This window comes from Calypte anna, chromosome 18 (genome assembly GCF_003957555.1).
Source record: "Calypte anna isolate BGI_N300 chromosome 18, bCalAnn1_v1.p, whole genome shotgun sequence".
NCBI classification, from domain to species: Eukaryota; Metazoa; Chordata; class Aves; order Apodiformes; family Trochilidae; genus Calypte; species Calypte anna.
Genome location: NC_044263.1, coordinates 978940 through 1044387, shown reverse-complemented (window position 1 = coordinate 1044387; position 65448 = coordinate 978940). Strand labels below are relative to the sequence as shown.

The 65448-nt window shown below is 58.2% G+C and overlaps 5 protein-coding genes across 9 annotated transcripts in view; 3 read left to right on the top strand and 2 right to left on the bottom strand.

Moving 5' to 3' along the window:
* Window positions 1-9412, bottom strand: part of BAHCC1 (BAH domain and coiled-coil containing 1) — a 23333-nt gene extending 13921 nt beyond the window's left edge. For 3 of the 4 annotated variants that reach the window (XM_030461978.1, XM_030461980.1, XM_030461981.1), the window contains exons 1-3: window positions 9314-9412; window positions 6949-7288; window positions 202-381 (exon numbers count right to left, since the gene is read on the bottom strand). In XM_030461978.1, coding sequence (XP_030317838.1) covers window positions 202-381; window positions 6949-7129 — 361 coding nt within the window. In that variant the 5' untranslated portion in view covers window positions 7130-7288; window positions 9314-9412. Of the gene's footprint in view, window positions 1-201; window positions 382-6948; window positions 7289-8300; window positions 8356-9313 lie in introns of those variants that run through there. The other variant, XM_030461979.1, reaches the window with a different exon arrangement.
* Window positions 9413-14107: 4695 nt separating this feature from the next.
* On the top strand, window positions 14108-45880 carry SLC38A10 (solute carrier family 38 member 10). 2 transcript variants are annotated; one of them, XM_030461665.1, is made up of 16 exons: window positions 14108-14404; window positions 15421-15538; window positions 19104-19149; window positions 20679-20772; window positions 21884-22027; window positions 23873-23997; window positions 26960-27062; window positions 27815-27997; window positions 29841-29952; window positions 30131-30237; window positions 34933-35086; window positions 40875-41048; window positions 41400-41876; window positions 42450-42557; window positions 43779-43958; window positions 44107-45880. In XM_030461665.1, exons 1-16 carry the CDS (start codon window positions 14300-14302, stop codon window positions 45231-45233), a joined length of 3357 nt encoding a protein of 1118 aa, XP_030317525.1. In that variant the 5' UTR covers window positions 14108-14299; the 3' UTR covers window positions 45234-45880. The 2 variants fall into 2 exon arrangements, with proteins under 2 accessions (XP_030317525.1, XP_030317526.1); XM_030461666.1 differs by having other exon boundaries at window positions 14230-14404; window positions 44110-45880.
* Window positions 45881-47110: 1230 nt separating this feature from the next.
* NDUFAF8 (NADH:ubiquinone oxidoreductase complex assembly factor 8) lies at window positions 47111-47941 on the bottom strand. Its single transcript, XM_030461667.1, has 3 exons — window positions 47800-47941; window positions 47605-47715; window positions 47111-47508 (listed from the first exon to the last, which is right to left on the bottom strand). The coding sequence occupies exons 1-3, from the start codon at window positions 47878-47880 to the stop codon at window positions 47488-47490; spliced, it is 213 nt and encodes a 70-aa protein (XP_030317527.1). The 5' UTR covers window positions 47881-47941; the 3' UTR covers window positions 47111-47487.
* Window positions 47942-48322: 381 nt separating this feature from the next.
* On the top strand, window positions 48323-52416 carry TEPSIN (TEPSIN adaptor related protein complex 4 accessory protein). The gene is made up of 13 exons (XM_030461769.1): window positions 48323-48405; window positions 48556-48628; window positions 48778-48869; window positions 48973-49066; window positions 49217-49284; window positions 49409-49487; window positions 49732-49803; window positions 50202-50408; window positions 50515-50689; window positions 50881-50994; window positions 51081-51159; window positions 51261-51395; window positions 51593-52416. The coding sequence occupies exons 1-13, from the start codon at window positions 48364-48366 to the stop codon at window positions 52031-52033; spliced, it is 1671 nt and encodes a 556-aa protein (XP_030317629.1). The 5' UTR covers window positions 48323-48363; the 3' UTR covers window positions 52034-52416.
* Window positions 52417-53006: 590 nt separating this feature from the next.
* CEP131 (centrosomal protein 131) lies at window positions 53007-65162 on the top strand. Its single transcript, XM_030462052.1, has 27 exons — window positions 53007-53075; window positions 53645-53842; window positions 54499-54584; window positions 55209-55323; window positions 55408-55526; window positions 55669-55782; window positions 55892-56065; window positions 56317-56434; window positions 57174-57290; window positions 57885-58050; window positions 58170-58297; window positions 58419-58601; window positions 58909-59100; window positions 59203-59340; window positions 59914-60039; window positions 60120-60236; window positions 60538-60567; window positions 61463-61565; window positions 61823-62024; window positions 62507-62602; window positions 62720-62837; window positions 63003-63077; window positions 63164-63306; window positions 63533-63710; window positions 63818-64014; window positions 64782-64842; window positions 64931-65162. Exons 2-27 carry the CDS (start codon window positions 53666-53668, stop codon window positions 65003-65005), a joined length of 3348 nt encoding a protein of 1115 aa, XP_030317912.1. The 5' UTR covers window positions 53007-53075; window positions 53645-53665; the 3' UTR covers window positions 65006-65162.
* The last annotated feature ends 286 nt before the right edge of the window (window positions 65163-65448 follow it).

Sequence of the window (65448 nt, the reverse complement as noted above, 5' to 3'; positions counted from 1 at the left end):
ATGCCCCAAGGGCTGTGTGGGGCAGGCTGCCATCTGTGCCCCTCCACTGTCACCCACAAAGCTCACTGCATGCCAAACATGTGCCACAACCACCCTGTGGTCCCTGTCACCCACCAGCACTGCAGGGAACCCCTGGCCACCCCACGGTAACCCCCCCCAGAGGTGCTGCCCCCCTCCATCCTTTCCCTGGCACCTGCTCACCTTCGTGGGAGTGTGAGAACCAGATCTGGGAGGTGCTGGAGTGGGGTGCGCGGAATGCAGGCTCCGGGGGGGAGGCAGTGGGGCCGGCAGGGTGGCTGGGCCCCCCCGAGCCCAGACTGCTGCTCAGGAAGCCCCCCATGAAGGAGGAGGTGGGAGCACTCCCCATCAGGCTGCTGCCAGCTGTGTGGGGAGAGGAGAGAGTCAGGGGGGGCTACCCACAACCCCCCAACTCGCCGGGCACGCTCGTGTGTGGATGTTGCTTGTGCACGAGTGTCCCTGCCGTGATCACACGTGTCCTCCTGCATGCCCCCCCCCCCCATTTCCCCAGTCCCACCAGTCTGAACCACATTCATGAGCATGCTGAGCACATGTGGGTGCAGGGAGGCAACCCCCACCCTCCTCATGGCAGCCTCCCCTGCAGCCCAGGGACCCCTGACATCCCCTGGGGAGACCTAACCCAGAGCTGCCCACCAGGGTCTGGCCACGAGGGGATGGTAGGACCACCTGAGCTGGGGGGGAGCTCAGTCTGCCCCCCACTCTGTGCCTCTGCTCCAGAGTCCATGTGTGTGCTGACACGGGCTGTGGCACGGCTCAGCACGGCTCCAGGTGACACGGCACTGCTCAGCACGGTGTAACACTGCTCAGCATGGCTTAGCACGGCTCGGCACTGCTCAGTATGGCCCGGCACGGCTCAATATGGCCCGGCACGGCTGGGGGCGGTGTGCGGGAGGCCGGGCTGGCGGTCATCCCGCCCGGGGCAGGAAGCAGTGCTCTGCTCTAAGCCGGCCCACGCTCCCCGGCTAATCCCCCCGGGATGCCTGGGGGATGAGTGTCGGGATGTGGTTTCGGGCAGCCCCGCTCCTTCCTGCGCCGGCCGGGCCAGGGAGGGCACGGCCGCACCCCGACCACCACCCTGGGAACCGGTACCGGAGACGGCGGCCCCCGGACCGGTACCGGGGCGGTGGGCACGTCCCGCCGGGCGGCCGGGCCCCGCCGACGCGTCCCGTAGGAACCGTGCCCGTGGGCAACCGCCCCGGCCCCGCCGTGCCGGGGGACCCCATGGCGGGGCGTGGGGCCGGCAGCGTGCCGGGCAGGGAGCCGAGGTTTCCAGAACGAGCCTTTTCTGGAAGCTGTGAAACAGCCTGTAAAAATATTCCCCCCCCCTGCCTGGATGGCAGTGGGGGCCGGGCTGGCGCGGGGTGTCCCAAGGGGGCCGTGGCTCCCCACAGCCCCACAGCTGACTCACGGCCCCTGGCACTGCCGGGTCCCCCGGCACACACCGGCCCTGCGGCCAACAACTCCGCTCCCACCCCCGGAGCCTCTCACACGGCATGGCACGGCACAGGGCACAACCAGAGCGGCTCCCCCCACCTCCTCCCCAGCTCTGCTCCCCCTCATCGCTGCCAGCAAGTACAGGAAAGGGTCCCTGAGTCCGAACACAACTCATCATACAAGCATCCAGCAATGCAGACGTGGGATCAGCTGCCAGCACGGGGCAGGTGGGCAGAGGGTCCCACGCTGGCCGCCCCCCCAGCAATGTCAGCGGGAACTCCCTGGCCCGGATCCCCGTGGTCAGCACCGTGAGTCACCCCCAGCTCCAGCACTGCAAAGCCAGCAGGAAAATCCCCCCCGTCGGGTGCCAGCGTAGTAGGGAAGGTGGCCCAGCTATAGCCACCAGCCCTGGGCTATGTGGGGGCTTCACACCCCATATCCACACTGGGAACTTCAGCATGGCCACAGCTGGCCGGCCCTGACGACCCCTCACCATGACCCTGGTGACACCACAGATACCAAGACAAACCCTGCGGTGTGGCCAGGCAGGGAAACTGAGGCAGGGGAGGAGGTATGCCAAAACTCACGTTTTGGTGTTGGTGGCAGTGGGACCCCTCAGGTGAGGCAGGAAAGAGTTAAGAGGTAACTGAAACTGCACCTCCCCATTAGCAAATCACAGACAGGGGCTTTTTGGCCCCAAATCCACAAAGATTCGCACATGTGATGAGCATGTCCAGTCTCAGCACAACCCCACTGGCAGCACTAGGGAAGGACACAGCTCAGACTTGGTGGGGGGCAGCAAAGGGTGTTTCCCCCCACCCCCCAAGCCACTCTTTGCCCCTGTGCTGAGTCCTGCACAGACAGGAACGTGCTGGGAAGAGGGAAAGTTTCCCCCACCAGCAAGTGGAGACAGGGGGGTGCAGCCCCACAGGGGAGGTCACTGGACTGGGGGCCAGCATCAGGGTCCCCAGGGCAGCACTGCTGGGAAATGGTGGGGGGTCCCAGACACCCTCTCCAATGCTGTCACCCCCTCCTGCTCTAGAGGGTGAGGGCTGCACCTTGGGATTTTGGGGCTCCATTTGGAAGAGGGGGGTGGTGCCCCAGTCCCAGTCATGGTAGTGGCAGGGGGGACGTGCACAGGGTTGAGTTACTCCCTTGGCTATTTTGGGGCTGGAACATTCCTGGCGGGGCCGCACACGGTGACGCCGGGAGCTGGCAGGGACCCCCCGCGCCGTGTCCCCCCAGTCCTGGGGAGCCGCCACTCCCCTGCTCTCCCTCGCCCCCTCCAAAACCCTCCACGCGCTTTGCAACCCACACGTCCCCTTTAAATATTTGGCAAATAGGAAATAAATGTAATATAATTTCCCCGGTGTTATAATTTAAGATTAATCCATATTGTTATGGCACTAAATAAACGTGGCGGTATCGAAACGCCGCTCAAACGAGCTTGACGGAGTGCCAGCAGCGCAATTAAAACGTTATCCGATGGGTAATCACACGGCAGCCGCGCCGTGCTAAGTGCCACTTGCAAGCTGGCGGCCTTCGGAGGGGACCGGGAGGGGGGGGCGAGGGGCTGAGCACACTTGCACACTCCGGGGCCACACGCTGCACGCTTGCCGGGGGTCTGTGCCGCTGCAAATTTGCACGCTTGCTGGGGCTGTGCACGGCTGCATGCTCGCACGCTCACCAGGGCCGTGCATGCTGCTTGCACGGGGCTCATGTTCATTGCTCTGTGCGTGCTCCTTGCACAGCTGGCGTGTGCTGCTCGGTGCACGCCACTTGCACAACTTGCACACACAAGCTGCAAAGCCCAGAGGCGGTTTTGGGGGCCTGTGGCCACAGGGAAGCCAGGGAGAGCTCCAGGGGTCCTTCTGTCCCATCTTGTAGGGGCCCAGTGGCATGGGGTGGCCAAGCACGTGCTCTCCCCCTCCACGGGAACCCCCGAAAACTTAAGAGCTTGCAGTGACCCCACTGCCCCGGTGACCCCCTGAGAAGCACTGCACTCACAGGGGTCTGGATGACCCCTGAGGGGCTGTGAAGGCTCATCCCCCCTTCCCTCCACAGCTGGGGTATCCCAGCAAGGCTGGATCTCGCCCCGGGGTGATGCTGTGGGGCAGGAGGTGGGCAGGGAGGGGACAGGAAGGGAGGGGACAGGCACGGGGGTGCAGGCAGCGGGTGCAGAGGGGCAGGCAGGGCCGTGCTGTGCCCATCTGTTTCGCTTTACGGGGCGGATAAAGAAGAACTCCAAGAATGAGATTATGGGGCGAGTGTTTATTTACTGCTTGGGGGGTGGTGTGTGTGTGTGTGTGTGTGTGTGTGTGTGTGTGTGTGTGTGCAGCCCGTGTGAATCGCTGCAGTCACCGAATCACCAAGTCCTGCTCTATTTTTGTTTTCCACTGTAATTCCCCACCAGCCTGCTGCAGATCGCCGCTATCAGAGCCACAAGACAAACCAGCTGCAGTTGGGGGGTGGGACAGGGATGCTCCCGGCCCAGAGGTCCCAGGGCTTCCCAGTTTGGGGCCACCAACACATTTACCAAGGGTGCCCAGGGCTCGTGGCAGCTGCTGGTGTGCAGTGGCATTTCCACACAGATCGGGCTACTCCCAAACAGACGAGACGGCTGCAGGGTGATCCCGAGGGACTAGGGGCTCCCGTGTCCCCTGGACACACGTGTCCCACCCCAGCACAAAGCAGCTGCTGGGGAGCAGATGAGTTCATCCCCAAATCAGTGTTAACTTGAACACCTACTTTTTAAATCACAGCTGGGCCCCCCATGCCGGGGCTGTGCCGCAGCCCCCCAGCCCCTCACCAGCCCCTGGCTTCAGTCACTAATGAGGAAGCTGCAACGTGGAGCGCTGGCAGCTGGCCCTGCGTCACCACCCCGGCTGGGGACCACTGTCCCCACCTGCCCCCCGATGCCCCCGAACCGTGCAGCACCCGCCTGGCAACTCAATCCGGGGAGGGGGACAGCTGTGGGAGCAGGCCAGACACCACGGCCACACGTTCACACGAACTGGGATGCACAACCACACCAGGACACAAACTGGCACCAGGACGCACAAACTGGCACAGCCAAGCAGCCCCCCGGCACTGCCACGGTGGTCCTGGCAAAGCCCAGTGCAAGCCCCCCAGCACTGTTACACACCGCATACACCGAGGGCTCTGCCGTGGTGACGAACAGCCCAGCGTGACCTCAACTCCGAAATAGTCCATAAAAACATCAAAAGGGTAAAGAAATGGAGGCCCCATCATCATCCTGGGCTCGGACAGTTTCTCACCCCTCAGTGCCTGGGGGCGCGTTGGGACCCTCGGCCTCTCTGGGTGTTGGGACCACAGCACCCCGATGGGCTGTGCCACCAGCAGCACCATGATGGTGTTATGGGGGCTGCACTCCGAGGGTCCCTGTCCCCCCCACCGGCACCGGGCAGGGCTGCGGCACCGTCTCACGCCGTCATTTGCACAGTCCCAGTGCCAAACCCCGGCACAACCCGAAGCATTTGTTTGCAATAACCGCGTGGCCCTGAATTATGGCTTTAATAAAATCAAACTAAACAGTTTTTATCTCCCCTTCCCAGGGTGGCCTCCGGCCCCCAGCAAAGGCTCCTGGGAGGTGTAGTCCATCCACCCCCAGGAGCCATTTGGGGGAGCGTGGCCGGACCACCCTTTTCTTGGGCGCCCCAGGCTGCCGCGTGCCGTGTCGGCCTCGCCACGACCGCCTGGCAAACCGCTGCCCGCCTTTATTTGCTGGGTGGGGTAATTATCAATCATCGGCGTTAATTACCGCTCCACGCGCTGCCACGGCTGCCAGCCCAGTGGCACGGCCACGCCGCGGGGGACACCGGGGTGCTGGGCCTGGGGACCCCCCTCCCGCCAGCCCCGGCACCACACCAGGAACCAAATTATCATTTTTATTTGCTTGAGCGATGTTCCCAGCCGGGCGGGAGGCTCTGAGCACGGTTCGCCGGGAAGGGCTCTGGCTGTGCCGGCCCTGCCAAAGCTGGGAATATTTTTAGCTCTTTCTGTTGTTGGGTTTGGCTTCTCCTTTTTTTTTTTTTTTTTTTTTTTTTTTTTAAAAGCAAGTTTCTGCCGGGGTATTTTTAGCCTGATCCATGTTATTTTAACAACCTCCGTTGCATTCGGGCTCCCATGTGTCGCCCAGGCCCCGGCAGGCGCAAGGGTCCGGCCACCACCACAGGGACACAGCAAGAAGCCAGAGGGAAGCCAGCGGCACACCAGCGTGGGGGTCCCCCTGAGATTCTCCCCCTTCCCGTGGCCACTGCCAGCTGAGAGGGGACAAGCCCCCATACTGGTCCCCCACCCCATCGACCCTTATTCATTCCCCCACAGCCCAAAGCAGGGGGGGCAGTGGGGATGACCCCCCCCAGCCTGGCAGTGTTCTTGGGGGGCTCAGCGGTGCTCCTGGGGGTTCGGCTGCCAGCACAAAGCGAAACCGCCCCGGCCGTGGGCCCGATCCGGCGCCGCCTCCCTGCACCCCCCAGTGCCCCCCACTTTCCACCTCCTTCCAGGAGCCCTCTCGCTGCTGTCACCCCCCCGCACCGGCCCGGCCGTGCCCCCCGCCCTAATCCACGCACTAATTGTAATCCCATTAAAGCAGATATAATTTTATTAGTATTCACAGCTCATCAAGGCGGCGACAATAACCGGCGCTGCCGCCGTGCTGCCGCGAGAAAACCGCCTGTGCCGGCGGGAAACGGGGGGGGCCCCGGGCAGCACCGAGCAGGCACACCGGATCCAGCCCTGCTCCCACCGCACCTCCGTCCCCCAAGAGCTCAGCCACAGACCACCAACTCCCCGCTGCCTGCACCCTGCTTGCTGCCCGCTACACCCCCAGGACCCCCTCTTCCCCCCCATAATAAGCACCCCAACTTTGGGTAACCTGCACCCCGATTTGCCCCCGCCGGGGCTCAGCCGAGCACTCGCTGCCGCGGACAAAGCCGAGCGGGCAGCAAGCGCCATGGATGCCGGGGCAGCGACCGGATCCGGAGATCCTCATCCCGGTGTCGGCACGGCTGGCCGCACCACGCCGCGCTTTTGTCCCGTCTCCGGACAAGGACACCAGCTGCAAGGGGACACACACGCACACACACACACACGAACGTCGCAAACCCCTTCGCACCCTGACACTCAGGCGCTTGACATAGAGCCGGGGGTTGCTGGACTCGCCGCGGCCTCGCCACGGCACCGCGGCACCGGCCCTGCACATAACGGCCTCCTTGTTTGCCCAGAAAGCGCTTCCCTGTCCGGGCACCATGATGGTGCCGGCACAGCCCCGGGGTCTCACCAGCAGAGCGGGGAAACACCCACGATCCCCCCCAACGCCCACCCCCCAAAGCGCCCTGACGCGGTGACAGCCGGGCTCGGCACAAAAGGAGAGGCCGAGCCCCGGTGTGCCGGACCCCCGCACCCCTCCCGCCCGCCCCTCCCCGCCGCCATCCCCCCCCCAGCCCCTCTGACCTGTGTGCGTGGCCATGGAGATGGGTGCGGGGAAATACTTGGTGGGCTGGAAGTGTCCGGGGGGCTGCACGGCGGCACCGTGTGCCGAAGCCGCCACGCGTCCCGCGCCGTGCCGGTGGCCCAGGGTGCCCCGCTCCGACAGCAGCCGCGGTGGCGGGGGTGCAAAGTCACGGCCCTCCATGCCGGGGGCACCCACCCGCCCGCGTGTTGCCCGCGGGGGGCACGGCGGGACCCCGACGGGGCTCCTCGGCACTGCCGGTGGTCCTCAGCGCCGCGGCGGGACGGGTTCGGTGGCGGCGTGCCGCTCCCTGCACCGGAGCTCCCGGCTCATCCTCCGTTCCTGGGGCAAGGGAAAGAAAGGAGAAGGTGAGAGCGTGGCCAGGCCGGGGGGTGATGCCCCTCCCGTGACCCCAGGACCCCCATACACAGCTCCCCAGCCCACCAGTACACCCAGCAAACAGACACCTTTTTTTCCAGTAACCCCCAGTGCTTGGGCCCGGTTTTCCCCCCATCCCTGGAGTAACCCCCATTTCGCCAGGACCCCCGGTTCACAGTCTCCAGTTTCTCCAGTAACCCCAGTGCTCAGCTCCCCAGTAAACGCTTCCTTTTTTCTCCAGCACCCCCTGTACACAGTCCCCACTTTCCCCATCCCCGGAGCACAGCTCCCCTCCAGTTTTCCCAGTACCCGAGCCCCGATTTTCCCAGTACCCCCAGTGCATGTGCCCCAGTTTTCCCAGCCCCAAGTCCCAGTTTCCCCAGTACACAGCCCCCTTTTCTCCACGATATCCTGTACACGGTTCCCGCTTCCGCAGCCGTCCCCGGAGCACAGCCCCCCGCGATTTTCCCAGTACCCCCGGGCTCGTGGTTCCCAGTAACGCACAGACCCCTGATTTCTCCGGTACCTCCCGGGCACGCTTCCCGGTTTCCTTATCATCCCTGGAGCAAGCACCCCAGTTTCCCCAGTACCCCCAGTTCACGGTCCCCTGTTTCCCCTGTTCACTGTCCCCCCCGGGGCTCGGCCCGACTGCCCTCCGCTCCCCGCCGCTCGGGCCCTTCTTTTCCCCTCTCCCCGGTGCACCGGCCCGGCTTTTCCCGGCAGCTCGGGCTCCGTCCAACCCCGATTTCCCCCCGGTGCTCCAAGCCTGTTTTCCCCGCTGCCCTTCCTCTCCCGGCCTCCGCGCTGCACCGGCCCCGCTTCCCCGTTGTCTTCCCGGTTCCTCGGGCCCCTCTTCCCGCCGCCCTCCCCCGTTCGCACAGCTCCGGTTGCCCGTGCACGGACCCTTCTCTCTACGGTTCCCCCATCCCGGCTTGCCCGGCCCCGGTTGCCCCCCCGGTGCCCGGCCCCGGCCCACCCGGGCATTGTTCTCGGGAGCGGCGGGGCCGGTGGGGCCCGATCCGGCGGGGAGCGCGGCGCGCGGCCGGGGCCGGGCCGGGCCCGCGGCGAACAAAGGGGCGCGGAACAGCGAGCGCGGACGGGGGCCCCCGACCCCCCAGGGCCGGGGCTGCGCGGAGCCAGCGCGGGAGGATGGTGGGGGTCGAGGAGGAGGAGACGCACGCTCGGCCCCCCAAAAATAAGGGTTTTGTAAGTAAAAATCGGAGAAAAGAATGGTGGAAACGCGATTTTTTCCTTTCTTTTTCAGAGGGAGGAAAAACAGAAGGCTAGGGATTTTAAGGGGAAATGTTTAAGAAAAAGGGATTCAAGGGGGAAATTATGTGGGGTGGTAATTTAAAGCAAGAAAAGCTTTTGTGCAAAAATAAAATTTAAGGGCTGTTAATTTAACTCGAAAAATGTTCAGTGCAGAAAAATAATACGGGGAGTTAATCTAAGCCAAGAGGTTTAATGGAAAAAGAATTCAAAGGGAATTAATTAAGGCCGAAGCAACTGATGGAAAAAATATTCACGCAGAGAGAGGCGATGGAAAAAAAATGTTTTGATGCAAAAAAATGTTTTCACGCAAAAAATGTTTCGATGCAAAAAAAAATATCCCTTAGCGCACAAGGTTTTTCGGCGGAGGTTTTTAAGGCTAAAAAGAATAATGTTTTGACGTAAAAATGAAACGGAGAAAGGTATTTTATCGCGGAAAAGATAACGCGAGAAATATCCTAACGCCCAAAAATCCAGAGAAAAATATCTTAAAGCAAAAAAAAAAAAAAAAATTAAAAATCACGAAAATGTTATTATTTTAATGCCAACAAATCAATGCAAAAAAGACAAAAAGAAAAAAAAAAAGCAAACCAAAAAAGAAACACCAAAGCGGAAAAAATAAAAATAATGAAAATAAAAAAAAAAAAAATAAAAAAATTACAATCACCCCCTCAGCCCCCGCCGCCCCCGCAGCCCAGCGGCGCGCTCGCAGTCACTTACCGAGGGGTTGCTTGCGGTCCCGCGGTGCGCAGCGTGCTCCTGCGGTGCCCGTGCACTGCCCATGCACCGGCTGCTCCTGCAGCAAAGGAACCGGAGGGGGGGGGGGTGGGGGTGTGGGGGGGGTGGGAAGCAGGGGGGGGGGTGGGGGGGTTGGAAAAGGGGGGGGGGTGGGGGGAGTGGGGGGGGTAAGGGGGGGGGGGACCCCGCCGCGCCCTCCCCGCTCACGGCCCCGCGCACTTCCGCCCGGGCGCGCGCCCCGCCATGCTAATAAGCGCCGTGCCCCCCGCCGGCCCCTCCCCTGATTGGCCGCCGCGCGGCGCTCGCGCCCCGCCGGCTCTCAAAGCCCCGCCCCCTTCTTTTCTTTCACTCTTTTTTTTTTTTTTTTTATTCCTCCCTCACCCCCCCCCTCCGTCCCGGCCCTCTCCGCCCCGATTCCTCTCTCCCCATTGGCTGGCGCCTCGCCAGCTGCCTGCCAATCAGAGCGCGGCGCGGCGCCTAATTCAAGCCCGGGCGGATGAATGGGAGGGGAGGGCCTCAAGGAGCATGCGCGTTCGGGGCGTGTGTGTGGGGTGGTGTGTGTGTGTGTGTATGTATGTGTGTGTATGTGTGTGTATGTGTGTGTATGTGTGTGTGTGTGTGACTGTGTGTGTGTCTGGGTGTATGTGCATATGTCTGTGTATGTGTATATGTATGTATGTGTCTGTCTGTGTATGCGTGTGTGTGTCTGTCTGTTTGCGTGTCTCTGTGTGTATGTGTGTGTGTATGTATATGTGTATAAGTGTCTCTGTGTGTATGTGTATGTATGTACATGTGTGTATGTGTCTCTGTGTGTATGTATGTATGCGTGTGTCTGTCTGCTTTGCATCGCACCTTCAGTCCCCGCCTCCCCTCGCTTCCCATTGGCTGGCGGCCCGCCAGCCCGCTGTCAATCACGCCAGTGTAAACAACCGCCTGATTGGTCGGCGCCCTACGCGCGGTTTCCAAGGCGGCCTCCCAAGGAAGGGGGGGTGGGGAAGGCAGTTTCCAGGCTCCCCTCGTTCCCCCCCCCAGCCCCCCCAGCCCGGGGCGGACCCCGAGGCCCGGGGGCGGCGAGGGGGGAAGTCAAAGGCGGCGGCGAGCGGGGAAGGGCGCCCGGAGCCGGGACGCGGAGTGCCGGGATGGCTGCAGGTCTGGGGGGCAGGTGCCCTGGGGGGCCGGCAGTGCCGGGGGGAGCGCAAGGTGGAGATTTGCAGTGCTGGGGGCCATGCGGTGCCGGGGGAAGGGGGGGTTGCAATGCGGGGGGGGCCCGTGTAGGGCGATGCTGCGAGCGGTGTGGCAGTGCGGGGAGGCTGTGTGCGGGGGGCTGTGTGCGGTGCTGAGGGAGCGCAAAGGTGAGGCTTGGAGTGGTGGGGGGCCATGGGGGTAGGGTGTGGGGGTAATGTGTGTGTGTGCGGTGCTGGGGGGGCAGGCAGTGCGAGGTGGGGGGATGCAGTGCTGGGGGTCCGCGATAGGGGATTTGGGAGGGGGGAAGAAGCTTGCAGTGCGAGGGGCCCGTGCGGTGCAGTTTCTGGGGGCTGCGCGATGGGGAGGAGGGGGTGCGATGCCGGGAGGGCGCTGTGGTGCAGGGTGGGAGAGGATGCAAAGCTGGGGGGCTGTGCAGTGTGTGTGGGTGTGCGTGCAGTGCTGGGGGGCCGTGCGGTGCGAGCGGAAGGGGTCGGGGTGTTACTGGGGGTCCCTGCAATGGGGGGCGGGGGGCCATGGCGAGGGGGAGCAGTGGGGAGGCCGGGGCCGGTAACGTGGGGGCATCAGAGCGGGTCCCCGTCAGGGCACTGCGAGTTTGGGGGTTGTTTTGTGGTTGGTTTTGTTTTGTGGTTGTTGTTTTTTCAAAAATAAAAGGATGTAATTGATTGAAAAAACTGAAATAAATTCCCAGTCACTTGTGTTGAGCGATTAGATTAGAGCTATTCATTACACCGGGACAGCAATCGAGTTAGGAGGGGGAGCGGCCGGGGGGCATGTGGCCCACGGGGACCCCGCACGGACAGCCCGGGGACCAGCAGGACGCACGGACACAGCCCAGGGACAGAGTGCGGGGACAGCTGGCCACGCCACGGGGCCACGGGATGATGTTGTGAAGGGGAAAGGTGCTGAAAACCTTCCCGGTGGATCCGTCTGGGGAAGGGGGTTTCAGAGCCCTTAAATAACATCACGGATTAACCCATTGCCACCGAATTGTCACCGGAATGGGAAGGTGAGGCAAATCCTGGTGACAATGTGCCCGGACACGGAGACAAAGGGCGGTGGATGGGGCCTGATCCGTGGAGCTCTGGGGACTGGGGCCCCCTGGATCAGGCCCCATCCGCCGCCCGTTGCCTCTCGTCACGTTTTGGCGCTTAATAATCAGGTTTGTTAATGCAATTGCTGCTGTGATGGGGAAAATCCTGCTGGAAAATGTATTAGAGCAATTATCCGTGGCGCTCTGCAGCCGGGCGTAAGCATTAATATTCAATTTTGCTGTGGAAAGTCCTATTATGTTAATGACTCGGGTGACAAAAGTCCTTAACGTCAGACTTTGCCCAGGATTAGCCGGGTGGGATGGAGCTGGGGAGGGGGCTCTGCGTGGACCCTCGTGTCTCTGGAGGGATTGTGGGGACATGGTGGTTGTGCCAGGAGCCCTGAGGAGTGGGGACTGCTGCCCTCCTTTGTTCTCTGCCCGAATCATGAGAGAGCATGGCGGTCACCGGTGTCCCTGGTGACACCAGGGCTGGCCCCCTGCATGGCTGCTGTGGTGCTGATGGGGGAACTCCCCTGGGGACACAGACACCATCCAGATGGCATGGCACCCTGCTGCAGACACTGCCACTGCCCCGGGGAACGTGGCACCCCACTGGGGACACACAACTCCACTTGGTATGTGGCCACCTACTGGGGACATGGCACAACAGGACATCCTTGGCAGGCCTGGTCAGACAGACGGACAGATGGCTTCTCCTTGGGCCCTGTGGCAAACCTAGAGGTGGGGGCAGAGCCCTTCAGTTTGGTTGTCACCCGCCACAGCCCCTGGGTGGCATCAGCAACGCTGTGACCAGCACGGGTGAGACCCTGCAGTGACAAACAGGGCCTGGGCGTGCTGGAGGGGATCGGAACCGAGGGGATTGGAACCGGCAGACCCGGAACCTGCCTGAGGTACTACAATCCACGGTGACCTCCAGCTTCCCAGTACAGGGAGCGTCTGGCAGCCCCAGCTGGGGATCTGGAACTGGGGACACAAGTCACCCAAACATGGATGTGGCTACTGGTCTGGGGACCAGGCTGACTGCGGGGGACGTGGCTGCTGTCCTGGGGTGTGGGAACTCCCCTGGGGACACGGCCACCCTCCTGGGACATGGCCACCTCCTGGGACATGGCCACTTCCTGGGGACACCGTGACCCCTCAGGGACACGGCCACCCCCTGGGGACAGGCCACCCCCTGGGGACACCGCTACCCCCCTGGGGACACGACCACCCCCTGGGGACAGGGCCATCACTCTGGGACAGGGCCACCCCCCTGGGGTCAGGGCCTCCGTCCCCTCCGCTCCCTGGTGTCCCCGGCGCACGTGGCCGGGCCGGGCCATCCGTAGCGGCCCCGCCCCGCCCACTCCCCGCGCTCCCATTGGCCGGTGCTTCCCCTTCCCCCTCTTCCATTGGTCCGCTCTGCCCCCTCCCGCGCTCCCATTGGCCGCGCCGCCTCCACAAACAAAGGCCGGCGACCGCGGGGGGCGGGGCTCTGCGCCACGCCCTGATTGGCGGGGCAGCGGGGAAAAGGGGCGTGACAAAGGGGTGTGGCGTCTCCGCCCACCGAGCCACACCCTACGCCTTATAAGGAGAGGGGCGTGGCCAGACCCGGGCTCCGCCCATGTTGCGGAGTTGGGTGCAGGGTGGGTGCGGGGGTCCGGCCCGGTGTTGTTGCGGTGTGACCCGCGTGTGCGTGACCCGCGTGTGCGGGGGAGTCCCGGTGTCGTGTCTGGGGCTTCCCCTTGTGGCCCTGCAGCCCCCCTGGGGGTTCGGTCTGGTGTCGGCACGCGTGTCCCCGCAGGCCCGTGTCCCCGCAGGCCCGTGTCCCCGCGTGTCCCGCTTTGGGGTGGATGTTCCTGCTCGGGGTTCCGGAGCCTCCCGTTCTAATTACGGGATTGGGGAATTAATTGGGGCTCCCGCAGCTCCCCGAGCCCTCGCTCCTCTGTGGCTTCGCGGATGAAGGCAGCAAGAGCCTGGACCAGGGAGGTCTCGGAGCTCCACACTGTCCCGGTGGCTTCTTGGGGGGTTCCCCGAACCTCTGCTCATCTCTTGTTCTGACAGACCCACGGGGCCCTGTCCCGCCGTGTTCCATCCCGCAGGACCCACGTGTCACACGGGGTCAGTGGGGTCCCCAGAACTTCCCCGCTGTCCCTGTGCCCAGCCCGCCGGGCATCTCCTCACGGCGGTGGCACCGCGGGGTTTGTGCTGTCTGGAGGTTTGCGGTGGGGGAAGCAGCCCCGGTGCTGCTGCCGTGGCACTTCCCACGTGCGGGTACCGCATCCATGCGTGTTAACGTGTGTGCATGCGTGGCTTTGCGTGCAGGCATCTGCAGGGATGCTCATGCGTGTGTGCATACATGCAGAGGCACGCACACGCGTGTATCTGCACACATGTGCACGCGTGTGCTGTCCATGTGCCCCCACGGCCACCAGTCCAGACTCCCCAGTCCTCCCATCACCATCGAGTTGGGTCCTCCCGGCCGGCAGGAGCGTCCCGCCGACGCCTCTAAGCCCCGCCCCTTGCTGGAGCCTCCGCCCCTTCCCGGAAGCGCCAGCGGAGCAGCGGGACCCGGAAGCGCCGCTGTGGCCGGTGCCGGGGCGGCGGGGCCGGTCCCGGTTGTCCATGGAGGGTGCGGGCGGCTGAGGGGGCGGCGGAGACGGCTGAGAGCGGGTCCTGGGCCGCGGGGAAGCCCCGGGCCGGGGGGAGGAGGAGGAGGCCCCTCCGCCGCCGCCATGGCAGCAGCGGCAGCAGCGGGCTCCAACTGGGGCCTGATCATGAACGTGGTGAACAGCATCGTGGGGGTCAGCGTCCTCACCGTCCCCTTCTGCTTCCGGCAGGTGAGCGCCCCGCCCATCCACGGAGCCCCCTCCGGGCTCTTCTAGGTGCTGGGGGCTGCCCCGGTGCCCCTCGGCAGCGGCTGGAGGGGTCCCGACCCCCGCCGGTCTCACCCCGGGAGGTTCCGCCCGTGTGTCCGCCGCGCTGGGGCAGGGGAGAGGCTCCGGGAGGGCCTGCTGCCGGTTCCCCCCGCAGCTGAGAGTCCTGAGGGGTCCCTGGGGCCGTGTCAGCCCCGGAACGCGGCAGCCGGGCCCTGGGGGGGGCAGAGGGGCAGGCGGGCTGGCTGGTGGAGGATGGGCTCTGAGGAGGCAGAGGGGGCAGCTCGGGTCCCACAGGACGTGTTTCCCTTTTGCTGAGCTCCCCAGGTGTGGCTTTTGCCTTTCTTGGGAGTAGAAAAGGTAAATAATTATTAAGGATTTACCCATGTGGTGAACAGGCTGGGCTGGAGGTGGTTTCAAGCTGGTCTGGCCATGCCCCTGCTCACCCTCTCCACCCCAGGCACACTGGAGTGACAAACAGGAGGAAAAGGAGCAGTTTGGGTTCAGATCTGTTGTCACTTGTGCCTGTGTAATGTCACCTGCTTGAACAGCCTCCAGTGTTTAACATCCCCCTCTGCACACACAGCAGGGCTGCTCGATTGCTGGGTCACCTGAGTTAAAGCTAGCAAATCCTTTTTATTTACTCCCTTTGCAGCAGAGTTTGCAGCCCAGCATGGGGGGGTGCAGGAGGGGAGAGTGTGGAGGTTCTGCTGCTCCCAGTTCACTCCTCGGTGTTTAAACTGGTGCAGTTGGGAGCAGTGGGGAACAGGCAGCTGCTCCACCTCCTCCCTGGGCTGTGGGGAGGTGAAATGGAGCTCGGGCAGCCCCTTCCTCCTGCTCCTGGGAAAGGGGAAGCTCCCTGAGCAGGCAGAGCGTGGCTGGGGCTGCAGGGGGGTGGTCCTGGGGGTGATGCTGGGGGACAGCAGAGCCCTGCAGAGCAGCTGCCATTCATCTCCTGCTTGTCCCTTCTCCCCTCCCAGTGTGGAATTGTCCTGGGAGCTCTGCTCCTCGTTTTCTGCTCTTGGATGACTCATCAGTCCTGCATGTTCCTGGTGAAATCTGCCAACCTCAGCAAGCGCAGGACCTACCCCGGCCTCGGTGAGAACTCCCAGCTCCAGGGCTTGGCTGGGTTGGGTTGGTTTTCTTTCTTTTCTTTTCTTTTCTTTTCTTTTCTTTTCTTTTCTTTTCTTTTCTTTTCTTTCTTTTCTTTCTTTTCTTTTCTTTTCTTTTCTTTTCTTTTCTTCTTTTCTTTCTTTCTTTTCTTTTCTTTCTTTCTTCTTCTTTCTCTTCTTTCTCTTCTTTCTCTTCTTTCTCTTCTTTCTCTTCTTTCTCTTCTTTCTCTTCTTTCTCTTCTTCTTTCTTTCTCTTCTTTCTTTCTTTCTCCTTCATTTCTTTCCTTCATTTCTTTCCTTCATTTCTTCCTTCATTTCTTTCCTTCATTTCTTTCCTTCATTTCTTTCCTTCATTTCTTTCCTTCATTTCTTTCCTTCATTTCTTTCCTTCATTTCTTTCCTTCATTTCTTTCCTTCATTTCTTTCCTTCATTTCTTTCCTTCATTTCTTTCCTTCATTTCTTCCTTTCATTTCTTTATTTCTTTTTTTTTTTAACTGTGGTTTTACTCTGACCTCTTAATTTACAACTTTTCTACCAATCCTGTTGGAATGGCAGAACAAGTTCTTGATGCAGTTCTCAGCCTGCACCGTTTGCCCTTCCTCTGCCTCCCCAGGGGCACGTGAGGGTTTAATTCTGCTCCTGACAGCAAAGCTGAATGGGTGCAGAGTTGTTTGGACTCTGCAGGGCAGGGGTTGCAATGCTGACTGATCAAAATCCAAGTTTTTGGGAGCTGCTGGCAGGTGCCTGGTGTCAATTATCGGTCTGGGGACACAAGCCACCAACTCTTCCCCACCCAGTGTGCTGCAGAGGACATCGGGTTCTGCCTGTGGTGAGCCTGGCACAGAGCTGGGGCTGCAGGGACACAGCAGAGCAGGGAGGAAGCAGCCTGCCAGGTTCCCAGTGGCCAAGGAAATAAAAACATCTGCGTGGTTCCTGTGCAGGGCATTGGCAGAGCCAGCCTGGCTTCACAGTTTGTCCCCTCTGTGCTGATCCCAACTGACCTGGGGGGCAGCAGGAGGTTGTTGGGATCCAGTCCTTGCCCTTGGCATGTGGAACAGCAGGAGAAGTTGTCTTTCACTCGTTTTTTCCCCATTCCTCCCCGGGAGGAGGGAGCTGGCTGGCATTGCCCTTGGTGAGGCAGCCCCAGCTTGCTGGCAGGACGTGGTGAGGAGTTTCCTCCACCCACAGAGCTCCCGAGGTGCCACTGCCAGGCTGCACCTTTTGGCTTCTGCCAAGTTCTGTCTGCTGGAGATGGAAAAGATGGTGAAATTCTGTGGTCTGGGAGGGAAGGGGGAGCCCCCAGGTAGCACTCACCTGGTCCCTGCTGCCCCCAGCCTGACTCCTGCCTCCCTGGCAGCACAGCGAGACCCCTCTGCACTGGAACCTCTCCTGAGAAGAAGGGATCCTCCCAAAGGGGCTGCAGCACCCCGAGGGCCAGTGATGCTGCTGGAGCCTCCTGGCAAGCAGAAAGTGGTGCTGAAAGGGAGGTCCCTGCCCCGGGAGAGGGAACAGCTCCGGGAGGAAAGGCAGCACTCCTGGAAGCATCCGAATGGATCAAGGTCGAGCAGCTCCACACAGGCAGCCTTTGTCACTGTGGGCTTGTGCCTGGGTACATCTGTGGAGAGGGTTCCTGGCAGCCCCTGCAGCTGATTCTGTGGGAGGCTTTGGCAGGGCTGAAAGACGTCAGAAAGTTTTGCAAATGAACTGGAGGCAGGCAGTGCCTTCCGGAGCAGTGCTGGGAGCCATCCAGGGAGCCCCAGTGTCTGTGCTCAGCACCACTCTGTGCCCCAAGGGATTAGAGGGTTAGAGTATTTTGCTTCTCCCTGTGCTGCGTGGAAGGGGAGGTGAGTGTGTGGACAGAAAGGGAACAGGGAGGCAGGTCCCAGATGGATGTTAACTGAGAGATGAGTTCATGGCTTCTGCTGCCACCGGGATCTGGGTCTTTGCAGGGTGCTGGGGAGCAGCCCTGGGAGCAGCTTTAGCTCTGCTCCCTGCAGAGAAAAGCCATGGCCATGGGCTGTCCCTCCTTGTGACCCTGTGGTCCTTGTGACCACACCTGCTTTGACTGATGGGCAGGTTCAGCTCTGCCCAGCTCGTTGGGTACCTGGAGATCCCACTCTGAAGATGCTCGGCTGCTTGATTTATTTGGCAGTCATCCTCCCCTTCCTTCTGGAGAAGACACAGGGTCCCATTTTTCTGGTATCCGTGGATGGGGACACGGAATGCTTGGTCTCAAGACTTGAGGACAGCCAAGGGGACTGACTGCTCCTCAGCACCCACAGCTCTCACCCGAGGCACCCGCTGTGGTGTGCGGGGAGCTCCAGGAGCCCTGCAGCAGCCCTGCTCCTGGAGGTTGGCTCTGGAGCAACCTGGTTTTCAGGAGGAACATTTTTCTCTCTCCTTTTTGCCTCCTTCTCATCTTTTTGAGTTCCCAGGCGAGGTGAGGGCTGGAGCAGGGCAGGCAGTCCCGGCTGTTCCCCCCTCTCTGTCACTCAGCCATCGTCTATTTTCAGTGCTACCCCACATCCCAGCTCTGGTTTATTTTCCTGACATGCTTTTTTTGTTATTTCCCCCCGCCCCCCCCTCGTTCTGTGGGAGAACATCTTGTTTCCTTAATTTTTAGCTCAAGCCGAGGCCAAAGAAATCCAAGTTTGTAAGTTAATATTTAAAATAGCAGAAGATGCTTCCAGAAGTGAGGGAAGTTTGCTTTCTGGTGGCCTGCAGGAATGTGTGCTGTACCTCGAGAGGAGCCAGAGGGGAACCCAGGGCGGTGGTTTCCATGTTGGGCTGATGGGATGGGACAGTGTGGTCTGCACTTGGAACCAGAGGGCTCAATTCCCATTCTGCCCAGTCAGAGCTAAAAATACCAGCAGAGTTTTCTTGGCTTTTTAAGAAAAAACACAATGATTTAAAGACTCTTGATCGTTTTCTAGCTACAACCCAAGTATGGGAGGGGAAAAAAAAGGGAAAGAGTCTGTTGGCAGCTGCCCTTTGGTGTGGGTTGTGAGCGTTGGGTATTCTGGGTAGGGGATTAAACGTTCTGGGCACTGTCTCAGCTCTCCCATCCAGCAGCTCAGTTCGAGTGGGAAGATAAAAATAAAAATGAGTTTGACTGAAATTTTGCTCTGCAGTAACTTTTTGCCACACAGCATCTCCTACAGGCATATTTTCTCTTCCGTGCTGACTTTCCCATAATGGTTGCCATGTGTGACTGCTACTTCACACCACTTTTTTTTTTTTTTTTTTAAATAGAGGGAGAAAAAAAAAACCCTAACAACAAACCGAAAAAAAAAAATAAATAATCCACCCCTGCTTTCTATCTTTCCCTCATCTTTGTTCCTGTCTTATGTGGTTTTCAGTTTGTGGAGGGCATGGCTGAAAAAGAAAGTGGGAGGGTGAGCAAGGGAAACAGCCCCAGAGCCCCCGGGTGGGTTCCTGCTGCACCGCCCTGTGTCACTCATGGTGCTTAATGTGGAACGGATGCTCGTGCCACGTTCTGGACCTTTCTTTGACTAACTACAACTTTTTTTCTTTTTTTCTCTTACTCCAGCATTTCACGCCTATGGAAAAGCAGGAAAAATGTTGGTGGAAACAAGGTAATCTGCTGCTTGTTTAAAGCTGGAATAGTTTTGTTTTCTTTAATGAGGAGCCCTGCTCTGCAGACCTTGCTGTGTTCTCCTTTCCTACCCCTCTCCCACCTTCCCTGCACCCACAACTCTTCCTTGCCACCTAGAATCTGCACAAAGTGTAAGTGAGATCCCCTTCAGCACGTCTCTGCTGTTCCCCAGCACAGGCAGGAGTGCTTCCCAGACAGCAGGAGCACAGGAGTCAGGAGTGAACTCATCTCCTGCTCGGCTGTGAAATCCTGGGCATGTCGCTGGTGGCTGTTTTCCAGGGGAGAAATCTCTGCCAGGATTGCTCTGAGTTAGTGGGAGGGAGAGCATTCAGCACCTCAGATCCACCCTTTAGCTGCTCTGGTCCTGCCTGCTCGCAGCCAAGGGAGGTTTAGGTTGGATATTAGAAGAAACTTCTTCGGTGAAAAGGTCATTAAACTCTGGCCCGGGCTTCCTGGGGAAGGGGCTGAATCCCCATTCCTGGAGGAGTTTAGAAGCTGTGTAGCTGTGGTGCTGAGGGACAGGTTTAGCACTGGATTCAGTAGAGTTGGGCTAATGGTTGAACTGGTTGATCTTTAAGGTCTTTTCCAACCAGAAGAGTTCTGTGATCCTGTTATGGCTTTTCCCAATGGAGAGACTTTGTTGGAGGTGGCTCAAACCCAGGCCAGCCAGTGGTGCTGGTTCCCCCTCTCTTCCCAGCTGCAGACTTGCTGCAGAACACTACAAATACCCAGAATATTGCTCAGATGTCACTTATCCATGCAAGTGATCACTGTACTTGCCACAGGGATGCTGTGGAACTGGAACTGGGAGGGAAAGTGGTCTGTGCAGTCAGGAAGGGGAGCAGAAGCAGCACATGAGATGATCTTCTCATTGAACTGTTCTCCATTTTGAGGAGAGAAGTTTGAGAGCTGATGTGGTATCAAGACTGTCACACCAGGCCCCTTCTGTAGGGGCTGTGAGAGCCTCTTGCTGCTGCTGCTGCTGCTTTTTAATGTTTTTCCCAGAAGTGTGTGAATTGAGCAGATTCTGGGGGTTGTCTCCAGTGTGGCAGAGCAGACTGTCTTGTCAGAGGCTGGGCTTTAGCTGAAGTGACTCTGAACACGAGGGAGGCACTGTGCAGGATTTGAAGTTGCTTTAAATCTCCCATTTTAGCTGTTTCTGTGTAACCCTTGTGGCTGTTCCTCCAGGAGAGCAGCAGGATCCTAAGTGACCTTCAGCTGTTGTGGCTGTGCATGGGGTGTAGCCCTCAGGACCTGTTGGTGCCAAACCTGTGTCTCACTCCTTCAGCAGTGTCTGCAGTAGGTGTAGGATGTCTCTTGCTCCCAGCAGATGAATCCTAGCAGTGTTCTCACTGCCCATGTCTCATGGGGGGGGTTTCAGTGCTGCAGGCTCCCTCCCAGCAGTAACAAAGCTTTGTCCTCTCCAGTCCTCTGGGAACGTGCCTGCTGCTGTCACACCTGCCCAGGAGCTCTCACCTCCTGACCTGCCCCTTGTGTTGATTTTTGCAGCATGATTGGGCTGATGCTGGGCACTTGCATCGCTTTCTACGTTGTCATTGGTGATTTGGGGTCCAACTTCTTTGCCCGACTGCTTGGATTTCAGGTAAATCAATCCCCACCAGATCATATCCACAAGGAAGACCTCAGTCCCTCATTCTGCCTGCTCTCTGTGTGTGCCTGGGATCCAGCAAAGTTCATCCCACTCCGGTCACACAGGGTGGGGTGACCTTGTGGTGAGGTTTGATGGCACCCTGTGCACATGAGCTCTGGGAAACCCTGGAAGCCCAGACATGTGGTGAACAATCAGATGCACTTCCAGCAAAGGAATTCTTTTTAACTCGGGCTCTGTTAGTGCTGGAGCAGATTCCTGGAGGAGATGCTGCTTCCTGTCTTAATTCCTGCCCCACGTGGGTTGTGACAGGCAGTTCCTCTGCCCAGGCTCTCACCCCCTTTGCAGCCCTCTGGTTCAAGAGGAGTTTTTGTCCCGTCCCTTGCTGGTTTGGTAGCCAAAGTTACTCCATGCCTGCCTCCTCTTTAAGGTACAACAAAGCCACGAGATGAGCTTTGGATTGGCCCAAGACCTGCTCCTTGTGGGCTGGAGGCTCTTGCTGCTCCTCCTGGAAAGCTGTGAGCAAAATAGACACGTGGGAGGATTTTTGGCGGGGCTGTTATCTGCTCCTCCTGATGCTGCTAAGCTCTGATTAAGGGACTGTGAAGTTAAAAAGATGCACTGTGGCTGCAGCCAAATTAGGTATTAAATATTTCCAAGCATTTCAGAGTGTTCTGCTATAATAAATACCAATGTGAGGTTTTGATTAATTTTCTGGATCAGAATTTCCAAGACTTCAATCTCTTGTCTCCCAAGTAAATTCAGTTTTTATTTAATTGCATGAAAAATACCTAAATAGCTTGTGCTGGATTAGCATTCAAACATCCCCCCCCCCAATAATTCCTCTTCAGGAGGGACCTGTCATGCACTGTGCAGAGCAACAGTGGCACCCAGTGACTGCAGGAGCTAATCACAGACCCAGCCAGAGACGTGGCACGCTTTCAGCATCAAGTCTTTAAAACCATATAGAAGCAGAATTTCACGTTTGAAACCTGCCCTGGCTTTGCCTTGTTTCTCACTCTGGAAAAATGGAGCAGAACAGGGAGTTGCTTTGCTTTGCTTTCAGTCTCCCTGCTCTAGCCCTTTATGCAGGTCCCTTTTCCAGGTGTCGGGCAGTTTCCGGATCATCCTGCTCTTTGCTGTCTCCCTGTGCATTGTCCTTCCCCTGAGCCTCCAGAGGAACATGATGGCCTCCATACAGTCCTTCAGTGCCATGGCTCTCATCTTTTACACCATCTTCATGTTTGTGGTGAGTATCAGCACGATTGGCAATGCTCTTTTCTGGTTCTTTTCACACAGTTTTCCTGCTGGGACAGCCTGCAGGTGCAGGTCTCAAGTTTAATTTGCCCTTCCTGATAATTAATGCTGGGCATAATGAGTGACCTGGGTGCCTGGGGCTCCAGTGCTGGTGGAGTTGGGAGGGTCAGGGTGTAGGCCAGAAGGTCTGAGCTGTTACACATAGAATCATGGAATTGTTTTGGTTGGAAAAGACCTTTAAGATCATCCACTCCAACCCTTCCCCCAGCACTGCCAAGGCCACCACTAACCCATGTCCCTCAGCACCACATCTCCACGGCTTTGAAACCCCTCCAGGGATGGTGACATGCTAGGGACCATATTGGCACAAATAATAAACCACAAATCACCATGTGGTTTACTCTGCTTGTCGGTGTCTTCTAATTGAGGGCTCTGGACTTTGCATCAAGGGATGGAAGATGTTGGGAAGAGTGCCTGGAAGCAGAAGGACTTTCATCATGCGTTAGCGTTTTGCCTCGCAAACCTCAATGCCTCTAATCCATGGGGGGAAGGCAGCTCTTGGTAGGAACTGGAGCGTGTGCTCTGCATGCTTTTCTGCAGCTGATGCTTGATGTCTTTCAGGCTGAGAGTGGTTTTATTTGTTAGGCACCAGCACTTCTGTTTCTTGAGCGTTTGAAAGCTTTGCAAAGTCTTACGCCCGGTACGTGGTGTGTACTTGTCCTGTGATATTTCCAGAGAAGTTTTTCTTCACTGAGGTGGATGGATTCCTGAGCAGTCAGGTTAAGTAGGGCAAGCAGAGGGTCACCCAGGGCTGGCCCTGTTTGCCTTGGCCAAACCCCACTGACTGAGAGACTTTTACTTGCTCTTTAGTGACTCCGGGTTTCACCCTGTGGATGCTCATGTGATTTGATCCGGTCTCTCCTAAATTTCAGGGCTGGAAGAGCTGAAACAAAAGGAGGAAAAAGGGAGGTGTGGAAATGCTTTCCACATTTTTTTTTTTTTTTTTTTAGTAGGTTGTGCTGGGTCATGCTTTGGGCTTGCCTCTGAGGGGGCTGGAACTGTAAATGAGTGTTTTACAAACCTGCCGTGTTCCAGGAGCTGTGCCTTTAAGAAAACCACAACATTTCATGAGAGTTGGCTGTGCTAAAACATAATCTCTGGGGATTAGCAAACCCCCATTCAGGCGATATTATAAACAGGCATTCAGACATATTTACCTTCTGTTTCCTGTGCAACCCAATGCCTGCCCGTTTCCCTGGCAGTGGCAGCAGAGCTCCCCTGCCCTTGGCTGACTGCTCCACTCCCCCTCTTTTCATCAAGTTTATCTTTGTCTTGGGTGAACCCATGTTGTTAAATGGCTCTGGAGCAGCAGTGTGCAGGTGGCCTCCTGCTTTAGGAACCTTTCTCTCTATCCTGCTGAACAGGATTCTGCAAGGCAAATGTTGCTTCCTGATTGGATTTGAAAAAAAAAAAAAAAAAAAGTGTAAAATTGCTGGGCACAGTAATTCTCCCAGTTAAACGTGTTGGTGGAAACTGTTCCACCCTGGTGCATGCCACGGTGTCTGATGGCATCAAACAAGGGGGGCAATGTCAGAGATCTCTCTCAATGCACGCCAGGATCCTTGGTGGCAAAGGGCCCTTGGAGGTTGCTGGGAGCTTTAATAAAGTGTGTGGGTGGGGAGGGGAGCTTGGGGAATTTGACTGATGGGGACAGGGCTGCGGTAGGTAAGCCATTCCTCACAGAGCTGCCACACACTGCCTTTTGCCCCAGCATTACTGCTGCCGTGCAGTTGTTTTTGGGTTGGATCTTAACCCCTTCTCTTTCTCTTGGCCACAGATCGTGCTGTCGTCCTTCAAGCACGGGCTGTTCAGTGGGCAGTGGCTGCAGAGAGTGAGTTACACCCGCTGGGAGGGCATTTTCCGCTGCATCCCCATCTTTGGGATGTCCTTTGCTTGTCAGTCGTAAGTACCTTCCCTCCCCACTGCTGGCAGCTGTGCTGTGCAGGGAGTTTTCCTGAGGGCAGGGGGTCACAAGGATCCGCGAGGGATAGATACCATCTGGTTTCCTATTTTATTTTAATCAAAATATTTTACAGCCCACTGAAGTACAGCATCTCATTCAGTTGTGACCCTTTTGTTACGTAGGTGGGGGGAGGGAGTTGTGTTTCACTCAGGAGTCATTGTGCCTGAGCAACACGAGAGCGTTTGGGCCGAACGGATCCTCCGGGTAGCGCGCGTTGCTTCTGGTACAGCTGCAGCAGAGAGGAACTTCCCCCTTTCTGGAAGGGAATGATTTAATGATTTAATGCCAGGAAAGGCAGTGGGGCTGCCACAGGGCCCCCCAGGGCAGCGTGCACTCCTGGCTGCTCTCTGCTTCCCCAAATCTCTTCGAGGATACTCGGCAGGTCGCACAGTCATTGACTTTGGAGTGTCTTCCACATGTGAGCAGTTACCTGCCTTCTGTGGGGGTTTCAGTCAGCACCCAGAGTGGGGTGAGAGCCACCCAGGCTCCCTGCATGTTGGTATCAGCCTTACCTTCTGCACCAACAGGCAATTGAGCAACACGTGCCTGGCCAGGAGAGGAGCAGACGTGAAATAGCAGCGTAAATCCAAACGTGGACATGGAAAAGACCATCCTTGTTTGGAGGCTGGCAGAGTCGGGCTTTCCCCCCCTGTAGCTCTAGCAAACGGGTAGCGTGCCAACAGCAAATGAATGTGACAGATAAAATTTGTTCAGACTGCTGTGTTTACACCCACATGCAAGATCCAAATCATCATTTTCCACTTATCGGCTCTCTTGGCAGCTCGGTTCCTACCCGGACACGCTCCAGTCTTGCTGTTTAATGTCTCCATTACAACTGGCAAAGGGAATTGTATTCTTTTACAGTTTTACCTTGTTAACATTTTAGAGTTTTTAAATTCCAATTTTGGTTGGGGTTTTGTTTTGTTTTGTTTTATCCTTATGGTAGCCACACAGTGCAGTTTTTCTGGGAGTTTGGAAGTGCAGGGAAGTCTCTGGGCTGGAGCAGTGTGTGTGTCCCTAAATACAGGCCCCATGGCAGCACTTCTGGGACAAGCTGAACCTACAGCTATGTGTTTTTTCCAAGCTTGAGGGCAATAGGCTGTCCCCAGCTGATCTTTATAATGAGCATGTTACTCTCAGCAAGGGAGGTTTAATTTTGCTAACTGCTGAATCACTTCTGAAAAAAAAAAAGGAAATAATTCTAACGTGGAGCAGAAATCCTTTTGCTTCAGCAGGTGGATGCAGTGTACAGTAAGGGCAAATAAATGTGCTGGTTTTCTGGCTTCAAAACTTCACCCTGCTTTACTTGTGAGCTCCTTTGAAAGCTCTCCCCTTGTTGCTCAAGTTGCAAAGTAGGTCACTGCTCTGCAGTTACGTAGTGTGGAAGTTTGGTGTGGAGCTGAGAGCAGGAGGGCTCCGGGATGCCTCTGCTGCAGCTGCCTGGCCTGACCTGGTCACGTCACTGAACCCTCTTGATTAACGAGGAGTCAGAGGAGCTTTCCAGGAGAAAATCCTCTCGTTTCTGGAGATGGCTGAGGGCTGCTCTTAGTGCCTGTGCTGACTTGCCTGTTAAGGAGGAGCCACGGGCTGGCTCCCTGTGTGAGGTGCAGTGTAACCCATCAGGTGGGGAGGGGTCCCTGATCCTTTGCTGCCCTTCAGTGCTGTTATTGTGCTTAAAAATAAACCCTGGCCAGGTCAGGACGTGCTGCCTCTTGCATGCTTTGTGTCCTCTTGCTCTGCTTGGAGAGGTGGCGATGGTCAGGAGGGCCCAGTGGTGTGGTTTGGGGGATTTGGGGACACGATGCTGCTCCCCCAAACCCACTGTGACCAAACTGGTGCCGTTAGGTGATGGCAGGAGGCAGTTGCTCCTGCAAGCCTGGCCCCCTGTGCCACCCCACACCTCTCTGCTTCCTTTCCTTCCTGGGCTTGGATGCTTGGCTGTTCCCCTGATGGGGCTGAAGTCCAGGATGCAGCTGGATAGTCCAGCAGAGGAGGAATCCAGGAGGGAGAGCCCCCAGGGGAAGCTGATCTCAAAATGGCCGTCAGGGGGCTGCATGTTGGGGGGTTTCCTGCCAGCCCGTGTGCTCAGCTTCCTTTGTGCAGGGATTAAGGGTTAAGGATTTTTCTGCTTGCCCTCAGCCTGACACACTTTCTGTTAATGGCTTTGTGCCCGACAGAGCTGGGGATACCCCCTTCCCATCCCACTGGATGCTCCCCCCCTTCTCCTGCGAGTTGCTTCAGTAACATGAAGCCAGGATGTAGCCGCTTGAATTAAAGTCACCAGAGGTTAATGAGTTGCTAAAATATGCACCTGATGTCAAACCCTACATTCCAGCTGCTTTCCAAGTCAGTAAATACCCCAAATCCCGTGGAACTGGCACTCCCGGCTCTCTACCAACCCAGCTCCAGCAGCAGCGCCGAAAGCTGACAGGCGTTTGGTTGTGTTTGTTTAACTTTCCTGTTAGACAGCACCATGCTCTAACCTCCTTCCTGCTTTTACTCCGTAAACACGGCGTTGCTTTAATTATCAGCCCAGAGAGCTCCAAGAACAATAATCTGCGATGCGCTGCCTGGCCCCCTGCCACTGGTGTTCCACTGGAACAAACGGTCATTCATTTTGCAACACTTTTGAACCAAAATGTTTACATCACACGTTCAGCTCCACGTGGTGGGGTGGGGAGAGCAGGAATATTTTTGCAACACTTAAAGTTATGAGTGTTCTGAAATCTCTTGGCATTAGCAGTATAAATTGTGGAATAGCAGCGAGTGTTTATGCTCCGTAGGGGGAAGGTGTCAGGGAGTCTTTGCTGCTGGGCTGGGGCAGGGAATGTGCTGGGGCTGGGTTTTTCTCTGTCTTTTTTTCTGCAGAAGATTTCCTTAATAATTTCCCCTTTTCTACAGTCAGGTCTTGCCTACCTATGACAGCTTGGATGAGCCATCAGTTAAAATCATGAGCTCCATATTTGCTTCTTCCCTAAACGTGGTCACCACCTTTTACATTATGGTAAGAAACCTCCCCTTCTCCTTCCTTGCCAGAGGTCATGTTCTGCAGGGGCAACAGGGGGAGGATTTGTCTTCAGTTGGGGCTGGTTCCTGCTTATCTGTATTTATTCTGGAAGATAAGTAGTTTTGCTGAAAGCAGAATTAGATGGGAGATGATGAACCCAGCAGCACAGGAGGCATTCGGAGAGTCCAGATTTTCAGCATGTCACCACGTTGGGTGGAGGCAGAGTGGAGACCCAGTTCATCCAGGCTGCTCTCTGCCTTCAGGGCCCAGCCTGAGCTGGAGATGCTGTCCAGAGTTTAGGAGACCACCTCCCAGCCCGTTGCAATTGAAAAGATGTGAAGGAAGTTAGGCTTCATAAAGCACCAGTTAGTAAAACCAAGTTAATAATTTCTGAGGAGGCTGTGGCTGTGAATCCTTACAGCCCCTTCCTCAGAGTGGCTGCTCCATGGGCCTGGCAGCAAGCAGAGTGTCCCTGCTCAGTGGCAGGGGCAGTGTTTCCTTGGTGCAGTGTCCTCCATGAACCCCTCTGCATTTGGTGAGAAACTTCCCTCTGCTGTTGGGGAAGCCCCACTGTTCCTTAACCACCTGTCTCAGCTTTTGGGGTGCTGCTGCTGGTGGATTGCTTTTGAGGAGGTGGCCCCACATTGGTCCTGTCTCACAGGAGGTCCCTGAGCTCCAGCTTCTTGTAAAGAACAGATAAGAGTGTGCTTTGGAGTCAAACCCCTCTGCTCTCTCCTCCTCTGGGACAGGTGGGCTTCTTTGGCTACGTGAGCTACACAGAAGCCATAGCTGGGAATGTCCTGATGAACTTCCCCTCCAACCTGGTGACGGAGATGATTCGAGTGGGGTTCATGATGTCAGTAGCTGTGGGGTTTCCCATGATGATCCTCCCGTGCAGACAGGCACTGAACACCCTTCTCTTTGAGCAGCAGGTAAGATCCTCATGTCTGGCCAGGCTGCCTTGGTGTGCACCTCTGAAACCTGCTCTGTGAGGGGCTACTCTGATTCCTTGGTTTCTGCTGCTGGCTGCCAACCTGGGCTACAAAAGTGCCTTGGTCCTTGGAGATGCTGTTGACAACTCCATGTTTCCAACCTGTGGGAGGTACTCACTGTCCAGAGGGACAAACCTCCTGCAGTGAAATCATGAGTGTGTGGGAAGGATGCTGCAAGAGGCCCTTCCTGCTCTGCTGAAGGGTTAATCTCTAGCACTTGGAGGTTCTTGTCCTCTCTGCAGAGGGGTTTAGTGGGTAGAAGTGCTGGAGCTGTGAGCCTCCAGCCCGGGGTTGCTCTGCTCTCTCCCCAGTCCCTGGCTGCTCCTTCCCTGCTCCACTGGGAATTTCGGCTCTGATGCAGAAGTGTGGCACAGTTCAGAGCTGAGACTGTTCCCCCTCCCCCTTGGAAAGAGGGAGAAATGTGCCTTTGGAAACAGAGGAGCCTCCTTACTTCCTGCTGCTCCAGCTGGCATCCTTTTGCTGGCCAACTCGATCTTGCTTTGCATTTAGCTCAAGCTTCTGTTCCTGGACTCAGAGCCCAGCCCAGCCTCATTTCTTCTTGCTTCTCTCTGTGCCTGCTCATTTCTGCTCTTTTATTATTATTCTCATCCTTACACCTCTGTCAGTACCTCCCTGAGCAGCCTTCTCCCCTCAAGGTTCAGCTGTCCCCTTTCTCCAGGGCCTGCCCTGGCTGTTGGGTGCTGGTCTGGCACAGAAGCAGGCGATGGGACACGGCCCTGTCCCCCATGTTCACCTTTCCCAGGGTCAGATCTTCAGGCAGCCTTTGTGACTGTAGTTGTTCTGTCTGACTTAGACTGTAAGTCCCTTGTGGCAGTAGCGTGTTCTCCTCTGTGTATTGTACAGCCCTGAGCATGCCGATGGTATTCAGTAAATAACAGTAAGAGATTGTGGGAATGTTCTGAGGCCTTTGTGTATCTGCATAAATAGAAACCTCTTAGGGCAGGAAATAAAACTTGAGCAATTTATAGCTCTAAATCCTGCCACTTCTGCCTGTGAGAAGCCCTCGGCTCTTTTCTCACGTCGGGAGGGCCCGAGGATGGGGGAAGATGATGGGTGACAGCCGGCGGGTGCGGAGGAGTTAGCACTGGAAACACTTGGGAGGGGCTTGGATCCCCCCTGGGCTCTGCTCGTTGCTCTTTGGGCTCTGACCCTTTCTCTGCTTTCTTCTCCCATCTGTGCAGGCACCCGCTGGCTCTCCAGGGCCTGTGGGTCTGCCGGGTCCTCAGCTTTCCACATCTCCTGCTCGGAGGGTGAGGATGGGGCGGGAAATGGAGGGCAGCTGGAACCCCTCCATGGCCAGCACCTCCCCTGCAGCACCCATCCTGCTCTCTCTCATCAAGCTGGAGGAGCCAGTGCAAGTGTTGTGGCACGGTGGGAGCAGCCCTGTTCCTGCAGGCCTTGGGGACACCTTGCCACAGCAAAACCAGAGCTCTTCCCCTGTCACCTTCCTCTGTCTCAAGCCCTTGGTGTTGCTCACTGAGTCTGGGGGGCTGCAGCTCTGCTTGGGGGCTGGCATGCAGCTGCATCTCTGGAGAGGAGGCAAACAGCAGATTTGGCTCTGTGCCCTTCCTCACTCTTGTTTTAGGGGTTCTAATGCATATGAAACCTGCCCAGCCACATCTAACTGACCCCCCAGCATTCACCTCCGTGGCGTGGAGGTGCTGAAGGTGCTAAGGTGCTGGAGCCTGCTGGGGTAACTGCTTAGGAGCTGTGGGGTTGTGATGCTGGAGCTAAACTCCTCCTCCTGCCCTTCCTCTTCCAGCAAAAAGATGGCACCTTTGCTGCAGGGGGCTACATGCCCCCGCTTCGCTTCAAAGCCCTGACACTGGCTGTGGTGTTTGGAACCATGGTAGGAGGCATCATGATCCCAAACGGTGAGTGAGGAGTTGGGGGCCAGGGCTGGTGGCTTGGCTGTGTTCTCTGGCCTCAGTTATTTGTTTTTCTGGGTGGGATGGCCGGGCTTGCACCCCAGGGGCTCAGCAGCCACCCGTGCTGCTGCTCTGGCTCTCCTGGAATGGACCTTTGGTGATGTCTCCTCTTCTTCTTCGCCAGTGGAAACAGTCCTGGGCCTGACTGGTGCCACGATGGGAAGCCTCATCTGCTTTATCTGCCCAGCTCTTATTTACAAGAAGATCCACAAGAATGCACTCTGTTCACAGGTCAGTGCTGATGCTGCTTGATGTCTCCCTGAGCCCTCTGCAGAGCCTGGGAACAGAGTTAATTAGGCTGAAGCAGAGAAACTGCTCAGCACCTCCTCCAGCCTCCCCCTCCAGTCTGCCCAGTACAGGTGGGAGCCGTTCTGGTCGGGTGCTCTGAGCAGCATCACTTATGGGTACATAGGCAGAGGAGGTGCTGCCCTGTCCTGTGCTGGAACACTGTCTGGTTTTGTGTCTCCAGCAGCAAGCCAAGGATTCATTTCATGCATTAAATGCTTCTGGTGGGCTTCAGGTTCTGTATCTGCAGAGGGAGAAATCCAGGCAGGCTGTAAACCTCCCCAGGCCTTCCATCCTGACCCACCCGGGCTGGATAAAACAAACATAAGCTCTCAGCAATGCAGCTCTTGCTGCTGACCCTCAGCTTTCTGGTTTCAACCAAAATAATACTAAAAAAAGGAACACACACATAGAGGTGTTGCTGCAGGAATTGATTTCTGAAAGTCCGGGGTCGTCCGGAGGCTGTTAGAAGCTGAGCTTTTCCTTTTGCTCCCGTTTGAACTCAGCTCCTCAGGGACTGAAACACAGTGGCTCTTTGCTGGGCTGGGTCTGTGCTTCTGCAAATACTCTGCTTTTGGGGGGCTGAAATTAACAGGTTTTGGTTTGTTCTAAGAATAACTTCACCCACTGCCTTTTAGCAGGCCTCTGCCCCAGCATTGCCAGTCGCGACAGTGCTGGGCTGGGAAGGTTTTTGGCAAACTGCAGAGTCAGCAGGGGCAGAGCAGGACATTTTTGTGGGTCCTATGGAACTAATGGCTTTTTCTGTGTTTAATGACTTGTGGGTTTGCAAATGTACATGGCAGTTTTTAAGCGGGATGTATTTTTTTTTTCTCTCCCCACGCTTTCTCTGACACAAGGAAATAATCCAACTTTCCAGCTTTCCCTCTGAATTCTGACACTTTGCTCCTAACTTCTTTGAGTGAAACCCCAAGCAGCAGTCTGAATGCCAGCCTGGATTTTTTCAGGGAAACAAAGAGCACTTTCAAGAATTGCTTTCTGTTCCAGCCCAGCCAGAATGTTTCTCTGCAGTGCCTTGAAACTGCACTGAGGATGTGCTGAGCTCTCAGACTGCCTGCCCAGAGGCGACTGTCAGCTGCCCTGGGTCGAACACTGGGGCCCACACAATACTTGACCCCAAGCACTGGTCACAAGGCTGGTGGAGATGTTTTATCCTGCAGAAATCCCCACAAAGGAATAAGGGTTTATCTCTAGCATCAGCCCTCAGGTTACCCTGGCATTTCAAGAGGCTGGTAACAAGCTGTTCAGCCTTCTCTTGAGTGATCCATTGCCTGTCAGGGTTGCATACTTGCTTTGACTGATGCTCTGAAGTGCTGCAGTGAGGGCACACCTGCCTTCAGGAACACACTGGGCTGCAGAGCACCTCCCCAGTTCTGGGCCCACCCTCTCCTTGTTCCTCCAGGTCCTCTGCAAAGTCTCATTTATTCTTTCCCTGAAGCTCTGTCTTTGGTCTCCTCCAGCATTCCTGCTTGCTTTGATCAGGGTGCTCCACTCCATTAAAACCTTCTCCTGGCAGTCAGGGGGGAGAAGGAGCCAGCCCTGGGCATCCCCATCCCTGCTTTCCCCTGGTTGAACAATGTACGTGTATGTTCTCCCTCCCTCCATCATCCTTAGCTTCCTTCTAAAGCCACAGACCTTCTCAACACCTTATTCTTGCTGGAATTATCTCTGCTCTTGTGGTGCTGCTGCTGAGAACTTGGCTGCTTTTATTGGGCCACCTCTGGTGTCCAGCAAAGTCCCATGTCAGGGCTGGTGAGATGGGAAGCTGAGAGTTACCAGCAGGGGAGATGTTGCTGGGGCTATGAATTCAAGTGGTGCAGAGGGTTCCAGTGGGAGGAATATGGGCTGTCCCAGCTGCTTGCTGGCCAACAAAGAGCAGCAGCAACCTCTGCCAGAGAGTTGTTAATTCTTGCAGCTGACCAGGGCTGGGGACACAGCTCAGGCCAGGCTGGGGGGGTGGCTGGGTTGAAAGACTTGTTGTGTTGGAGAGATAATTGGGTAGCAGAGCAGTTACAAAGCCTGAAGTCAGGCGTGCAGTGCTGAGGGACCCAAGGAGAGTGTCCCCTGGCTTTGGTTAAGCACAAGGTGTGTTCCTGTCAAGGTGCAGTCCGGGTCCTGCTGCCCCCCAGAGCCAGGGGACGGAGCGGGGTTTGGCAGAGTGCTGCCGAAGGTCAGGTTGAGGTCTGTAAACAGAGTGTTTAACTTCTAACAGGAAGGTGTTGGCTTCCCAGTGTTGACACAAGCCTGTCCTAGAGGCCCCTCCTAGGGAGACCAGCCTTGCTGTTGTCCCAGTTGGGGAAGAGGAGCTGGAGAGGCTGCTCCAGGTCAGGAAATGACTCCTCAGTCTCACTCCTGTGCGGATGGAAAAGAGATTCCCCTCTGCCCTGCCCTGGCCACCACTCCAGCACACCTCCACTGCCAGCTCAGCCCTCCAAACACAGCCTCTCTGTCCCAGCCAGCAGAGCAGCCCCATGGTGACCATTCTGGGGGTGACCGGGGCTCTGCATTCCTTCACCATGACTCTGTCCCTCCGAGTGCTCCCTGTCCAGTGCAGCGTGGTTTGGAGGATGCCGTCACTCCACACAAATGCAGTTGGTTGTTTTTTTGTGTGTTTTTTTGTTTCTTTTTTTTTTGCTTTTGCTTCCCGCTGATGGCCCAGGCGTGGTTAGAGGAGATGATCTGAGCTAATGACACCTCTGTACAAAGTTCGAGTTACCTTCTGGGAGGAAGGAGGGCCGAGGGAAAGCGACCAAGCAGAGGAAATGGCCCCATAAACTTCCTCTCCTCAATTCCTGTCCGTGCTCAGAGTGCTCCTCTCAGGAGACAGGCTCTTGGCTTTGCTGGCCTGCCTGGTGGAGGGGTTTGCACGTCCTCTGGCCACATCTACACTGAGAGGTGCTCCTGGGGAAGGGTGACAGCCCTCAGGGGGTTTGCTTCTCAGAGGTGTGGAGGAGATTCCTCCTGCAGGACCACACGCTGGCTGAGAACAATCCCAGTGCTCAGCTCTTCAGGTGGACGTTTGGGGGCAGGTGGCTCCCTGCCTGTGTTTGGTTTCTTCAGCCTTGCCACCCCACGTTCCTCTTCTTTTGATTGCCAGATGAGCCTCGGTGGTCCCTTGAGCACAAGCTGCCTGGTTTGCCATGCCATAACTATCTCCATGGAAGGAAGCAAAAGTGTGGACTACTTCATTCTGGTTGTCAGTTGCTGAGGGGGGCAGGTGAGGAGGAGGTGGCTGACTGGGAGGCTGAAGGTGAGGGACAGCTGCTGGTCCCCACAGCCCTGCTGTGGCTGCTCTGGGAAGCTCTCAGATCAGCTCCCAAAGTGAAACCATCAAAGCAGTTTGAATCCCAGGCACTCGGGCCCTGTGCTTCCCATTAAGATAAGAAACAACAAAAATCCTTTTAAAACACTTCACATTTGCAGCCATTTCCCCTCTCTCCCGTGTTGCTCCTGGTTCCTGTGGCATCAGAATAGATTCCTCTTTGGGGAAAAGGGCTCTTCCTCTCCACTGTTGTTTCTGGAAGGCTCCAGAGCATCCTTCCCGTTGCAAGGAGCCTTTTTGCTCCCTGTGCACCCACTCGGGTGAACTTCTGTTTCCTTTGCAACATCTCCAAGGTCTGGCCTCTGCTCCCTGGCCTTGCTGCTCACCCCTTGTCCAGAGCTGCTTCACATCCTGCCAACCTTTGCCTTCCCAAGGTGTCAGTCTGTCTCTCTGTCTGTCTGTCTGTCTGTCTGTCTGTGGGGAGATCTCCTGAGAGGGGATCTCCTGGGCTTTAGGCTCTCACTCTCCTGCTCCTCTTTCCAGGGCAGTCTCCCTTGGCATGGAGGAGAGGAAAGCATTATCTCTCCTTTTTACCCTGTGTTTTAACTTCTCCTTTCAATTTTGCTGCTTCTCCCCTTTATTTTCAGTTTTCTGCCTCCAACAGCTGCAGCAATGCTCCCCTGCACCTCTTCCTCTAGTATCCTTTTATTTTGTTCTGCTTCCTGTAAATTGGGATGTAAATGCTGCAGGGTGAGGACTCTGGGGGAAGAGAACAAGTCCTGCAGGATCTGAATCTCTCTGGAGCTGTTTTTATTCTCTTCAGTCCCAGCTTTCTGGAAATCCACGAGTTACTTCTTCCAAGGTTCTTTAGCACTGACCACCAGGAGCTGTGTGTGGACATCTTGTTCTCAAAAAACAAGAGTTTTGAAACAGCTCCCAGGAAACCTTTCTAGGCTGTAAACAGGTCAGGAACCCCTCTTCTCAGCCAGACCTGATTTCATTGTGTTTTGCTGCTGGAAATACCAGGCAATGAGTCTTTGCAGCTGGACTTGTGTCTACCATATGGACTTTTCTACCCTTACCTCCCATCCACTTCTGGTACAGGAGCTGCCTCTGCAGTAGGTTCCAGCACTGACACTCTCACTGCTATGTCTCTACATCCCAAGTACAAACCTCAGCCAAAAAAACTGCTTTTTTTTTTTTTCTTTTCACCTCTTAAACTTCTCTGATCTCCCTCTCATTGAACCTATGTAATTGCACTGAGCTTTGGATGGTTTGGAGCCCCTGTTTGGGTGGGGAAGGCTGTGCAGGGCAGTCCCATTGGTTTGGCTCTGCTAAGTGCAGCTCTGCCCCTTGTGCAGATCATTCTGTGGATTGGACTGGGAATACTGGTTATCAGCACCTACACCACCTTGTCTGCAACAGAGGACCCACCAGGGAAGACAGAAGTGGTGGGCTTGGAGCACCTGGACAGGGAGGAGAACAGGATTGACCAGGATTCACTCAAAATCCCAGGTATGTGTCGTGCTTCCCAGCTCCACCTCTTTAAAAAGAATGGTTTGGTTTGGTTTGGATTTTTAGAAGTGTGGTGGAAGAAGGGTCATTTCCAGGCAGCTCTGTGCATCTTCACAGTATCCTGGAGACTCATTAAAAAAAAACCAAAGTGGCTTTGCCCTCTGCACAAGCCTGGTGGTAGCTTGTGGGAGTTGTTCTTTTGGGAAGGAAGAGGAGAGGTAGGGCACAGGGACTGGGGTTCCCAGCTCTCCCTCTTTGGGGTGATAAATGCAGCTCTGTGAGCACAGCTGAGTGCTGGCCACCTGTAGGAGGGTGTGAGTGGCCAAACAGGGCTGCTTTCACCACTCCTGCCAGCCCATTGTCCGCGCTCCCAAGAACGAGCCATTCATTCCCACTCAGAGGTATGGAAATTTATGGGCACTGACTTTTTTTTTTTGGTGGCGAGGATATAAATTTGGATTGGGTTTTAGCTCTGACAAAGCCCGTGATTATGCCTCAGCTTTGTTTACTGGCTCCTGTTATTTATTATTTGTTTACTGTGGCCGTTGATGGAATTATGGCCGATCCCTCCCTGCCCCAGCTGCAGGCTCGCCGTGCAAGGCCATGCCTGGCAGGTGTCTCCTGACCCCGCTGCCCCTCATCCCTGCCTGTGTCCTGTTTCTTTATTTTATTTTTCCTTGCTTCTGCTCCTCGTGCCTTTCTTTTTGTTGTTGTTGTTGTTGTTTGGCTTTGGGGAGGCCTTGAAATATCCTCCCTGAGACTGAGAAACGGAAGCGAGCAAGGGGCTGTCTCTTCTGGAGATTATCCTCCCCCCTGCTCCTTGGCTGCGTTCCTGCTGAGCAGCTTGGAGTGGCTCTGAGACACCCGTGCTGCCACCGATAACGTTTGCTCCTGGCTTGCTCCATCCCTGGCAGCCAGGGGGGTTTTTATGCCTTCACACTTGGGGTTCCCCCGAGGTGCCTCCTCGGGATGCCCGGGAACTCTGAGCAAGGAGGAGGGATGCGATTGAATTCTTCTGTCTTGGTTAATTTTGGAGTTGTGGTGGCCAAAGAACAGCTGCTGGGTTCAGGAGGAGCTGCTCATGACATGTGTTCTTGGGACTGGGAAAGTGAAAACCCAGTCCCATAAAAGATGGGGTCCTCTGGAGGCTGCTGAATCTCTTCTCTCCTTCTCCATGCGAGCTGGGGTCGGAGCATCCAACCCTGCTCAGTCACCCTGCTGGCTCCATACTCAGCAGCATCGTCCCCTCTTGCTGCTGGATTTAATAATCCTACAGGAGAGGGAGGCGGGTTTAGTGCTCTCTGTTCATGAACCTCCCAGGGAGGAGCTCCCGGGGAGTGCTCAGCTGCCCAGCACCATCCCTCTGATGGCAGGGGGGCTGCTGGCTCTGCCCTGGGGAGCAGAGCCCAACCTGGGGGCTCCATCCCTGGGGACAAGGACCTCGCAGGGCAGCCGGGAGAGCTGCTGCTGTGAGCCTTGGATCCGTGCCTCCCTGTGCCTCTGCAGGATGTTGGCTTGACTAGCAATGAGAGGCAGTAAATGGTGCCCTTCTTCCTCCCCCCTCATCCTCACCCGGCTTGTTTTGCAGAGGAGGGAGCCTGGAAAACCCCGGAGCAGCTGCATCCTGCCACCCCAGGGGCTGCCTCGTGTCACCTCGGTGCTCTCCTGCTCCCTGTTCCTCACAGGGTGCTGTGGAATCCCACGGCTTCTCCCGGGGGGCTGGCAGTGGGTGCTCAGCCCCAGCCCCACTCCTGGAGCTTGGTTGGCCGAGGAGAAGCCGGGGGCTGCATGGGGCCTTTTCCCACCCCTGCCTTCCCCTCCTGACTTGTGCCTGTCAGCATGTGAGAGGAGTTTTATTGGTCTCTTTGATGTTGCAGAGACCAGAACTGTACAGACTTTCATTAAAACCCTGCCCTGTGGGCCCGGGGATTATGAATATTAGAACATTGCCCTTTTATGTGAACACGTATTGACCAGCGAGCTCTGAGCAGTGTTTTTACTAACGACACCCAAGTGCCCATTACAGCCCCTGCCTGGGTTGCTGGAGGTTTACTGTCAGCAGCTCTTTGGGAGAGGTATAAAACCCCTTTCAGAAGCGTTCTGCCTCTCCGTGCAGCGTGTGCGAGGATGTTAAAAGGTTGCTAAGCTGCCTGTGAAAGCTCAGGAAGGCAATTATCCATTTAAAAAAAAAAAAAAAAAAGTGGGGGGGGAAAAAAAATGAAAAAAAAAAAAAAAACTAATTAGGCAATTTCTCTCTGAATTTGAAAGCACCCTAGAGGGTCTCATGGGGTGGATTAAGATTTTGTAATATTTTTCAGCTCCTCACTCGATCGTTGCTGCTTCATTTTCTTTCTCTGGCGTTGTGCAATATCGGGTAACAAAGACCTGATTCAAACTGCTTATGTAAGAGTGGCCTTTCCCCCACGCTCCGTCCCTCTGTCCATCCCTACGTCCATCCCTCCATCCAGGACCTGGTGGGCTCTGTCACACAGACTTGGGCCAAACTTGGGTCTGTGTTTGGCCACCCCGCCGGCTGCGGCGCGCGGCAGGGTACGATGCCCAGGGCTCCCTTCTGCCACTGCCCCGTCTGTGTCCCCAAAAAGGGACCTGTCCGGCCCCAGGCTGCATCCCCGCCGGCGTTCTTAGCCAGAGCAGCCCCGAACATGTGTGCAGTGTGGATTATACCCAGCTCCTAATAGCTGCAGGAACAGCTTGACGCTGCCGCAGCTCTCCCTGGTGCTTTGTGCGAGCGAGCTTTTAATAGCGCCTGTGACACAGAAAAGGAACTATCAGCCTCCTGTAATTTGGGTTCGTTTTTACTGCTGGTGCGTCAGGAGACAACTGTGAACTAATTTCAGTGATGCCATTCGATAACCTTGTGAAATCTGTAACCATTCCAGGGGGAGGGGGGGAGATCCCGGAGGGATGCGCCGGGCTCCCCGGGGTGCTGCTCCCTGCCCTGCTCGGGGGCTGTGGGGCTGCTCAACCCCTTGGAAGGCTTTGGTTTGCCCCCCAGTCCCCTGCCCTGCTTGTTCTTGTTCATTCTCCTTCGCAGGGTGCATCTTGCTCCATTTCAGGGTGCTGAAGAGATTTAAGCAGGTCCTGGACCCCGTGTCCCTTGCCAGCCCCCAGCTGATGGTCCCTGCTCTGGTGCTTGGGGCATCGCTCAGCCCCAGGGAGAGGGTGGGTGTCCCTGAGCTGCTGTAGCTGTCCCTGGGGCTCCCCCAGTCCCTTTGCTGGATCCCTGGGGATCACAGCGAGGTTCCTCTCGTTGCCTGTGCTTGGAGCATGGTGTTTGGACACAGCTTTCAGCTACGGTGGACGAGAGCAATAGGAGAAGGGTGTGAGGAGGGATTTAATGCCTTTCTGGGACCGTCGCTACTCTTCCCAACCAGGAGCTGGGGAGGGAGGGAGGGAGGGAGAGAGGGGGGGGAAGGGAAGCTTTTAGGTTGCTAATCATGAAATTTTATTGCAGCCTAGAGAGGCTGTTGGCAAACCACAACACACACGCACGCACACACACAAATCAGTTGCAGAGAGCCCCGGCTTCCCGCGAGCAGCTCCCGAGCCTCCTCGGCAGGACCCACCGGCAGCAGAGGCAAAGCCAACCCTCCCGGTGCTGCCCAACGCCCAGGTCTGCTTTGTTGGGAGCAAAAAAGCTTTTGCAGCCTCTCAGGCCTCGCTCATAAAAGATTCAGAGGCGCAGCGTTACTGTAACGCTCTCCAAAGGGACCTGGAGGGCGACGAGACAGTGAGAGCGATTATTACACATCCTGAGCAAAATTGTTCTCTGCAAAACCACATATAGCCCCTTATAGATTTCCATGCAGCATGAGAGGTCGTTAATTCACGCCCTGATGATGAACTTAATTTTGTTTCCTGCTGAGCAAATGACGGCTTAGAGGCAACTTTGTCTTATTATGGTGTGGAGGTTTCTTTTTTTTCTTTTCTTTTCTTTTTCTCTTTTCTTTTTTTCTTTTTTTTTTTTTTGGTGTTTTGTTTGTGTTTTGGTCTTTTCTTGCATTGTTTGCAGAACACAGAACATGTGGCTGCCTCTTGGTTTATGATGGATGCTGCTTCTCCTGGCAGCAGGGCCTCCTCCAGCCCCTTGGTCCCATCCGGGACCCCCGTGGGGGGTTTCACCTGCTGCAGGGTCCTCTGGCCAAACCCTGCCCTGCATCCTGGGCTTGTTCTGGTTTTAACTCCTCCATTTCCCACCTGCATTGAAAGTTTCCCCACCACTTTTCATTTATTATTTTTTTTTTTATTCCCCCCTTGCCCACCCACCGTGGGAACAGCTCTACCCACAGCGCAGTTCTGCAGACCCTCTGGTTTCAGTCCTCTCCCAAGGAGCCATCTCCCGCCTTCATGAACCAATTAACAAGAAAACTTTCCTCCAAGAGAGTAAATAATTTCTTGCTGCGAGGCCAGACTGTAGCTGGGAACATCCGCAGCCATGCTGAGTGCTCCCTTCCCCGGCCTCAGCCTCCTGCTTCCCAGGGCCCCCGTCCAGGGCCGGGCACCGGTTCCTGCAGTCCCCATTTTCCTGAAAGGAGGAGGAAGAGGAGGAGGAGGAGTGTCCTGCCCTGACTTGCTGAGCCCTGGGAAGTCCCTCAATGGAGAGAGAGAGAGAGGGTCCCCTTGGGTACCAGATTTCACGTTTCTCAGAAAACCCAAGTTCTTTTCCCCTCCCACTGTCATTCCCAAACCAAAGGAACGTGGGGAGCCGGCCAGCCCCGGCCCTTCGGGGGGTGTGGAGCTCGGGGCCAGCGAGTCCAGGTTTCTGGAGAGGCTCTGGATCCTTCTGGCATGGACCCCTCTGGGCCAGGATTTTGTACTTATGTTGTTGTGTGGTGGTTTTTTTTTTTCCCCAGCCGGGGTAAGGCCCACGCAGCTGAAGTTGTGGCAATCTCTTCTTTCCCATGAGTTCATCTTGTAATAAATCGCACCAGCCCTGCAGAGGGGGAGGAGAAATTTGAAAGATGTTTATAGAATTAATTCCCCAAAGGAAATCTCATGGGGGAGGGCGAATGGGGGGAAGAGTTGGGAATTATTTTTTATTTTTTTATTTTTATAACAGAAGATAGATTTTTTTTTTTTTTTTTAGTTTGCTAGATGGAAAAAAATCTGCAGAACAACTTTAGTGCTGGGAAACAATTAGATTTCCTCCTCTGCTGCTCTTCTAAGGAAGAGTCCACATCGTGTGGGTCGTCCTTTGCCACCCTGGGGTGCGAGGGGACCATTCCCATCCCCTGGGACATGCCAGGAATTCCACGTAGTTACTCCAGTGCTTGGTTTGACTGGGATGCATCCTCCAGAACCACCCGCGAGTCCCCCGTCTCTCTCAGGAGTTTCTCCTGGTGCTGTTTACTCATTTACTTCACATTCCTCAAAAGTGTGCCTTCTGCAGGGTCCTCCCGTCTCCCTTGTGGCATTCCAAGGGCAGGGGGAAAAAAAGAATACAAATAAGAGAGGTTTTGAGCTGCTTTGCAGCATGCTGGGGTCTGCAGCCCGATTCCCCTCGGTTTTCCCCAGGGGTCCGGGCTGGGGGAGCCGGGAGGATGCTACCATCTGGTGGCACAGCTTGTGGCTGCAGCCCAGCTCCATCCCAGCCTTGCTGCTTGCCTTGGGCTTCCATAAAAGCACGGGGTATAGAGAACAAATAAATGGCCCCAGAACAAAAGCCCCCCCATCTCTGTATTAAGGCTGGAGGGGAAGAATCTGCTGGCTGGTTGTGATCCCCTGGGGTGCAGCCAGGAGTGACCTCCTGCAATGAACTGTCCTGCAGAGCAGAACCCGGCGGTGGAGGAGGCAGAGGATGACAGGGATAAACCCAAGCTGCTGGAGGAGAAGGAGGAGATGGAGCAGCCACAAATCAAGGTGCCCATGGAGGTACTTGAGAGAGAGGAGGAGGAGAGAGGAAAGCTGGACGAGAAAGTGCAGCTCGACCGTCCCGATCCAGGTAACAAGGGAAGGGGATGGTTTGGGGGCTGGTTTTGGGGCTGGTTTTGGGGCTGGTTTTGGAGCTGGGAGGGGTGTGCTGCAGGACTGTTCCAGATAAAGGTCCTGATCTCATTACCTCAAAGTGAGTCAGTTTGGTGCTCTCAAGGCTCATTAGAATAATGGAATCATTTAAGTTGGAAAAGACCTTTAGGATCTTTCAGTGCTTATCCATTTCCTCATCCTACCTCAGGAATCCTCCTCCTGGTGAGGAAGGAAAGGCAGGGCTGAAGGGGAGCGGTGGGTTGGGTGCCCACTGAACATTCCTCCCCCAGTCCCAAGCCCCCCTAACCCTGCCTGTCACCCACCCTAGGGATTGCCCTGCCCGTGGGGGAAGCTCATCGCCACGAGCCGCCCGTCCCGCATGACGAGGTGGTGGTGGACATGGGGCGGGAGCAGGAGGAGTCCGATGAGAACAAGCTGCTGCCTGGAGGAGCCAACAACCACCAGCTCAATCCAGAGCCACCGGGAGCCCTGAATCCCCAGAAAGAGGCACTTGGCCCAAAACAAGGGCAGGAAGCGATCGCTGAGAACCAACTGCGGGGAGGGACTGACGAGCCCGTTAAGAATCCAAAGAACGTCCTGGAGGTGGTGGTGGTGCAGCAGGATGGAAAGCTGCCACACGAGGAGCTGGGGCCAGACAAACAAGCAGTGGGAGCCAAGGCACAAGCTGCCGTGCTGGACGGCGAGAAGAAAGCTGAAGCTGCAGGTGACAGGGAGAAAGCAAAGCCCCAGCTCCCCAGGAAAGCAGGAGAGGCTGTGAACTCCGTGGAGAAGGAAGATGACCCTGGTAAGCTGCTCCCATGGCTGCTCCTCCCAGCAAAGCCTCCTCCTGGCCCATAAACCCCTCCCGAGGGTGGGCACTCGGGTTGTTCCTACCTGCATCCCAGCGTTGCCTTTTCATTCATGGGATTAGCACGTGAGCCCCTTGCCCAGCTGCTGGGGAGGAGGAGGAATGTGGAGGCTCTGACAGGGCCTGTAATAGCTGTCAGACAGTTGTTTGCTGCCCTGCTAAATGTCAGGAGCTGAGCTGTTCCTGCACGGCTCCAACTCGCTGGGGACGCGGAGCGGGGAGCTCTTGACAGGTAACACATTGCTAAGTGCCCGTCTAAAAGCTCGTTAGAACCCTCCTTGCATTTTAATTGGCTGAGGTAGTTAGGGCTGGCTGGCTGCCACCAGTCTGTAAGATTGTTAAATCTTTTTTGATTTTTTTTTTAATTTTTTATTGCTTCCCTTGCAGCCATCGGGTTGAACATAAACTGTGCTGGCTTAGGCAGGGAGGGACAGCACAACCCTGAGTCATTTTAGAGAACATCTGCTGCTGGAGCATCCTTACTGACTGCTAAGGGCTGTCTGTTCACAGGTGAGAACCAGGCGCTGCCTCTCCTGGACAGAGCAGAGCAGCCAGAGCAGAGGGAGACCCAAAACACCAAGGAGAAGCCACAGGAGAACGTGGAGAGCAAGCTGGAGGGTGAGCACGTGTCCATGGGTGTGCAAGGAGGGCACAGTGCTGGGCAGAGAGCTGTGTCCTTCTGTGGAGCCTGGGTGCTGGTCCTGTGCCCTCAGCCCTTTCTCCTGTCAGGCTCAGCTTCAGCCTCACCTCACCAGAGGAGCTGGAGCCCCAGCACAGGGGGGTCCCGTGGCTCTTTGCCTTCCTTCAGGGCCAAGGTGGTGGGTGTTTGGTGTGGTGGGGGTCTGCTCTCCTTTGTTTGGTGGCTGCATCTTAGTTATCTAATTATTTTCTTTCTTTCTAATTATTTTCTTTCCATTCTGCATTGTGATGGGACTTCGAATGCTGGTGGTGGGTCTGGGCTGTGAGGACTGTTCCCATCTCAAGGAGGATGCAGGGCCATGAATTGCCACAGGGTTTTCCCAGATCTCAGTCTGTGTGGGACGTGCCAGGGATGCCCTTCCATGAGGGTGTCACCAGAAGGTGTTCTGGGCTTGTTCTGCTCCTCTGCCCAGAGCTGAGCTTTGTACCCAGAGGGTGGGAAGGGTGGAGGAGCTTCAGGGGAGTGAGGGTGCACAGCTCCAGGGATGCTCTCTGCAAAGAGCTGTCCCACTGGGACCCTGACTGGGGGCTCCAGCTGTTGCTGCTTGGAATCAATTGGTCTCTTGGAAGGATCCAGTTCCCCCTGGCAGCCCTGGCTGTCCCTACAGGGGCAGAGGGGGAATTCTGGGGCCCTGGGCTAATAACACCATAATATGAAAGGGAAATATTTCTCTGGAATCACTTGGAGGGTGATCAGTGGGGGCAGTGTGTGCTGGAGAGGGGCCAGGGATGGGGCAGCCACAGCTTCTCTGGGCCACCCTCACACCAAAGAATTTCTTCCTAATGTCCAACCTAAATCTCCCTTCTGCCAGGTTAAAACCATTCCCCCTCCTCCCACCACTCCCTGCCCTTGTCAGAAGGGCTTTTCACCATGCTCAAAGCCAAATCCTTTGGCAGGGTTGTTTGGTAGGGGTTGTCCTGGCTAAACCTTGGCTAAACTGGGAGAAGAAACAGCAAGAGCCTCTTCTCACCCTGGCTGTAACCCAGGACTTGTCTCCTGAAAAGCCTCAGCTCAGTGTCTGTACCTCGCATGCTGGGTCTGTGTTTCCATGTAGGAAAGATGCCAAGAGGTGAGGAGTGAGGGGTTGGGTCATGGATTTATTTCTCCTCTTTTTCCTTCTTTTTTTTGCCCTTTTCTAGGAGCGGGGCAGGCGAAGCTGCTGGAAAATGCTGTGCTGCTGCAGGTGATCAAGGAGCAGCAGGTACAGCACAAGCAGCTCCTGGACCAGCAGGCAAAACTGCTGGCTGTCATCGAGGAGCAGCACAAGGAGATCCACCAGCAAAGGCAGGAGGAGGGGGGAGAGGAGAAACCAAAGCAAGGTAAGAACATCACTGGAGAGCCTTAAAAATTGGGCTGGGAGAGCTCTGAGTCCCTGGGACACGTGGCAGAGCCCATTCCTGAGCCTGTTGTGCAGAGAGGGAATCCAGTAAGGAAAAGCTCTGATGTGTTGGTTTTTCTGTTCCCCAGCAGAAACACAGCCAGAGCCTGCAGCCCCCCTCCCCAGGAGCCGGGAGGATGAGGACCTGGGAGCAAAGCCCCTTGGCCAGGAGGGGCTGGAGCACCCTGGGCATCCCCCAGACTCAGTGGAGCAGCACAGGGAGACTGCAGGAAAGCCCAAGGAGGCTGCACACAGGCGTGAGATTCCTGGGGTTCCTCCCAAGGTGTTGCCACAGGAGAACAACAGAGCTGTTAAAAATCCCGTGGAGAACCAGGATCCCCTCCACAGGGATGCCCAACACATTCCTGCAGCCAGAAACCACCTGGAAAAGAAGTCCTTGGCAGAGGATTTGGGAGGAGATCGTGAAGCCAAAGCTGAAAGAGACATCCACCAGAAGAAGAATTCCCTGAAAGCTGTGGAAGTAGCTACAGCTCCCATCCAAAGAGAACAGCTGGGGCCTGCCAAAGTTCAGGCAGTTGCAGGAAAGAGTCTGGAAAGAGACTCAGGACTGGACCTTAAAGCCAAAGGACTGAGTCAGGTGGAGCCCAAAGACCTGGCAGTTGCTCTGGACTCCTCCAGCAAAAGGAACGTGGCAGAGAGTGAGCAGCACCTACGGGAGCATCGGAGAGGTGCAGGCACAGAGGGAGCTGAGGGTGCTGGCAGGCAGCAGCAGCCCTGGCAGAGGGACAGAGGGGAGGTCAGGGGAGGAGTTCCTCAGGAGGTGGTGGTGGACGTGGGCCAAGCCCCTCAGGGAGGTGTGAGGAGCAAGCAGAGGCAGGGGGATGGAGGCCTCTCAGACGATGCTGAGAAGAAACCAGGCCCTGAGGATGCTGCTGCCCAGAAACCTGAGAAAGGAGCAGCTGCCCAGGGTGAGCAGAACCCCGACCACGACATCAAACCCAACCGGGACCTGAAACTGCAGGCGGACCTGGACCTGCGCCGGAGGAGACGGGACCTGCTGCCTCCCGAGGAGGAGGAAGAGGAGGAGGAGGCTGCCCGGGGGGCAGGGGTCTTCATTGGGCTGAACCCCCTCCCAGATGTGAAAGTTAACGACCTGCGGAGCGCCCTGGGGACGCGGCTGCAGCAGGGGGTGGCAGAGGGGGCTCAGCAGGTGGTCCACAGCCGGCAGATCCGGCAGGTGCCGGGGGGGGACTGAGCCGGGGTGGTCATCTCGGTGGGTGGCTCTGGGTGTTGGCCACGGGCACCGGGCCCAGCAGCTCCCTGGGGAAGGGTCCAGATGGGGTTTTTTGGCTGCCGTTGGCTCAGGCAGGAATTGGGGCTGGGCCAGCAGCACGCAGGGCTCGGACCCCCTGGGATCCCTTTGGACCTGGGAGAAGCATCCAGGGGACAGGGGGGCTTCTCCCTTCCTGTGGCTGCAGGTGGGTGGGAAGGTGGCAACCTTGAAAGGAACCTTCTTTCTCCTCTGGGTTTCAGAGGTTGCTGTCCTCCTCAGTCCCCTGCCAGGCCAGCTCCCCGGGACCTTTTACACCATCTTGTTCATATCAGATTGCCTTCTCCTGCCAGCTCTCCACTCCCCGAGGTGTTCCTCCATGAGGTTCCTTCCTTGGGAAGGCATCTCCAGTCCCAGCCTCAGGTCCCTTGGCCCAGGTCATGTGGGGTGTCAGGAGGAGGGAAGCCCGGGGTCTCAGCTCTCAGGAAAGGCTTTATTCTGGAGGAGCATCAAGTCAGGAGTTGAGAACCAGCTTAGTCATTCCCTTTGGTGTTTCTCCTGGAACGGGAGCTGTTAGTCTTGCATGTTTTAGGAGATAGTTGTGGTTTAGGAACCTAGTTTAGTAGAAACGCTGCCTTAAACGGGCACAACTGCTGCTGTTGTGCTGCCTCTGCTCCCAGGGATGTCACGGGGTGACCACACACCAGCAATAACCCAGAGCTGTTCCTTCTCCACCCTCCCCGGATGCTCAGCTCCCATCTCTGCTTTCCAGCTCCACTTCTCCAAAGTGCATTTATGAAACTCAGCCCGGGGGGCTGCAGACCCCTCCCTTTCCCCAAACAGCTTGGTTTGGTTTTTTTTCCTGCAAGAGATGACTCGTTTGGGAACAAAAGCTGTGGCTTGACAGGGTGGGCACAGGGGCTCGGGCATACCTACCTCTTCTCTCTGCAAGGCAGCAGAGCCTCTTTGCTTCGTGTGTCCTCCCCAGCCCCCTGTGCAGATACATCCACAGGTATCTGTACTCTGCCCCTGGAAATGCATTTTACCAGCGAGGAAGGGAAAGGCTTCCAGGAGAGCCCCTGGTTTGTTTCAGGTTCCCAGCCAGCATTCCATCCGTTTGGATTTTATTTTGTTTTTACATCCTGACCTGCGAATGTAAGAAATCAGAAATCCCAAAGCTCTCACTGAGAACGGCTGAAATGCCCCAGCCTGGAGCCTACAGACCTCATCACTGTGGTGGTTTTTTTATATATCCCTATCTCAAAAGTGTCTTTGGTAAACTCAGCCTTGTGTGGAGTTGGTGTCTGCTGGGCCCTCGCAGAGCCAGGGATGGGTTATTTCTGTCACACCAGCTCTGGGCTCTCACCACCCCTCTGGGAGCCCTTTGCTCCTCTTAAGTTCTCATTACAACACGACGGACCCACAGCCAGGACTGGGGGGAGCTTCAGGAGGACCCCCTGCCCCCTTCCCCGTGACTCTCATGGCCTTAACCCCACGGTACAAGTCACCTCCTCCATTTCGCTGTCGGGAAGCACAAGGAAGGTGCCCGGGAGCCCTGGAGCTGCTCCCCGGCTGTCAAACACAGCTCCACCCAACCTTCCCAAATCCAGGGGAGCCGGAGCAGGGGCTGGATCTGCCCCTTCCATCCCGGCTGGGGCTGGGTCTGCCCCTTCCAGCCCTGCCTGGGGCTTTGTTGATGTTTTCTCGGTGAAGACAAAAGGACCAAAGATGCTGCGGACATTCCTCGGGAACAGCCCTGGAGCTTCATCACCTCCTCATCCCCGGGGCGGACAGCGCCGGAGGGAAGGCTGAGCTCATCAATAAAATCAGCTGAAGCATTTTGATCTGAATTCTTTGTTTGTTTTTTTTTATTAATTAAAAGGCGATGCGGGAGCTGTACCCACGCACCGGGTTGTGGCTCCCTGTCACTCCGTACTCCCGGGGGTTCGGTGTCGAAGGAAAAGGGACCTTTTTGGGTTGGTTTGAGATCTTTTCTACCCTGCTGCTGGGGAAGAGGAGGGGGAGCTGCCCTGGGAACCTGCTTGGGGGAGAAAAACCTCCAAGCCGACACCGGGGGGATGGAGCAGGAGCCGAGGAGCCGGGGCAGGGTCGGGGCTGCTCCCCCAGCGCCCCCTCCCCTTTTATTCAGTAATGTCAGAACAACCCGGCTGGACCGTGAACGGTTTTATTTCCGAAGCGTCTCCAGGCTCTGGGCGGGTCAGGGGTCCCGGTCCCGGTGTCACTTCGGCGTCGTCTTCGCCTGCAAAGAGCCGCGGGTCAGACCGGGCCGAGGCTCCCGGGACCCGCATTATCCCCGCCCCTTCCTCCCAGCACCGGTACCGGTACCGGTACCTACCGCCCGGGCGAAGCAGTCCCGGAGCGCCCGGAACTCCTCCAGGCACACGTCCCGCCGCAGCTCCGCCGGTCCGGCCGCCGCCGCCGCCACGCACCGCCCGTAGGCAGCCGCCTGCGGGGAACGAGAGGGGCGGGCAGCGGGCAGCGGGGCTCCCCGGGACCCCCCTCCCGCCTCCCGTCCCCGCCCCGGCCCCACCTGCTCCCCGCAGCCCCCCAGCAGCGCGGGGAAGCGCCGCAGCCGCGCCCGAGTCCGCAGCCAGACCCCGCGGCCCGACATGGCCGCCGCCACCTCACGATGCGGACGCCGCCATTGCGGGGAGGCGCTGATTGGCTGCCCAGCCTGCTCGTCAAAGAGCGGCGCCCTCGGATTGGGTGGCGGCGGGACCCCGCCCCCTCGGTCTCCTCTACCGGCGGTGAGCCTATCAAAGCGCGGCTGCTTTCTGATTGGGTGATCCCAATCGGGATCGGCCCGGAGAAGGCGTGGATTGGTTATTCGCGGCCACACCCTCCTGCCGCGTTCTGATTGGTCGTTTGACGCCGCTGGCTCTGATTGGTGGACGTGCCCGGTGTTTACTTCCCCTCTCCTGCCCGTTTGCCGCCGGCCTCAGCCCGCTCAGACACTTCCGCCCGAAGCCCCGCCCTTCCTCCCCGCTGATTGGCCAACGTGCAGCGCCTCGCTCTTTGATTGGTGCACAGGCACTGCCGGGGGGCGGGGCTCGGACGCCGTGGCGGTGCGGGCAGTGCCGGTACCGGCAGTGTCATGGCGGCGCCGCTGAGGGACCGGTTGAGCTTCCTGAGCCGGGTACGGGAGGGAGCGGGAGGGCTGCCTGCGGCCGTGACGTCACCGCCCCACCCGTGACGTCACCACTGCCCCTTCCCGCCGCGCCTCCCCGGGGCCGGTCCCGCAGCGGGGCTGGGCAGGGCCCCGCTCACCCCCTGCCTCCCCCTCCAGCTGCCGGTGCTGCTCAGGGCCACGGCGGACGACGACGTCCCCTGCCCCGGGTACCTGTTCGAGGAGATCGCCAGTATCCTTCTGGGGAGCGGGGACGGGGGTTGCTGCGGGCTGGATGCGGGAGGTCCGGGGGGGCTGGAGGAGGAGGAGGGGGGGGTTGGGAAGCGGGGGGGTGCTGGGGACCCCTGGCCCGGGGGCCGCAGGATCCCTAACCCCCCCCAGAGATCTCCCAGGAGTCTCCCGGCAGCAGCCAGTGCCTGCTGGAATACCTCCTGACCCGGCTGCAGAGCAGCTCCTGCCGCGTCAAGCTGAAGGTGGGTGGGGGCTGAGGTGCTGAGGGGCTTTTAGAGGAGCCCCGAGGCCGGGGGGATGGGCTGGAACCTGCTGGCTGCCTCACCCCCAGCCCTCTGCCCGCAGGTGCTGAAGATCCTGCTGCACACCTGCACCCAGGGCTCCCCACAGTTCCTCCAGGACCTGAAGAGGAACGCGGGGTTCATCCGGGAGGCAGCAGGTGAGGGGAGCTGGGATGGGGAGTGGGAGCTGCTGGGAGAGCCCAGGGAGGCTCCTGCCCATGGGGCTGTTCCAGAGGCTGGGATCGGGGTCCTGCTCTGTTCCACGGGAGCTGAGCACCCCCCAGCCCTTGTCCCCTCCTGCCTTGCAGCCTTCTCCGGGCCCCCAGACCCCCTCCATGGGAATAGCTGGAACCAGAGGGTCCGGGTGGCTGCACAGGTCAGTCCCAACCCCACTCCTGCTCGGGGCAGCTCTGCAGTCCCCCAGCCCCATCTTGGGGCCAGCCGGAGTGCCTGGTGCCCCCCAGCTCTCTCCCCACACCCCTTTCCCTCTCTCCTGGCAGGATTTGGCCAGTGTTCTCTTTTCCGAGGTGCCCCTGGCCCCCCCCTCCACGCTGCCAGCCCGGCCCCTGCCCCCCGCTGGTGAGTGCAGCCCCTCAGGGCCCCAGCACCTCCCTGGGGGGCAGCAGTGGGTGTGGGGAGGGGGCTGCAGACCCCAGTGATGGATGCCTGGCTGTGTCCCCTGCAGCTCTGGGCACAGGGGAAGCAGAGGGATGGGGGCCCTGGTCCCAGCTCCTGCCCCAGACACTTGCAGAGGGGAGGGACAATGGCAGGGGGGGCCCCAAACCCCTGTGCTTCCCCTGAGCACCCCCTGTGCCCCCTCCAGGCATGGGCTCCAGCCCCAGCCCGGGAGGCTCCTTGCAGGGATTTGGCTTCAGCAGTGAGAGGAGCAGCTCTGGTGAGTCCTGTGCCCCCCAGCCCCTCAGCCCTAGGTCCTGTCCCCCCCCCAGCCCCAGGTCCTGCCTGCAGGGACACTAAGTTCTGGTGGTGCTGGGAGGCACCAGACCCGGTTCCTGTCTCTCTGGGGGTGTCCCTGGGGGTTCAGGCAGAGCTCCCCTCACCCCTTGCTGGGTGCAGCTCTCTCTGGTGGGTGCTGGGGCTGGGGGGGCTCTGCTGGGTCCTTCCCTGCTGGCAGCTGTGATGTGGGTCTGGGGGATTTGCTCATGTCCCACCCCGGGTTTTCCTTGCCCAGCCCCAGGTCTGGGCTGTCCCTGGAGCCCCTCCTGCAGATCTCTGCTGTCCCCTGGGGGGGGGTGGGTGCCTCGGGGTGCTCCTGACCCCCCGTTCCCTGCCCAGGCTCCCCGGGGGAAGCTCTGCTCAGCACCATCCAGCGTGCAGCTGAAGCCGTGGCCCAGGCTGTGCTGCCCGGCCCGGGGGGCCCCCGCCCGCTCCCTGGGGGGCTTCTCCAGGATTCCTACCAACCCGTCAGAGCCCCCTCTCCCACCAGGAGCTCCACTGGAGCTGTGAAGCCACCAGCAGCCACCACATCCCACAGCACCCGAGGTTGGCTCCATTCCTACTGCTGGCGGGGAATCCCCAGGAGGGTCTGGGGTGGGTTTTTTGGGGGGTCTTGAGGGGGGGTCTGCCCTCACTGTTGATGTCCCTGCAGTCAGGCACCATCCGGGGCTGGCAGGAGGTGGTTGGGAGGAGGCTGACAGTGGGCACAGCTCCCAAGACTCCTCCCAGGGGAACGGTGACTTGAGCAGAACCTCGGATTCCTGCAGCAAATCGGGCAGTGACAGCCACTCGGGGGGCAGCCGGGAGCTGAGCCAGGGGGCTGAGAGGTGAGAGTGGGGCTGGGGGGGTCTCCCCTGAGTCCCCCCCCCCCAAGACCCTTCCCTCCTCTCCAGGAACAGCACCCTGTTTTCCCCCCCTGTTAATCTGAATTCTGGGATGTTTGGCTGCCCGGAGCAGCTTGAGGGGAGGGTTGGAGGGTGGAGGGGTCCCTGTCCCCATGAAGGGTCTCCTGGAGCAGGGGGGATGCTGACAGCCCTGGTGACTGCCACCGGGAGGTGAACCTGGTGTCGGTGCTGACCCGTGGCCCCAGAGTCTTCCTCACCAGGGAGGAAGCTCAGCACTTTGTCAAGGAGTAAGTGTGTCCCCCCTTGGTGACTCCCCGGGGTGCTGGGAGCAATCTCTGTGGCCCTGACCCACCCCCAAACTCCTCACTTCCAGGTGTGGGCTGCTGAACTGTGAGGTGGTCCTGGACCTGCTGAACAGGGCCCTGGAAGACCCCAGTGACAGTGTCAGGATGGTGAGGATGCTCCTGGTGATTCCTCCCCCGTGGGGTGCCCCGGGTGGGAGGGTCAGGGGGAAGGAATCACCCCCGGGGGGTTTCTTGGTGTCTCCCTGCAGAGATCCATGGGTGCCATCTCCTCCCTGGGCTGCTCCGACCTCCTCCCCCTTGACCAAATCTTTGCCAGCACCCGGTGGCACCTCCAGCAGCTCAGCAGAGGCAGCCCGGGCCCTGTCACCAACCGAGCCACCAAGGTGATGCCTGGGATGTCCCCGTGTCCCCTCCCTCATCACGGGTGGGGGGGCTCCCTGGGACACACACACACGGTTTTGTGTGACCCGGAGGGGGTGGGGATTGCAGGGATCCCCTGGGACACAATGGGGGGTGACCCCCATAACTGGGAAGGGGTTTTGTGGTGAAGCCCCCTCCCCAGTCCCACTCTCTCCCACAGCTCCTGAGGCAGCTGGAGGCTCTCTGCAGTGGACACCCCACCCACCGGACCCCCCACCCGGACCCACACCTCACCGTGGGCTCAACCCCACACCCCGGGGACCTGCTGACAGACACCGACCCCCCTGCAGACCCCACCATCCTCACCCCCCTGACCCCAACCCCACAGCCCCCGGCTCCACCGGGCCAGGACACCCCCGGGGTGGCTGTGCCCCAGGAGCCCGAGGTGGCCAGCGGGCTGGCAGGGGACCCGGCCGGATCCCTGTCCCTCTTTGCTGGCATGGAGCTGGTGGCCCGGCCCGGTGAGGTCCTGCTGGGCCGGCCCAGTGTGGTACCGTGCCGGGACTCCCTGCAGGCCCAGCCACGGACACTGCCCCGGGATGGACAGAGCGGCCCCGAGGGCCCCCGCCAGCCCTCAGCCTTTTCCTTTCTCAACCTGTAGCTCCCGGGAGGGCTGTGGGGGCTTCCCCACCCTGGGATGTGTCCCCCGTGGGACCCCCACACCCCCCCCGGCAGCCCCACAGCCCCCATCCCACAGCAGAGAGGGAAGAGGGGGCTTGGGGTGTGAGGTGGTGGGGGGGCCCGGGGCTTTGGGACGGTTCTGATGTCCCTCACTGGCATTTTGGCCAAAATTCCCCATTTCTGGGGATTTCCGTGGCCTTCCCCCAGCACCCCCCGTGCGGGGAACAGTCAGTGCCTGCGGGGGGGTGGTTTGGGGACCTGGCCATGGGGTGCCCCATGGCCCCCAGCCTGTGGGGTTGGGGTGAGGGGAGACGACACTGTGGGGCCGGGACCCACCAATAATAAACCCCACGTCTGGCACTGGCACCTCCTGGTTTCTTCCTGTGCTGGTGCTTCCACAGCACCCCCTGCCCCATAACCCCCCCTGCCCCATAACCCCCCCTGCCCCATAACCCCCCCTGCCCCATAACAACCTCCCCTGCCCCACAGCCCTCTCTGTGCCCCACAACCCCACCCGCCCCATAACAACCCCCCCTGCCCCATAACCTCCCCTGCCCCATAACCCCCCCCCGTAGCCCCCTCCCCACCCCACAGCCCCCTCTGCCCTGTACCAGGTCCCACCCCTCCGTGTAGGCCCCGCCCACCGATCCAAGCCCCTCCCACCCACTCAGGCCCCTCCTCCCTATCTTAAGCCACGCCCATCTTCCTCCGCCCCTTCTCCCGTCGCTCCTCCCCTCAACCAATCCCCGCTCGCCATCTCGCCCCGCCCCTCCCTCCCCATTGGCTGCCGCGCTCCTTTTCGCCCCTCCCATTGGCCGGGGCGGTGCGCGCGGTGCGGTGCGGGTAGGGAACGCGGGGGGTGCGCGGGGTGCGGGAATGGGGGGGGGAACGGGACCGGAACGGGACCCCCACCCACACCCTACTGCGGGGCCTCCTCCCCGCTCAGAGCCCTTCAGCCGTGCGGCCGCTCCGGGGGGCGGTGTTTGAGCCCTGGGGGGTTCCGGGGCCTGGAGAGCTCCGAGGTGCCGGGCTTGGGGGTCCTGGGGTGGTCGGGGTCCTGAGGGCCCCCTGGGGGTTTGGGGCTCGGGAGTCAGGGCCTGGGGGGTTGTTCCGTGGGGGGGTTGAGCTGTGGGGGTGTAAGCCTAAGGGGGGTGTGCTGGGAGCGGGTCGGTCCTGAGCCTTGGGTTCTGCGGGTCCTGGAGCTTGAGGTCCCAGGAGTTCGGGGCTGGGTGTCCCGGGCCTGAGCCCTGCTGGTTTCCATCGGGAGGTTTTTGTTTACCGGGGTTGTTGGGGTGAGGTGAGGAGGAGCCCTGGGGGGAATGAAGCCCGACCTGAGAGGTTGGATGGGTCTGGGGGTCACAGGATGTCCAGGAGCAGAGGGTGTGGGAAAGGGGCTCAGCCCTTCCCCAGCTGCACGGTGAGGAGACCACCAGGTCCTCTCCAGGCCTCGTGTCCAGGGCTGTTTGGCACACGGATCACGGGGGAAGGTGTTTTGTCCCCTTAGGAACCGGTGATAGCTCCGGTGTTTGCGTGTGGGTGGGTTGTGGGATGTGCTCCCCGTGCCCTCACTCCACTCGTGCTGTGCTTCCAGGGCCTCTCTCCCTGCTCCAGCATGAAGAGCAGCTGCAGCAGCTCCTCCGTCCCGGGTGCTGGTTCTGCCAGCACGGATCTGGTCCTGACGGGCCTCCCCATGCCGGTGTCCCGGCGCCCCGGCAGTGCCTCTCCCACCAAGCACATGGCACGCTCCATCTCTGTCACTGCTGACAGCAAAGCCAAGAGGAACGCTCTGGTGAGTCCTGGGGGCAGAGGTCCCGTGTCCCTTCGTCCCTCCTGCTGCTCGGGGCCAGGCTGTGTCTGCACAGCTCCAGGTTCTCCCTCCAAATCCAATCACTCTCAGCCATCAGCTGCTCCTCGGGTCTTCTCGACCCTGTAACTCTCAGGAGGGCAGCAGGCAAGCAGCAGGCTCCATCCTCTGTCCTTCCTTGCCCTTCACCTCCCTGTGCTGATTTCCTCCTGGAAAATCCCCAGGTCCTGGTATCTTCTGCCGGATCCCCTGGCACGTTCAGGCCCAGCCTGTGCCTGGCTGAGCACCCTCTGCTCCCAGGGGCTCAGCGGGAGCTTTGTGCTCTCGGGGCCTCTTTTCTGAGGTTTATTTCAGCAGAGTGAATGAGCCCCAGATACTTACAGGGCTCTGCTGAGATCCAGTGGCAGTCACTGCTGAGTAATCCCTGCTGCCCTGGCAGGCTCCCTGCTTGCTCCTTCCCAGGTAACCAGCAAATGGCAGACACATTGCTGCTGGCTCAGCAGCAGGAGCCTAAGAGGGAGCCAAGTGTCAGGGCTGTCTGGAGGGCTGTGTCAGGGTGCCTGACTGACGGGGGGAGCCCTCCTCATCTGAGCATCCCCACTCCTCAGCATCCCTGCTGAGCTCAGCTCTCTCCTCTGCAGGAAGATGCAGGATCCAGGGCCATGAACAACCTAAGGAGGTCCAGCAGCACCACCCAGGTGCCCCAGCGGGTCAGCAGTGCCTGCAGGTACAGCTCCTGCCCCCCCTCCCCTGGCTGGGATGCTGGGGAGCCCCACTGACTGTCTGACATCATCCCTGGTTACCTGGGGTAACCAGGGCCTTTCAAAAACCATACGTGAAGCTCTGCCAGGGTTTTTCAGGTGTGGAGGTCACTTGATTGGGATTTGGGGAAACAGAGTTTTTGCAAAACCCACTCAGGGTAATTCCAAGGGACAGGACAGCCCCTTACAACAGCCCCTCCTGGACCCTCTGGGCTGCACCTGGCTGTGTGAGGAGACCAACATTCTCCTCCTCTCTCTGGTGACCTCCTGGGTCTCCCTCAGAACCATTTCCTGTTCTCTTTCTGCTCCGTGCCCATCCCTTTAACTTGTTCCATCCCCACACATCACAAAATGCTCCACAGCTCTGGGCAAAACTGAACCACTGGTGGGGTTTGTGGCTGTGTGAGAATTGCCCAGCCCTCTCCTCCCCTGTCACACAGTACTGTGCCTCAGCTCTGAGTTCTCCATATTTCCAGCGTGTCTGGGTGCCAGCAGAGCAGGATCAGAGCTCTGCTATCACTGCTGTGTGAGATTAACTACAGAACATTTGTTCTCTCCTCCTCTTGGCCTTCCCTGGGTCCGGGCTAAAGCCCAGAGCAGAGCAGAGACTTCCTGAGCCTCTTTGAGAGCAGTTCTGGGGGAAGAAAGAAGCCAACGGGTCTGAGCAAAACTTCCCCAGAAAAGAAAACCACTTGGAACATCTTGGTGAGGACGGGGACATCCTGGGGTGGGTGGGCTGTCAGCTCTGCTTGCTGGTGAGGAAGGAGATTTGGTGCTTATCCCTGGCAGGATGATCAGCCACAAGTGTTCCCGGGCCCCTCCAGCTCCTGTGGGGCTGAGCCACCAGCAGGAATGAGGAGGAAGGAAAGCACCGTGCTGCTGGCAGCCAACTTCACTGCCAACAACAGGTGGGAACTGGAGCTGGTCTGGTGCTGGGAGCAGCTACACCCAGGAAGGGATCCGGGCAGGGGAGGGGGAGTGCCGGGTGGTCACGGGTGGGTTGGGGGTTGTCCAGCGGGTCCTAATGCTTTGTTTTCTCTCCTCAAAAAGGAGCAACAAGGGCGCGATGGGCAACTGTGTCACCACCATGGTGCACAACAACTACTGCACTGCTGAGAAGGGCCCCGTGCCCAAGAGCTCCAACCAGGCCCCCAGCTCCCTCAAGTACGTCTGGGAAGGAGCTGGCTCGGGGGCCGTGCCCCCCTTGCCTTCTCCTGCAGGTGTGTCAGGGATGGGGCTGGGTGGTGCTGAGCAGCTTCATCTTTTCCCATAGCAACGCTGTCAAAGCCACCTCGAATGAGGAGGGTGAGAGCAGCAGCTTGGCCAAGTCCCAGAAGAACTTCTCCAGCAACAACATCATGACCCGCAACAACAACAGCAGCAGCAGCAGTGGGGGTGGGGGTGGCCTCCCCCGCAGGAAGGAGGTGACCGAGGAGGAGGCAGAGAGGTGAGATGGAGCTGGTGGGGAGAGGCAGGAGGACAGTGCTGGGTGGAGGGGGGAGCTCGGGGGGAGCTGGTCCTGTTTGAGGGGTTCCAGACTCCTCTCGTGGCTGAGTGACCCTCCCCGACTCTTGCCTCTGCGCTTTGAGTTCCTCCCTCCCAAAAAAAGTCAGTTTGGGAAATTTCCTCCTGGAGTCAGGGTGTGAGGGGACAGATCCCAATGCCCTGGGCTGGCGCTGACCCTCCCTGTGCCCTCAGGTTCATCCAGCAGGTGAACCTGGCTGCTGTCACCATCCAGCGCTGGTACCGCCGGCACTCGCAGCGGCGCAGGGCGGCAGCGGCGGCACTGGGGCGGTTGTTGGCTTCCAAAAGAGAGGTGAGTCCTGTCCCTGGCCTCTGACACCGACCCTTCCCACACCCCTGTCCCCTCACCTTCCTCATGAGGGAATTCCAGTAGCTTTAACCCAAACCCAAGCTCTCGGAGATGGGAGGGCTTTGACTCCACAGCCTCTCCAGAGAGCCGGGGTGGGTTCTGTGCCACCAGAGCTGTGCTGGTCAGGCAGGGGGGTGCCCAGGTTGGGTTCAGCCTGGGAGCTCAGCACTGCTGGGTTCTGGTGTTCAGCTCCCTTCAGTGTGGGCAGGCAGGTGCTTGGCAGCAGCAGCACAAACCCTGCAGAATTCTTACAGGAATTCTTCCTGTCTGGGACGGGCTGGTGGCTGGAGGAGGGATGTCCCAGCTCATCACAGTAAATCACTAATGAGCTGGCTGAGTAGAGTGAGGAGTCATCTGCAGCTATTTGTGTTACTTTGTGTTTAATTATTTATGCCAATAACGAAAAGCACCAGGCTGCTCTGGCATGTGAGAGTCTATTTTTAAGCCTTGTCTCCTCGGTGGTTTCAGGCCCAGGTGACTGGCAGTTGCACTGAGTATCTAGAGAAAACAAACTGCTCTGGAGGAGAACTTTCCTGAGGGCTTTTACCATCCCAGTGGGAAGGATTGGGGTGGGGGGATCCTGGATGTGGGGTGACCCCGGGTGCTATGTGCCCTTTCCCTCTGCTGTGGGCGGTGGGTGCTGGAGGGCTCTCCATGACACTGGGACCCTCCTCTCTGGAAGGAAAGGCAGCAGCAGGTGCAGGAAGGGAATATCCTGGATTTGCACGAGAGGAAGGACGAGGAACGCAGGAAGATCCGAGAGGAGAAGGCCCGGCTGGCCCGGCACGCTGCCATCCAGGTGGGGAAGAAGCAAGATCAGTCTGTGGGCATCCTCCTGCAGCAAGCAGACCTCTCCCTCTCCTCTCCCCCTTTCTGGGAGCTTTGCACAAAGCAGAGTTGGAGTTGGCCTTGGATGTGAAGTGTTCCCTTGGGGAGCTGGAGGTGCCACAGAGCCATTTCCCACTGGGCTCCTGCCAAGCCTTGGCAGCTCATTGGGAGCTCGTGGAGACAGTGCTGCTTTCCCTCTGGTTTAGGGGAAAAGGAGGAGCATGCTGGAATGGGCAGGCTGTGACTGCAGCTCCTTGGGGTGCCCCAGAAAGGGGGGACCCTCCTGGAGAGTGGGATCCTTCCAGGGTGGGCTGAGCACCTCTGTGTCCTTGCCCTGTTCCTGCAGCCCTTTGTGGAGCAGCAGAGGACACTGTGTGGGGACATGTGAACAGCCCTCAGCCAGCTGCTCCCAGCAGAGCTCTGGTCCCTGTGCTCCAGAACTGTCCTTGTTAACCCTTCAGCAGCAGGCAGGGGGGTTGCTGCAGTCTCACTGAAAGCAGTGCAGGAATGTGTCACTGCACACTCCGTGCTGGGCAGGAGACTGATCACTTGTCTGTCCCCACAGGAACTGCACCAGAAAAGGGCCCAGAAAGTCTCGGATGCAAAGCACTTGGCAGAAGAGGAGGTTGGGCTGGGGAAGGAGAGCAGACGGGTAGTAAAGAAGAAGCCTGCCAAGCCTGCCCCTGCCAGCCCTGGTCCTGCTGGCAGTGTCACCAAGGCCAATAATGCTGGTGAGTCCCTTGGGCAGCTCCTTGCTGCTTTTGGAGCAGTGTGTGCCATGGGGAAGGAGGAGAAGGCTGTTGGGGTGGCTCTGGGGAGCTGGTTTCAAGGGGCTGGTTGTTGTTGCTAGTGCCTGAGCCCAGTCTGGTTCCTGCAGAGGCCAATTTCCACTCGGTAGCTGTGGAGCCAGAAGAAAGCAGCCTGGCAGAGCTGAGCTCCCAGCCCTCACGGGACCCCAGGGCAGAGGATAAGCTGCAGGTGGGTGTGCTGGGGGTCCTGGCACCAGCCCTTTTGCCAGGATGTCTGTGCAGCCTTGGGTGACGCCTGGGGAGATCCAGCAGAGCGTTCTGCTGCCAGGAGCTGTTCTCTTCTCCCCTAGGATGTGAGCTCCAGGGAGCTGGGTGGCGAGGAGCTGGAGCCGGTGGTGGGAGCTGCCAGCAGGGCGCAGTCCAAGGTGACGCTCAGTGAGCTGCTGGACACCCTGCGGCTGCTGGAGGAGGAGCCAGAGCTGCTGCCCCCACCGAAGCTCTTCAGAAAGGAGAGATACGCCTGGGCAGAGGGGGTGAGCAGAGGGCTGAGGCTGGTCACAGCTAGGGCTTACCCAGAGAGAGAAGGTTCCTCGCGTGTCCTGGCCCTTGCTGGGTGGTGGAGGGGAGCAGTGCTGTTGGTTCAGTGCTGCAGGAGGAGTTTGGTGCAGTTGGGGCTTGAGTGTCCACAGGGAGCAGCAGAACCACCCGGGGGGTTGTGGTGGAAGAGCAGAGGATGAGGCTGGTTACTGGAGGGCTGGGATCCTGTGGTGGAGCAGAGCCAGCACCTCCTCTCCTGAGCCTTCTCCTGGGGGCTCATTCCCGGCTGTGTCTGCCCTGCAGGAGCCCAGCTCCAACTCCCTGACTGCTGATAACCTGGAGAAGTTTGGGAAGCTGAACCACTCGCCGGGGGTCCCGGAGGATGGGGCCCTGCTCTCTGAGGCCAAGCTCCAAAGCATAATCAGTTTTCTGGATGAGATGGAGAAGTCAGAACAGGAGAGGCCCAGGTCAGCTGCCTCGGCCACGCAGCGGGAGGTGAGAGCCCAGCCCTGTCAGAGGAAGGGTCCCCCCTATCTCCTCGTCCTGGTTCTGGGGCGTTCCCCACCACCCTCTAAGCTTTTTTCCCTGCCGTGGCAGGGTCTCCTCTCCGAGGAGGAGCTGGCACATTTGGAGCAAGCCTCAGCTGTTGCCACGGAGGTGACAAGCTCCATCGTGAGGCTGAAGCTGGAAGTGGAGGAGAAGAAGAGAGCCATCAGCCTGCTGCAGACTGCCCTGGTGAGGAGCCCCATGTGCTTGAGGCCAAGAGCCCTCAGCAGATGTTCCTTGGGGCAGCGGCTCCAGAAGCACAAGATCAGGGCTTTGGGAGGAGGATTTCCCACCCGTGTCCCTGCAGAGCACTGCAGGGTGCCCAAAGCTTTGTGCTGAGGAGCTGAAGGGCTGGGGGCTGCCAGACACACTGCAATCCCTGTCACTGTTAGTGTGGGAAATATCTGCAAGGTCCTCCCAGTCTGGTGTGGGCTTGTCTCCAACTTTTCCATGCTATCCTTCTGACTGAAAAACCTTTCTCAAACTCCCGTCCTTGGGAGGTGCCTGGCTCGTCCCAAAGCCCTCGATCAGGACCTGGGTGAACTCTTTTCTCATGTCCCACGGGGACTTGGGTGTTCTTGCTGGCAGCAAGGCAGGAGGTGAGCCCCTGAGAGTGCCAAGGGTGTTGCTGTAGCTCTGTTCCTCCTTGTTCTGGCTCAACAGTACCCTCCAGGTTTGGTAGTTACCTCTGGCACACGTGCTGGGGCTGCTGTCACTTCTCCCTCTGATGCCTGGTGGCTGTTTCTCCCCTGCACCCAAAAGGCTCAGCAGAGAGAACTGACAGACCGACATGTCAAACAGACTGAGAAGGAGCTCAGCCACCAGCTGAGGCTGCAGAGGGAGCAGTATGAGGCAGCCATCCAGAGGCATCTCACCTTCATCGACCAGGTGACCTCCCAGCCCCAGCCCGGGATGCTGCTGCTGAGGATCTGCCCATGTTCCTGACACCTTTCCCTTGCCCTGCCCAGCTCATCGATGATAAGAAGGTGCTGAGTGAGAAGTGTGAGGCTGTGGTAGCTGAGCTGAAACAGGTGGACCAGAAGTACAGCAAGAAGATCACACAGATGCAGGAGCAGCACGAGCTGGTGAGGGGATGGGGAAGGTGGGGAAAGTGGGAAAGGAGAGGAGCCGTGGCTGGAATTGGTTGGTTTTGCTCAAACAGGGCCTCTGCCTGGAGCAGTGGGGTCTGTCCCACCTCGGTGGGCCCTGTTCCTTCTGAGGGACCCTTCTCTGCATGGAGCTTTGTCCTGGCCCCCAAGGGGCTGCTGTCCTTTGCTGCCCAGAGCAGACTCTTCTTCTCTCCCCTGTGACTCTCCTCCCTCCCTCTCTCCCCTGTGACTCTGCTATTCCCTTTCTCTCTCCATCCCCTCCTTTCTTTCTCCCCAGGTCTGGCGCACTTTGGGCCCCTTTTGTGAGGTAAATGTGATCTTTCCTCTGCTCTTTTTTGTGCCTTTCCCTTCTGCTGTCACACCCAGACCTGTCCCGGCCCCAGAGCTGGGCTGGGCTCTGCAGCAGGGTCAGTCCTTTGTCCCAACCATGGCTCAGCTGCTCCTCCAGGTTCTCTCTGTCTTCCCATGCTGATTTTCCTGCTCTTTTTTTCCCCTAAGAGTGATTCCTGGGCTGTGCTATTCCCCACTCCTCTCCACACAGTGTTGGGTGTCCTGCCACCCCAGAGCTGTGACATGTCCCCTGTCCTGCACATGGTCATCAGCTGCTGGTCCTGAAACAGAGCTGTTTCTGGCCAGGATGGGCTCTCCATTGTGGTAGAGGGCTTCACCTGGTTTTTGCCAATGGGATGCTGGGGAAATGCTCCCTGGGCAGCAGGGCCTGGGTGTTCTGCAGCTTTTTTGCTGGAGAAGAGAGCTGAGGAGGTCGATGTGGGCAGAGGAGGTGAGAGCAGTGGTGGTGCCTGGGATGCATGGCCTTGAGGCCTTGCAGTTTCAAAGATTGCTTGGACTGTGGTGGTACCACGGTGTCAGGAGGTCTGTCTGTCTGTCTGTCTGTCCTCCTGCCAGAGGGTGTTTCAGGACCCTTGGCAGCTCTCGTTCCTGTTCCTCTCTGCAGGGGCTGCCATGTCTCAGGCAGTGGATCCTTCCCAAGGGTTTTTCTCCATCTCATAAGAGAGGAGAAGGCCCTAGGGGAGCATGGGGCTGCTCCCCTGTACTGGGAGGACACTCCTGGCAGGGCTGGGGGATCCCTCTGTGCACAGCTTGGGCCTCAGCATCTTCCCTTACCACAGCCAGGCTCCCAGGCTGGCAGGGGTTTTCTCCCTTTGCACATCTCTGAAGATTTTCCATTTTCTTCCAAACAGGAGATTAAGAAACTGAAGGAAGTGATGAGTGCCACTGAGAAAATCCGTCGGGAGAAGTGGATTGATGAGAAAACCAAAAAGATCAAAGAAATCACTGTGAAAGGTACGGGCACCTTCTCTCAGCAGTGTCTGGAGCTGGGCTGGTGCAGGGATTTTATCCCTGCTGGTCCTGGAGAAGGGATTGTGATGGAGGGAGGTGCTGGCAGGGGCAGCCTCTGCTCTCTGGGTAGGTGCTGGAGGGGCAGAAGCCCCCGTGTGCTCTCTTCCCCTTTTTACCAGCCCCTCTTTGCTAAGTTGGTGTGTTCACCAGCTGGGCTCACCCCTGAGGCTGAGCAGTAACTCTCCTTCCCACTGCCCCAGGGCTGGAGCCAGAGATCCAGAAGCTGATTGCCAAGCACAAGCAGGACATCAGGAAGCTGAAGATGCTGCACGAGGCTGAGCTGCTGCAGCTGGACGAGCAGGCAGCCCGGCGCTACGACCGGCAGGCAGAGGAGCTGCGGGGGCTGCTGGAGAGGGAGAGGGAGGAGCAGAGCCAGAGGGAGAGGGAGCTGGCCCGGCAGAGGTATGGTGTCACCAGGGGGCATGGGGAGTGGTCTGGGGCTCTACCACCCACATGCAGCAATTCATAACCCAGGGAGCATCCCCTTTCTCTCCACCAGCCCTGAGGTGGGAGATGCCAGAGAACCAGGGGTGTCCTCCAGCATCAGTCTGGGGGTTGGTCTCTTCTCTCTAGTGATAAGCTACAGGGAGAGAGGAAACTTGTCCTCAAGTTGTGACAGGGGAGGTTTAGGTTGGATATTAGAAGAAACTTGTTAAAGTTTCTGGCACAGGCTGCCTGGGGTGGTGGTGGAGTCACCATCCTTGGAGGAGTTTAGCAGCCATGTAGATGTGGTGCTCAGGGTCTGGGCTAGTGGTTGGACTCGATGACATTTATTGTCTTTTCCAACCATCAGGATTGTGTGAATCCCCTGGCTGGCCTGGAGGGGTGGGATGGGGCAGGGTGGGGAGGTGGTGTACACATGGCTGAGGCCGTGCTGCCCACAGGTGTGAGCAGGAGGAGCAGGAGCTGCAGCAGCAGCGGCGCCGGCTCTATGCCGAGGTGGCCGAGGAGAAGGAGAGGCTCAGCCAGCAAGCGGCCAGGTGAGAGGGGCTGGAGGGGAGGACACAGCTTCCCCAGGCCGGGTTGCAGTGGGAAGAGGGTCTGGAGTCCCAGGAGGGGCCGTGATGGGTGTTGGGAGCTGTGGTGTGTGCGGGCAGGCAGCGAGCGGAGGTGGAGGAGCTGCGGCGGCAGCTGGAGGCCAGCAGCTTGGCTGTCACCAGGGCTCTGAAGGAGGAGTACATCAAGGAGAAGGAGGAGCAGGAGAGGCGCCATCAGGTCTGGTTTTCCCCTGGCATCTGTGTGACCCGGGTGGTCATTCTTGGGTGTGGTGGGTCTGGCACCCAGTGTGTGGCTGCCGCTGAGCCCCCTGCCCCTGGTGGGGTGGTCCTGGGGGGCTGCTCCCAGCTGGAACTGAGCTGTTGTCCTCCTGTTTCTCCACAGGCAGAAATCAAGGTGCTGAAGGACCGACTGGAGATGGAGAGGCAAGCCTGGGAGGCCAACTACGTGAAGAAGGAGGTAATGGCAAAGGCTGGCCTTCTCCAGAGGTGCCACCTTTGGGTTCAGTGAGGGATGGAGGCAACGTTTGGGATCTGGGTCCCCAGGAAGCCTGGCTGCTCTCCCGGGAGCGGGAGCTGCGGGAGGAGGTGAGGAAGGAGAGAGACAAAGAGATCGAGTTGGTGATCCAGCGCCTGGAGGCTGACATGTCCTCTGCCAAGGAGGAGTGTGAGAGGGCAGCAGAGAACAGGTGAGGGAGGAGGGAGCCTGTGAGTCCCAGCCCTGAGTCCTGCTCACCCCTCCAGCAAGCCCTGGGTGCTGCAGCCCATGGGGGTGAGCAGGAAGGAGGGGCTGAGCTGGGGGCAGTTTCCTCCCATTGCTGCTGTGTTGTGGTGGCTCCTGTAGTATGGAGGTGGCTGGGGATGGTCCCTGTGGTGCTGGGCTGAGCCAGACTGCCCGTCCTTTCCTTCTGTTAGGATTAAAAGGATCCGAGACAAGTATGAGGTGGAGCTCCAGGAGCTGGAGAGGTCTGAGAGAAAGCTGCAGGAACGTTGCAATGAGCTGAAGGGGCGTTTGGCAGAGCTGGAAGGGGAGAGCATCCGTCTGCAGGGCCTGCTGAAGCACAAGGAGCAGGAGGTGGAGGAGATACAGAAGGTGGGTGGGGAGCAGAGCCTTTGAGGCTCTGGTTCCTCTCTGCTCCATCCCCCTGCATCATCCTGTCCCTGCCAGTGCCTTGGTGTCACCCCTCTGCCCTGCTGCAGGTGAGGGACCAGCTGGCCCAGGAGCGGAGCAGCTTGGCAGAGGTGATCAGGCAGGAGTTTGCTGACAGGCTGGTGGGGACAGAGGAGGAGAACAAGAGGCTAAAGGCAGAGATGGCAGAGATGAGAGCCCGGCAGCGCCTGGAGCTGGACAGGATCCTGCGGGAGAAGGACCAGGAGCTGGAGGAGGTTCACAGGAGGTGAGGCTGCCTGGGTGCATTGCAGCAGTGTCTGCAGTGCTGTGACCTCGGGTCCTGCTGGGGCAAAACGGGCAGTGGAGTCTCACCCGGGCTGGCTGCCTGCTCAGCCCCTCTCCAGCCTCTGCCCCTTGTGACTTCCAGCCTGCTCTGTGTCATCCTGTCCCCAGGGCTGCTCCCTTGTGTGCCTGGGGACACCAGTGGGCAGCTGGAGCAGCCAGTGTGAGGTCTGCTGGCTGGGGCCGGCTGGTGTTTGTATGAGCACACAGAGCTCCCTGGTGTCTCCAGGAGGGTTCCCACTCTAAGAGCCAAGGTCATGCCTTGAGTATGGGATGTAGAGGATCCCTTTTCCCCTCCCCTACAGCCTGGCAAGGGCTGGAGCATGGTCTGGTGTGCTGAGAGCCAGGGGGAAGAGTCCAGCCACGAGGCAGCAACCATGGGCTTGAGAAACGAGAAGAAACTTAAACTCCCTCCCTGTGGTCCTGTTAATTAATTAAGTCTTGTGAAGCGAATGTCCCCTTCTTCCTTAAATGACTCAATCCAAACTGCATCAGGCTCATCAAGGGAACCAATGTGCTCATGGTGTGTTACAGCAGCCTCAGACTGGAGCTGCTGCTCCTTGGGGGCAGAGGGAGAAAAGGGGCTGCACTCCCCCTGTGCCAAAATCACCCCCCTGGGGCATGGGGCCAGGCTGGTGTTTGGGAATGGGGGGTGTTTGGGAATGGGGTGTTTGGGAACGGGGTCCTCAGCCCCTGTGTCTCTGTGCTCAGGGTGAAGACTGCAGTGGTGAGGAAGGAGGAGAGCGTGAGCAGCCTTCGGAAGCAGTACGAGGTGAGTGAGGGGGGCAGCCCAGCCCAGCCCCCCCTGTCCCCTGCCACACAGTTCTGTCCCAGCTCTGCCCCCCTCTGCTCTCTTGCAGGCAGCTGTGCAGAGAGCCAACCACCTGGAAGCCCTCCTGGAGCAGCAGCGGAAGCAGCTGCTGGCCCCAAAATGACAAGTCCAGGCTGGGGGGGCTCAGAGGTGCTCGGGGGGAGCAGACACCTCTGGCCTCTCCCTTCCCTCCATCCTCATCCTGGTGCCATGAGCCCTCCTGGGGCACTCAGCACCCTTCAGGAGTTCAGTATTTTGACAATAAACCTCTGATTTCTACAGCCCTTCCTGTCCCTGGGGGAGGTGGGGGCTCCCCCGTGGGTACCGGTGTGTGTGGGTGTTTGACCACCTCTGCTCTGTCTACCCACACCACGAGGTCTCTCCCAGGGTGGGATGTGTGGATCCTGGGAGAGGCAGAACTTGGAGATTTTGAGGCTAGAGGAGGCTGAGCTGAGCACCCCCAGTTCCCGCTGGCCAGGCAGGGGGGTGTGGAGGTGGAAGCTGTCACCCAGCAGCCCAGGCACGTGGGTGCTGGCTCTGCCAGTCCCCAGCTCCCTGCTCTGCCCC

Coding starts and splice junctions, on each gene's coding strand:
- CEP131 (XM_030462052.1), top strand. CDS start 53,666: ATGAAGAGCAGCTGCAGCAGCTCCTCCGTCCCGGGTGCTGGTTCTGCC. Junction 63,078..63,163: donor CCAACTACGTGAAGAAGGAG/GTAATGGCAAAG, acceptor CTGGGTCCCCAG/GAAGCCTGGCTGCTCTCCCG. Junction 63,307..63,532: donor GAGAGGGCAGCAGAGAACAG/GTGAGGGAGGAG, acceptor TCCTTCTGTTAG/GATTAAAAGGATCCGAGACA.
- NDUFAF8 (XM_030461667.1), bottom strand. CDS start 47,880: ATGTCGGGCCGCGGGGTCTGGCTGCGGACTCGGGCGCGGCTGCGGCGC. Junction 47,716..47,799: donor TGGGGGGCTGCGGGGAGCAG/GTGGGGCCGGGG, acceptor CGTTCCCCGCAG/GCGGCTGCCTACGGGCGGTG. Junction 47,509..47,604: donor GGGACTGCTTCGCCCGGGCG/GTAGGTACCGGT, acceptor GGCTCTTTGCAG/GCGAAGACGACGCCGAAGTG.
- SLC38A10 (XM_030461665.1), top strand. CDS start 14,300: ATGGCAGCAGCGGCAGCAGCGGGCTCCAACTGGGGCCTGATCATGAAC. Junction 20,773..21,883: donor CCCGACTGCTTGGATTTCAG/GTAAATCAATCC, acceptor TCCCTTTTCCAG/GTGTCGGGCAGTTTCCGGAT. Junction 35,087..40,874: donor GGATTCACTCAAAATCCCAG/GTATGTGTCGTG, acceptor ACTGTCCTGCAG/AGCAGAACCCGGCGGTGGAG.
- TEPSIN (XM_030461769.1), top strand. CDS start 48,364: ATGGCGGCGCCGCTGAGGGACCGGTTGAGCTTCCTGAGCCGG. Junction 48,406..48,555: donor GGTTGAGCTTCCTGAGCCGG/GTACGGGAGGGA, acceptor CTCCCCCTCCAG/CTGCCGGTGCTGCTCAGGGC. Junction 48,870..48,972: donor CCTGCCGCGTCAAGCTGAAG/GTGGGTGGGGGC, acceptor CTCTGCCCGCAG/GTGCTGAAGATCCTGCTGCA.